Source organism: Pseudophryne corroboree, chromosome 1 (genome assembly GCF_028390025.1).
Source record: "Pseudophryne corroboree isolate aPseCor3 chromosome 1, aPseCor3.hap2, whole genome shotgun sequence".
Lineage (NCBI taxonomy): Eukaryota > Metazoa > Chordata > Amphibia > Anura > Myobatrachidae > Pseudophryne > Pseudophryne corroboree.
The window spans coordinates 400,207,197-400,268,144 of NC_086444.1; the positions used below are offsets into that span (position 1 = coordinate 400,207,197).

Here is a 60,948-nt window from a genome sequence, read left to right on the forward strand (position 1 = left end):
AAATTATTTATGGTCAATGTAATAGGCAAAACCAGTGCTGGTGGCTTTCCATTATAAAATATGTGGACAAACAGAAGCAAATCTTGTCTGTCACCACACAATTAAACCTAAATGTGATGTATAAACACAACTTACTTAATTTAATATTTATTTCTACATTTCTAAATAAGAAACTTTTGGCCTAGGGGTGCCGTGAAAAGAATTCTGATACTGTAGGGTGTTGTGATTCAAAAAAGTTTGAGAGCCACTGCATTACACACATTTCTGATATAACATACATGTCCACATGGATCCCCAACTGTCATGCTTTTATTTTCATTGTAATATAGGATATACCTGTATTTGAACTTAAATAAAAGTTACATTTTGATTCTTATCTTCCAATATTACACATGTTCTAAAGAGTGCCCCCAAAAAAGGGTCTTCTTTTCTTTTCATTTTTGATAAACTCCTAGAATTAAACCTGGAGGTATAATGGACAGGCTTGGACTAGGCCACAGGGGTACAGGGGAAACCACCAGTGGGCCCTACTGCCTGGGGGCCCACCTCCTGCTCTAAGGATCAGGTTCCAGACTGTGCACTTGAATTATACATTATACATATGTTACCTTATACTGGACTATGGTGTATTTTCTGCATTGCATTGCTGTTATTAATCTGTTATTAATCTGGTACATTGTCCTGCATGCAGCAGCTGAATTTACTGTACATATTTATGAAGGGGCCCAGATGTTGCACTCTCTAATGGTTAGTCAAACCAATGATGTGGCAGGCCACTCCGCCTCTACAGACTGGCCACACCCCTAACATAGGCCCCTACCACTGCATTCACCTGGTGGGCCCTACATGCCCCAGTCCGACACTGATAATGGATTTACCATCCTTGGTGGTTCATGCAGGAGAGTAATGCCATGAGAGAGCAAAGGCGTATGATGTTGCTGAATCCAAGCCAGTATGTTCTGAGTGAATGAATCCTGGTTATGAATATCATCAAACCTGCAAAGAATTTAACCTCGTTGCCTTCTGAATATATTGCAGCTTTTTGTGGTCAGTGAGGATAGAAAGTGCCTCCACTCAGAGAGGACAATGCTTGAGCCAGCTCTTCATTGACCAAGGCTTATAAAAAAAAAAAAAGGGTCATTATAGTCAAGAAAAAACATGTGGTTGATTTATCAGGTGAATTGTAGCTTTGATTGTAAAAACTCTAAATAACTTCACAACATGTTCTTTAGTTGTTAATAAAATATTAGTTAATTCTCAGGGCCTTTTGCAAATGGGGTGTAGACATTAGAGTGTCTTTTTTGGTTAGAGTCTACATTATACTTTGTGTGTCCCATGTGCACACATTATCTAACTGACTACTATCTAAATTGCTTAATGTATAGGATGTCCAGAGCACACTGCAGTAATTTACGCTTTTTATACAGTATAGGTAATGCATACAAAGTCATATAGGAAAAAATTAATTTATAGATGGAAGAACTTTATTTGCTCTAAATTTCTGACTCTTGAGAGTTAATTAACAAATGTCAAAATACATAGTATGCACAACAAAACCTCAAAGATAGGCACCTCTCCTAGTTTGGTAGAATTTGTTTACATGCCTTACCATGGGCTTGTATTTCAAACCTCTGGTACTGTAAAATTCCACAGGTTAAAACAGTGACATAGTAGCTAGCATTGCTGCCTCATAGAACTAAGGTTATTATTATTATTATTAATATTACATTTTATTTATAAGGCGCCACATGTGTTTCGCAGCGCCGTACAAAGGACAGTACAGGGGACAAAACATTGCATTACAGTAAATAAATAACAGAAATAGAGTACAGGTAACAGAGCACCACACATTCTCAAGACATAGTACAGCTAAGATGTAAGTATTGAGGGAGTGATCATTGTACTACTAGAGGCTGGTGGTTATAGATGGAGATGAGCCTTTACTAGCAGGATAAAAATGGTCGTTGAGTAGGGGAGAGCTGTGAGTGAAATGTGTTGAGACGCGGGCTTAGATAACAAGAGGAAAGAGGGCCCTGCTCTGAAGAGCTAACAATCTATAGGGGAGGGGCGACAGACAGATGACAAGAGGTGCAGGCAAGCGGGAGGTAGCCTGATGGCAGTATGCAAGCAAAGCTGAGATGTTCACGGCATGAGGCAGGGGGTGGAGGCGCGGCTTCAGCTCTGGGTTATGCATTAGAAGGGTACGCTTTGATGAATAGGTGGGTTTTTAGTGCCCGTTTGAAGCTTTGCAAGGTTGGGGAGAGTCTAATGGAGCGGGGGAGCGCGTTCCACTGAAGGGGTGCAGCACGGGCAAAATCCTGAACTCGTGCATGGGAAGCAGTGACCAGGGCGGTGGAGAGGCGACGGTCATTAGTCGACAGTAGGGGGCGGGAGGGAGTATGAAGGGAAAGGAGGTTGGAGATGTAGGGAGCAGTGGAATTAGAGATGGCCTTGTATGTGAGGGTGAGGAGTTTGAAGAGGATTCTGTAGGGGAATGGGAGCCAGTGTAGATTTTGTTGAAGGGGAGTGGCAGATGTGGTGCGGCGGGAGAGGAAGATAAGCCTAGCTGCGGAGTTCAGGACAGATTGGAGGGGAGCAAGATGGGAGCAAGCGAGGCCAGTGAGGAGGACATTGCAGTAATCAAGTCGTGAGATGACCAGTGAGTGGATGATGAGTTTAGTTGCACTCTGGGAGAGATATGGCCTGATACAAGCAATGTTGCATAGCTGGAAACGACAGGATTGTGCCAGAGCTTGGATGTGGGGTGCAAAGGAGAGGGAGGAGTCAAGAGTAACGCCCAGGCAGCGGAGTTGGGGAACGGGGGAGATGGTGGTGTTGTCAACAATGATGGAGATATTGGTCGGGGGTGTTGCTCTGGATGGGGGGAAGATGATGAGTTCCATTTTGTCCATGTTGAGCTTTAGAGAGCATTCAGACATCCAGGAGGAGATTGCAGAGAGGCAGCTGGAAACATGAGAGAGGACAGAGGGGGACAGATCAGGAGATGAGAGGTAGAGTTGTGTGTCATCAGCATAGAGGTGGTATTGAAGGCCAAATGAGTTAATGAGCGCACCCAGGGAAGAGGTATACAGGGAGAACAGAAGGGGTCCAAGGACAGAACCCTGAGGGACACCAACAGGAAGGATAGGAGGGTGTGAGGTGGTGCTTGAGGCAGACACAGAGAAGGAGCGGTTAGTGAGGTAAGAAGAAAACCAGTCAAGGACAGTGCTAGAGAGGCCAGCGTTTTGAGATTGATTCCTCTCCAGAACACTATCTGCATGGAGACTGTGTGGTCTTGACCTCTGTGTTTTATGTCGTTTCCTCCTCACTCCAAAATATGCTGGTAGGTTAGTGTGTGTGTGTGTGTGTGTGTGTGTGTGTGTGTGTGTGTGTGTGTTGGATTTAATTGTAGAGGTGTAGATCTGAAGACAGGGAAGACTGAAATACTCACCACCGTCACAGAGAAAGACTTCAATAATACCATCAATCTACAACATCAACACTGGCGCCAAATGCAACATTATATGAAGAAACCTCCTCCATCATGCTTACCTTCATGTTGGCATTGATCATTGTCACACAGTGAATTTAATTGTCTAGACTATTGCACTGCTATAGTTAACTCTAGATGCCCACTCCTGCAGACAAGATCAGTTTGCAGCGTTTCCTGGGTATAACGCACTAGTATACACATCCAAGTTTCATCCCTACTAAAGTGAAGTGACTGATCCACTCTGACAGCTCTTACATAGCTGAGTGTTGTTGGGCAGAGTGTTATGATTCTGCAGTCTCCCTATTGAAATCCAAGCTAAAAAGCAGTCCTGTGCTCTAGTTCTTGATGTACATCTTCCAGTGTTGCTCTCTGTAGATGCTTCCAAGATGACTTTTGTTCTATTTGTATGCAGTATAACAAACCTATTACTTTTGTCTCCAGAGCCATGACTGAGACTGAAACCAACCATTCATCAATGTTCTGCGAAAGCCTCTTCGCACTGCATCCTCATGCATTCGTTTCATGCTCAAGTTGCAAAGGTATCACTTGATGTGGTGTCAAGTGTGGCAAAGAACTCCATGTACTATAGCTGATGCCATCTACCAAGCTCATTTACCCTAGTCTGATGTTGCAGATGATGACATTAGATTGGATGTTGTGGAAATTGATGTGCTGTCCTTAAGGCGATTGAAAGAGCTTTGAGAGGCCACTATAAAGGATGACCTTTTTCAAAGTCTGTTCCAAGTTGTACTGTATGGATGGACTGCCTCCTTTAGAGAATTCCTATGCGACATGTGTTCCTTCTTTGCCTTTTGTGATGAACTTGCACTCTTTGATGAGTTTCTCCTGCATGGTCAGTGGTTCATTATTCCTCATTCACTCCAGGGCTTTTATGCTCAACAGGTCCATCACAGACACCCTGGCTGTAATGCAATGAAACACAGGACTATGTATGCCCTGTATTAGCCCTCATGTCAAGTGACATTGAATGTGTAGTATCTACTTCTGCCCCTTGCAGTGCCCTTTGAGCTAATCATGCCATAGAACCCCTGACTTAACATGAGATTCCTCCTCCTCTCTGGTCCATCTTTGATTGGAAAGGTAAGGATCACCTGGTTCTGTTGATTTCTACTCTGGGTTGTTCAAAATGGACTACTTGTCTAACATAATTAGCTCTGCAGTCATCAAAAAGTTGAAGTGCATTGTATCCCACAACAGCTCCTCAAGGATAATGCCATGCAGTTAATGAGCAATCAATTTCAAGACTTCATCAAGAGGTGGGACATCAAACATACTCCCAGAGATCCTAGTTATCCACAGTCCGATGGACTGGCCAAAATGGCAGTTTGCTCTGCCAAGCAATTACTGGAAAAGTGCTCTCAAGATTATTTAAATTTGTACATGACATTCCACATTTTCCCTAGAGATGGACTGTCATCATCTTCCCAATGTCTGCTCTCAGGACTTGTATTCTCATCCATGTGGTTAAGCCCAAACTGCAAGCACATGCTGACATACAGGGTGCACTCTCCAGATCCAGGACATGATTAATGACAAGTCCTCCCACCGTTTCAGCCACCTATATCTAAGTCAGATGGTGCACATACAGTGCATCTGGAAAGTATTCACAGCGCTTCACTTTTTCCACATTTTGTTATGTTACAGCCTTATTCCAAACTGGAATAAATTATTTTTTCCCCTCAAAATTCTACACACAATACCACATAATGACAACATGAAAACATTTTTTGAGATTTTTGCAAATTTATTACAAATAAAAAACTAAGAAATCACATGTACATAAGTATCACAGCCTTTGCTCAATACTTTGTTGATGCACCTTTGGCAGCAATTACAGCCTCAAGTCTTTTTGAATATGATGCCACAAGCTTGGCACACCCACAGTATCTTTGGGCAATTTCGCCCATTCCTCTTTGCAGCACTTCTCAAGCTCCATCAGGTTGGATGGGAAGCGTCGGTGCACAGCCATTTTCAGATCTCCCCAGAGATGTTCAATCGGATTCAAGTCTGGGCTCTGGCTGGGCCACTCAAGGACATTCACAGAGTTGTCCTGAAGCCACTCCTTTGATACTCTCGGCTGTGTGCTTAGGGTTGTTGTCCTGCTGAAAGATGAACCGTCACCCAAGTCTGAGGTCAAGAGTGCTCTGGAGCAGGGTTTCATCCAGGAAGTCTCTGTACAGTCTCCCAGTTCCTGCTGCTGAAAAACATCCCCACAGCATGATGCTGCCACCACCATTCTTCACTGTAGGGATGGTATTGGCCTGGTGATGAGCGGTGCCTGGTTTCCTCCAAACATGACGCCTGGCATTCACGCCAAAGAGTTCGATATTTGTCTCATCAGACCAGAGAATTTTGTTTCTCATGGTCTGAGAGCCCTTCAGGTGCATTTTGGCAAACCCCAGGTGGGCTACCATGTGCTTTTTACTAAGGAGTGGCTTCCATCTAGCCACTGTACCATACAGGCCTGATTGGTGGATTGCTGCAGAGATGGTTGTCCTTCTGGAAGGTTCTCCTCTCTCCACAGAGGAATGCTGTAGCTCTGACAGAGTGACCATCGGGTTCTTGCTCCCCTCCCTGTCTAGGGCCCTTCTCCCCCGATCGCTCAGTTTAGACGGACGGCCAGCTCTAGGAAGAGTCCTGGTGATTCCGAACTTCTTCCATTTACGGATGATGCAGGCCACTGAGCTTATTGGGACCGTCAAAGTAGCAGATATTTTTCTGTACCCTTCCCCAGATTTGTGCCTCGAGACAATCCTGTCTCGGAGGTCTACAGACAATTCCTTTGACGTCATGCTTGGTTTATGCTCAGACATGCACTGTCAAGTAAAAAGACAAACGGCTGCGCTGGATATCAGGAATATAAATGTACTGTACAGAGAGCCAACATAAAAAGTAACTAATTTATTATAAATAAAACATTATATACCGGTAAATTGATTAAGAACAGTCACTAATAGTGAACTTAGGGTAACTTGTAGTAGCTCAGGATCAGTATAATAAACGTGACCTTAAAGGAAAGGTTCCGTATTCCACTTGATAAGATAGGTAATTAATAGAGAACAGGGTGCACTGGTAATATCCCAATGGGATGTAAGTTCCTCGGTTAGAATGAATCTCAATACCTCTCCGGTGGGCTGGTCAAAGCCGAGCGTCCTCGGCATATGTGTCCTGCAATGCCCACATACGCTGTGCAGCGGAGGGGAGAAGACCGTCTTTTTCACAACCTGGCTGTGGCGGCGTGTATGTTAAAACCGCTAATGACGGAGGGTGCAGTGGGGATCGATGTGCACCTTGTAGTTACACCTGAGCTAGGTGTGAGTGGGGGCGGGTCCTGACGCGTTTCGTCACGCTCCACGTGACTTTTTCAAAGGTAGGTAGCTCAGGTGTATGGGGTCAATTCTATTCAGCGACAGTTGAATAGCGCCGGGAGTTAGCTCCCGTCGCTGTTCAATTCAGCTCATGTTAAGTCGGCGAAGGCCCGTTCTCGCCGACTTAACAGGTTGAATTGTCGGGAGAACGGGCATTCTCCGACTTAACTCCCCAGTGCAATGCTGATTCCCGACAGAATCAGCCCCGCGCTGGCCGCGCGGCAGCACTTTTGTCGGTTTTCTTCTCTCATCCCCCGGGGGTGAGAGAAGAATTCCCGACAATTGCTGTCACTTGGCGTTGTATTGAATAGTGCCGGGAGCTAACTCCCGGCGCTATTCAACTGTCGCTGAGTAGAATTGACCCCTTTGTGTGTAAATATGTGTATGTGTGTATATATGTGTGGTGTATGTGTGTGTGTGTGTGTGTGTGTGTGTGTGTGTGTGTGTGTGTGTGTGTGTGTGTGTGTACAGATGGGTCCACGCTTATCTTGACCTTTAATAGGATTAACTGAGACTGTCCAGTTGGACTTAATGCAGCTAAGAAAAATAGATGAAGGGTTTATGCTAATAAGTCATGTTGTGCCTAGGCGCAGAAAACTAGTCAAGATAACCGTGGACCCATCTGTATGTGTGTATACGTCTGTATGTACATACGTGTGTGAAGATGTGTGTATATATATATATATATATACACAAATATACACACACACATGTAATTATATACATGTGTATGTATATATATATATATATATATATATACATTATTATTTTTTTATACCACCACCTGCTTTAAAAGGGGTGGGGTCAAGATGGTTTGTGGGGGCCCCAGAGATATCTTTGTACTGGGACCCAAGATTTCTGTTGCTGTCCCTGACAGCACCACCACCAACACCACCAGCTATGTGCCCATATTCACCTGCTATAGTTCATGACTGTTTATGGCGATACCCTATAGAAGCCTATGGGCTTCTTTTCGCCAGCTGCCGCAACCTGCCGCAGACGCCGACCCCCTCCCCATCCCCGGCATACCTTCCACCAGGAAGCCTGGACCCGGAAGGTACTGTAATCTACTCCTCCCCCTAGCAATGCAGCTGGAGGTCCTTCCGGCTGCAGGGGGGAGGAGGAGGCGCCGGGGACAGCCTTCTGCCTGCTTCCCGGCAGGGGAGCAGGTGAAGAGCCCAGGGATGTGACGGAGCCCCCTCTGCACACCACTTCACAGGTATCGCGTGGGTCCTCCGTTACCGCATTGCGATGTTGATCGCATATGTTAGTACATATGCGATCAACATCGCTGCGATGGGCGGTGAGGGCGGCGATGTATGTTAATACATCTAGCCCACCTAGTCCCTTCCCCATCTGCCTTCCAGTTTGTGCATGTTCATTGTGTTTATGTCACTGTTTCCACATTCAGTACTTATGTTGCACTGTCTTACACCCACAGACTTTTTTTTACTTGAAAGGAGGGATGTAAATGTATGATACAGTGGTTGGCAGAAGTTGCATCAATCATGCCAACCACAAGAGGTTAAGGAAATGGTCTGGTGGTAATCTTGTTCAGTTTTGTGCTCAGCCTTGTTTAGGAAACTGCACTTTCTGCAGAACTCCAGCATCCTGTCCTGTGTTCTGGACACACAGTAATCTACAATGGCTGTGATGATGCAAATGATGCCTTGAAGAAGTCGCACCAGTAAGCAGGGTGGGCAAGTGTGTGACACTGCAGTCAGCACCAAATGAAGATTGCCTGACCAGATTATACCGTAGCTTTACTGTAAAACAATTACAAATAATAATAATAATAATTTAAATTTCCTGGAAGTCAATTGTTCTTCTCTGTACAAGTATATTTAACTATGACATAATGCATTATGGGCCTGATTCATGTTTGTAAGCACTTGCGTACACAGCTGAGAATGTTTAGGCTACAGACTTGCTAATCGTCGCAAGTGAAGCTGCCGTCCAGAAAAGAAGATAGACGCTCACCGAGGCCATCGTAAAGCCATTAGCAACAGTATACACATACACAGCAGCCACACAATAATGCAGAATATCAACAGCTCACGTAGCCCTATGGTCACAAAGATTGACCACAGCAGTAGCGAAGCCAGCTCCATGTTTCTCTACGTACATGATTGCAGCGGAAAGCAGATACACTCCCTGAAAATGGCCATGACACGCCATGCATTTTTCCCACCACTCCCAGTTACCTCCTCCAAATGGTCCCTTCCTGTCAATTATCTTGCGATTAAATCTTTACTGCGAGTGGCATCGCAGAGGTACCTTGGCACTTGCGCACTGCGAATGCGGTACATGCACAGTGTGCTGATAATTGCTCAGTTCCATGAACATCAAAACTGCGTACAAACATGAATGGTTACACACTCCATGACCAGGACCATTTCCATATTTTGGAGATATGTCTCACAAGGAATAAGTTTTATTATAACTTAATTAAGGCAAGTGAATTTTATATTGATATTGTTTTTATTGGGGGTGGAGGGTTAATCAATGTTGCAAGTATGGCGGTATGGGGTGGTACAACGCACCGGTAAGAAATTCCCAGCTGGTACGCAGTACCGCTGGGCCGCCACCTTGCATGCACCGTGTCAGAGAGAGGAGAGCACAGCATGCGCCTCTCCTCTCCTGCCCCTCTCCTGCCTGCCGTCAGTCAGTCAGTCTGGTGACCGGCGGCTTCTCCCCCTTTGAAGGCAGCAGCGGCGTGTATTACACAAACGCCGGTTTGTGAGCCAATCAGAGCTCAGGGACCAGCAGCCAATCAGGAGCCAGCGCTGCCAAACCGCGAGCTCTGATTGGCTCACGGACAGGCGCCAGATCTGAAATACAAGATGCTGCCGCAGGAGGAAATCGGACTGAGGGCAGGAGAGGGGCAGGAGAGGCACGTGCTTCGCTCTCCTCTCCCCTCTCCCTGACAGCAGCAGCAGCCAGTGACGGCCCCAGGCAGCAGTGGCAACAACGGTGAGTTGCACTGCTGGGGTGCATATCTGGCACTGTGGGGGTGTATCTGGCACTACGTGGGCATGTGTATCTGGCAACGTGGGGGAATATGTGTATCTAGCACTGTGGGGGCATTTGTATCTGGCAACATGGGGACATATCTGGCACTGTGGGGAAATATATGTATCTAGCACTGTGGGGGCATTTGTATCTGGCAACGTGGGGGCATATCTAGCACTGTGGGGGCATATCTAGCACTCTGGGACTCTGGGGGCATATCTGGCATTGTGGAGGCATATCTAGCACTGTGGGGGCATATCTGACACTGTTTGGGCATATCTGGCACTGTAGAGGCATATCTAGCACCGTTAGGGCATATCTGGCACTATTGGGGGCATATGTGTATCTGGCACTGTGTGTGCATATCTGGCACTATTGGGGGCATATGTGTATCTGGCAACGTGGTGGCATATCTAGCACTGGGGGCATGTGTATCTGGCACTGTGGGGGCATATTTGGAGCTATGGGGGCATATCTGGCACCGTGGGGGCATATGTTTCTGGCACTATATGTGTATCTGGCACTGCACTATTTGGGTCATATGTGTATCACGCCCCCATTTTCATTGGCCGTACCCCATGTGGCCACCCCCATTTTCTGGCGTGCGCACACAGTACCACTAAGAATTTGTTTCTACTTACACTACTGGGGTTAATTACTAGGGATTCTTTTGGTAGGAGTGGATTAAGCATCTTATTATTTTAGGGAAAAATTAGACATGCAGGGGTAAATTTACTAAGAGGGGAGTTTAAAATGGGATGTTGCCCATAGCAACCAATCAGATTTCAGGTTAGGTTAAGTCCTGGGTGATAGAAAGCCTAGCTAAATCCCCTGATAGAGGCAAACAACTTGGGGGGGGGGGGGGGGGGGGGGAGTATTGTTTTATTTCTTTGTTTGTTTTTGCAGCATAGCCGACGGCCAGTATATCTAACTATATATTGGCTGACCACCCGTACACAAGCTGCAGCAGCCGGCGGTGATTGACAGCTGAACTGGGCGGGCATGCGTTGCCATGTAGACAACTCCATGACGAGCATGGTGACGCAGGCGGCACCTACCCGGGACCTACAATGTCCCTTCCTATTAGGTAACCCGGGGTCGTGACTAATGCACCACGTTGCCATGGCAACAAGCTGTGGCGAGCACGGTGTATTGGACAGCAATTGGCAGTGTAATTCTGGCAGCATTGCATATAAACATCAAAGCCAGTCTGAATATAAATATTCATTTCATTATGATGAATTTCGATCTCCATATACTAGACTAGAGAAATATACCGGTCATGTGACTGGTTATCACATGATACATAGGTCTACATAGGTTGTCCTTCTCAACCTATTGGAATGCATCAGGAACTGTTTCTCAGACAATACTGGGATAAACAAAACTAATGATTGGTCGAATTGTGTTCTCTTTTTAAGTAAATATATATAGACCAAAAAAGTATTAGTTTGTTTACATTAGCTGTCCCTCTCTGGGGATTGGTCTGTCTCCTGCTTATGTTTTTATTGTTTTTGTGTATACTTTATTTGATTGATTAAACTAAACACCCAGGTGCTAATTAAGCCACCATATTGTCTAGGCCAGGGTATATAAACCCCAAATAAAGACATTACATTATACCTTTGAAAAAAGACTATTGGTATCTGCTATTCCTTCTAATGGTGCATCAACTATTGCATTACCGATTGGACTCTCCACATATATAAGGGACTCTTGCTGTATTGGACTTATTTCACACCAGAGGGCATTATCGGAACGGATTCCTTTATTACATCATTCATGCGCGTCCTGACTCATTACCCAGGGTAATATATTATATACCTTTTTAAAATTGCACATGAATTCATGTCATAATGATATTTTATGTATATATTTGTGATTTTTATTAAATTGTCTTTTTTAATCATATCTATTTGAAAATTAGTTATTATTGTCTAATTCAATAGAGTGCAGCCTCCCTTCTGTTCTATTTTTTGTTATGGTGGGAGTGACTTCCCTCTAATCTTGGCTGCAGTTTAGCAAAGGTTCCCATACACCTAGCGCCTGAATATAACTTGGTATGCCTCTTTCTTACCTCTATTATTTAGATTTTTTTCAGACTGGAAATCTGTTATAGTGAGAGTCTTCTCTATGTCTACACATAACAACTTGTATGAATTCATTGTATAAGCATGATGTACTATGGGGGTAATTCCAAGTTGATCGCAGCAGGAAATTTTTTAGCAGTTGGGCAAAACCATGTGCACTGCAGGGGGGGCAGATATAACATGTGCAGAGAGAGTTAGATTTGGGTGGGGTGAGTTCAATCTGAAATCTAAATTGCAGTGTAAAAATAAAGCAGTCAGTATTTACCCTGCACAGAAACAAAATAACCCACCCAAATCTAACTCTCTCTGCAAATGTTATATCTGCCCCCCTGCTGTGCACATGGTTTTGCCCAACTGCTAAAAAATTTCCTGCTGCGATCAACTTGGAATTACCCCCTATATCCCAGTACACTGTATGCAGGACGCCACTGAGTACTGTACTGTGTTCAAACAATCAGAGGGTCAGGAACTGAATCTATTGATTCCTGTCCACTAACTAGACCACTGACAATTTGGGCACAATTAAAATACAGGATTAGCCACCATGTGCCTTTCTGGAATAGCACATTGAGATCAGCAATATTGCTACTTTCTCCTCACCCGCAAAGAGGTGTGTAGGAAAAGTAGCGATGTTCAGCTAACCGTAATTGGCTGATATGTGTGTATGTGAACGTAATGGGATGTTAGGCAGCATATCCCCACTAACTGGATTGGTCCCTCTGAGTCAGTTATTGGCAGATTACCCTGTTACTGTATCTCAGAATAACAGAGCCACTGTGATAATGAGGGGAGGAAAATACATTGTTCCTTTATCTATTTCTAAATTTTCAATCCAACGTTAATTAGCCTGGAAATGGGAGACCAGACCTAAAATTTCAATCTGGTTACTCTAGTAGCTAAATTGGCCAAATATGTTACAACTGTATGGATGGTGTAATGGTTAGCATTACTGCCTCACAGCACTGAGGTCATGGGTTCAATTCCCACCATGGCCCTAACGTTGTGGAGTTTGTATATTATCCCCGCACTTGCGTGGGTTTCCTCCAGGTACTCCGGTTTCCTCCACAATCCAAAAATATACTGGTAGGTTACTCGGCTCCCAACAAAAATTAACCCTAGTGTGTGTGTACAAGTGGTTGGGAATATAGATGTAAGCTCCACTGGGGCAGGGACTGATGTGAGTGGCCAAATATTCTCTGTAAAGCGCTACGGAATATGTGTGCGCTATATAAATAACTGGTAGTAATACAGGTTGAGTATCCCTTATCCAAAATGCTTGGGACCAGAGGTATTTTGGATATGGGATTTTTCCGTATTTTGGAATAATTGCATCCCATAATGAGATATCATGGTGATGGGACCTAAATCTAAGCACAGAATGTATTTATGTTTCACATACACCTTATACACACAGCCTGAAGGTCATTTTAGCCAATATATTTTATAACTTTGTGCATTAAACAAAGTGTGTCTACATTCACACAGTTCATTTATGTTTCATATACACCTTATACACACAGCCTGAAGGTCATTTAATACAATATTATTAATAACTTTGTGTATTAAACAAAGTTTATGCACATTGAGCCATCAGAAAACAAAGGTTTCACTATCTCATTCTCACTCAAAAAAGTCTGTATTTCGGAATATTCCGTATTTCGGAATATTTGGATATAGGATACTCAACCTGTAATAATAAATAACTGTGGCTGTCCAGCATATTCAACAAAATGTCAGATCCGTGGCCTATAATTCCACTTATGTGACAGCCACTGCAAATTGCACAAACATGTGCACCAGGCAGCTCTGATAGCGGTCATCAGATGTCACACTTTATCCATCCATGATGGACTGACTTATGTGGCAGTTGGTCTAAAATAAAATGTAGTAAAAAATACAAATTGGGCAACCAAATATTCATTAAACGGCTGGTGATACAGCTGAGATAATGGGTTCCTAGTGGCATTTTGTGGCTGGAAGGTGAAGGTGCTGCAACAATCTTCTTGGTAAATATAAAAAAACTTGTATGTTTTGTCTTCAGAACATTCTGAAATATTTTGTTATAATAAATCAAGTCATCTAAGTAATATTTTATGTTTGAGAAACTTTAACACCTCACTTGATTTTGGGTTAATGCCAAAATACAAATTAGATTCTTCTTTACTAAAGTCACAGCTACAGTCCATACAGATTCATTTTCAGTCATTGCCTTGTGTAGTCATTTTTCTGTAGCTTATAGCAATGATTCATACAGTAGGTTTTGTTCAGCACCATAGAAGCAACTTTATTAAAATGTAATATGGAAATTAACAAAGTCATGGATAAGCTAATCAACCATATAATGTAAATAATGCAGCCAAGATTATAATTGCAAGAGAATAGAAGAAGCAGACGACTAAGAGTTCCTCATTAAAACGTATTATTGTGCATAATAAAATCTTCCGTTAAATCTGTCCTCTTCCATTTCTCCCCTTTCCATATCTATTTTCACTTACACCCCTGTCCCTCATGATCTCCCTGCCTAGCAGCAGATTATATCTAGTACCACCTGCTCTCCTTTCCCCTTTATTTTCCATTATATACTTTAAATCTAAAAACCTGCTGTTTTATATGTAACCGTTAACCGAGGAGATCATGGGGTCTATTCATGAAGCAGTGAAAAGAGTGGAGTAGTGAGCCAGTGGAGAAGTTGCCCATGGGAACCAATCAACTCCTCTGTATAATTTAACAGTATGCAAATGCTAAATGTTACTTCAATGCTGATTGGTTGCCATGGGCAATTTCTCCACTGGCTCACTTCTCCTCTCTTTTCACTGCTTCATTAATAGACCCCCATAACTGTCACTAACTTTTGCCTCTAGGGGTGTAAATAGGGGTGGTCTTCAGTATGCCAACTGACGGGATCCCGGCGCACAGTATACCGGCGCCGGGATCCCGACAGCCGGCATACCGACACTTATTCTCCCTCGTGGGGGTCCACGTGTCCATAGCGTGGCGAGCGCAGCGAGCCCGCAAGGGGCTCATTTGCGCTCGCCACACTGTCGGTAAGCCGGCGGTCGGGCTCCCGGCGCCGGTATGCTGGTCGCCGGGAGCCCGACCGCCGGCATACCATAGTAAATCCTATAAATAGAGACACCTCTCGCAGTGCTTACCTTCGTGCAGAGTAAGTGACAGTCAGGCATTGATGGGGGAGTAGTGGCAAAAATGCTGACATGTTGCGGCTGGGATTGGGGTGTAAAAGAAAAATGTAACATTGACTAAGTATTTAGGACCATATAACTCAGACCACTGGTAGCTGGTGGGAAGCAGAATAAATTATTTACAATTTCGGCATTTTTCCAATTATAAGGTACCTCTCTTTCTACTTTTAGTTTAGAACACAGATCTAATTGGGCAGTGTACTGAAATTTAGCCGGTCAGCATTTCTATGCCTCTTTATGTTTTTAATAATTTTTATAATGAACTTTTATTCCCCATTTTGTTTCCCAATCAAAAATATTAGTTACATTATATACCACGCTCAATATAAAACAATCCTTAATATAGTGCCAGATTTGTCTTTTCTTTTTGGTTTGTTTACCTATCTCTTCATCTGAAACATTCAGGTCTGATAAGCAAATAAAAAAGGAGCAAAACAGGAGCAGTTACTCCTGGACAAACCATGTTGCAATGCAGGAGTGCAAATACATTTATTTTATTTTTGCATGGATGGAAAATATTGACTGCTTTTGCATGTAGCGGACAAGTACTTGGCAACCTTATTTTAACAATGAAATGTATAATTAAGCTAGAACATACCCCTCCCAACTCTAATGGTGTATACACACGGTGTGATATAACCTTGCGATTTTGACTATACAGTCAAAATCGCAAGGAAAGTTAGTACATATCGCACTGTGTGTATGCAGCTTGCGATACCAATGTGCGGCCCCGCGGTATCACAAGAAAAAATGGACTGTGCAGGCAAGTCAATCTTGACTATCTAGTTCAAAGTATGCCATAGTAGCCAAAATCGCACCATATGTGTAGACAATGGGGTAAATTTACTAAGATGGCGGGTCTATTTAAGATGGAATGTTGCCCATAGCAACCAATCAGATTCTACTTCTCGTTTATCTAGCACATTCCAGAAGATAATAACTTGAATCTGATTGGTTGCTATGGGCAACATCCCATCTTAAATAGAATTCCCATCTTAGTAAATTTATCCCAGTATCAGTGCTTCTGGGCTCTGCGGAAGTTCAAGGGAATTCGCATAGTCAAAATTGGGCATAGTCAATATCTCACCGTGTGTATGCACCATAAGGCTGAAGTTGCTAAGCAGTACTTCAGAACTGACACATCTTTGATAGTTTCGGCAACTAGAGTTAAAGAGGCAATAGTACTAAAAACAAAACCAGGCGTATTTTGTATTTAATACCATTGCCCCTTCAAATCCAGTGGCTGAAACTGCAAAAGACACAACGGCTGTGAAAAGCACTGCTTAGTAAATTTAACCCTAAATCTCTCTGTGCATTTTAAATCTAACCCACCTGCAGTGCAGCATGGTTTTACCAAGGTGTGAATTTGCTCCTTTTTTTTATTTGCTCCTAATCTGCATAAGTCTTCACATGCTATAAACTCAATTATATATTTTTTTACTAGTTTTGTCCAAAATCTTTAGTTGAGATGCACTACTTCATCACGTCCTTGTTAACAAATTATCTGTTCTTCCGGAAGGCACAGGGAACTGTTACTAATTCCCAGCGTGCATGGAACCATTGTAGAAAGTAGATTTAAATAGAGTTCATGCAGGGAATTTTTATGCATGTGCTCTCTGTCCAGAGGCTATTTTGTGTTAGATGGCTATGCTGTGTTATGTTACTGATATAAGGTAAGATTGAAAGAAAGCGTGTGCGTATACAGTATTGGGCACTAGGGCTTCTATATGTAATGTTTACTGGTGGCTCTGTATTGAACTGAATATGCACATGTAATAAAATTATTTACAAAATAAAATACATGTTTGAGTTGAAAAAGTGTATTGTGTGTTTCATGTGTTGAATATTTCAGTTATTTATAATGCTTATCTTTTTTAACTACTGTACAGCACTAATTTTATTATATAATGAGCTTTTGTGCTCTGCATCCTATGCAGTATAAGTGTGGCCTCAACTAATGGCAATACAGGTTGAGTATCCCTTATCCAAAATGCTTGGGACCAGAAGCATTTTGGATATCGGATTATTCCGTATTTTGGAATAATTGATTACCATAATGACATTTCATGGCAATGGGACCCAAGTCTAAGCACAGAATGCATTTATGTTTTATATACACCTTATACACACAGCCTGAAGGTCATTTAATACAATATTTTAATAACTTTGTGCATTAAACAAAGTGTGTGTACATACACACAATTCATTTATGTTTCATATACACCTTATACACACAGCCTGAAGGTCATTTAATACAATATTTTTAATAACTTTGTGTATTAAACAAAGTTTGTGTACATTGAGCCATCAGAAAACAAAGGTTTCACTATCTCGCTCTCACTCAAAAAATTCCGTATTTCGGAATATTCCGTATTTCGGAATATTTGGATATGGGATACTGAACCTGTATATATATATATATATATATATATATATATATATATATATGTATATATGTATATATATATATATATCTATATATATACTACATACGGAATAACTTGCTTATCAAATACATCTTGCCAAGACTTTTAAATGTTCCTTTTAATGAATGCCACAGATGGAAGTTATTACACATAAGACACACACACACATTTACAGATGGAGTAGATTTTACTGCCCGCTTTGCTGCACACACACGGTACATTAATTTCAATGGAGAAAAGTTTAGCCCACTAAATTACGTGCTGCAATCAAGACTGCATAATAAGAATTTACTTTTTAGGAATACAGGCAACAAAATTATTTAGTGATGCAGTAATCTTTATTTAAGATTACGGACTGACATATTAAAGAGACGTTATCAAGTTTTAAAATCATTTTACGCGTCTCTTCTTGCCGTGCTTGTCAGCAGAAGAGGGTGATGACTGGTGTGTGTGCTTTGTTCTCCTTCAGCTACTAGCGGGGACAGGGGCAGGTGCTGCAGCGGCTGCTGCAATTGGGGTTGGAACAAAGCAGCCACGCTTGTGCCACTGCATGTCCCGAATACGGCGAACAGACTGGATCTGGGGCTGGTTGGCTTCCCAATCATTCCAGTGTCTGTATTCTTTCTTCTCAAAGACATACTGGCGACCTCTGTAGCCGGGGTATTCATAACCTACCCAGCTGCAAGAAACAATAAACAGGGTTAGATGACGTGAGTGTGTTCTTCATCCACATTCATCCCTGACATATGCTGTATTGACTTTTGCCGTTTATTGTACAGAACAGAAAAGAGACTTTAATATTAATATAACAATCCTTTTGCTTGTAATTGGCTGTACAGAAAGTTATTATGCACATCATATAGGTAATGTAAGAGCTCTTACGTTCCGTTGAGGACCTTTATACTGGCCACTCGGTCCTGGAAGCCATGAGCCCACAGACTTGGCACATCATCATCCACAATCTCCATCTTCCTTCCATTGTAACCAGCATTTTCAAACAGGTGGATCTTATGGTCAGCGCTGTCCTACATGAAAATGAGCATTGACAAGTTTTAGGTGCCGACTGTGGTAAAAAACTGCTAATTAATACACATAAAAATAATTAAGATGCCAAGGCAGAAGCCTTTCAGGAGAGTGACTAACCATATGTATCAAGCCTTGGCGAGAGATAAAGTACTAGTCAGTAAGATTGTAACAGTCATTTTACAGGCTGTATTTGAAAAATGTCAGGAGATGATTAATTGGTTATTTATCTCTTTACTTTATTCAAAACATGATCTCTATCCATCTCCCAATGTGTGGCATATTTATCATTGTGTAACAAGTGACCTGTGTTCAGTGCTATCACTAGAGTAGGTGTCATCCCGTGTGCCTACTCACTCTATCACCCCTATCTCTGTACTCCTCGCAAAAAGGGGCATGAAGCAACAGCACCTGTTGTATGCATGGCCGCGTGTCACACCCTCATTCTCGTCACGCTTGCCCTGACTGTACATAACTGATCTCACACGTGCACAGAGAGGACTGAAGAGGGGTGGAGTGATCCAAATAAATCCCTCTTCATAGTTGCATCACTATGGGGGAGCAAGAGGTGCAGAACGGTCACAGTCCTAGGGGGATGGCACCAAGATACAGGCTCCTACTCAGTGATTGGGTGCTGCACTGTGATGTTACTGTGCCTGGCTCCCATTCACTGAGGAGGAGGCGGCAGTGTGGGGAGAATCAGAGGTCTATTCATGAAGCAGTGAAAAGAGTGGAGAATCGGGCCAGTGAAGAAGTTGCCCATGGCAACCAATCTGCTTTGAAGTAACATTTATCAAGTGCATTCTATAAACTTATACCTAACAGCTGATTGGTTGCCATGGGCAACTTCTCCACTAGTTCACTTCACCGCTTTTTTCACTGCTTCATGAATAGACCCCTCAGTGCAGTAGAAAGCTTTCCTGGGCCCTGATAATGAAAGGGAAGTGGTCTAATTGTGAAGGTGTGGCCACATCCCATTTAAAAATATAACTTAAGAAATGACTGACCTGTGTATGGGGGGGCTGACATGTGCTCCTCAGCGCAATCGCCCCAAGCAGGCATAGGAGACTGCTGCACTCTGATGAAACTTGTGCCCAGGTAATTAGTATCGCTCCCCCTCCTCTCGGAGCCACTGGGAGGAATCTCTAGGGGCAGTCCAGCAACTCCCGGAGGTCCCTATACTATTGACACTGTGTGCTTGCCCTTACATTGGGTACAGACAGTTGCGCAGAGAGGGGGGAGAGGATACTAATTACCCATGCTCAAGTCTATTGGAGGAGCCCAGTGGGGGCCTAGGGCCCCCCTTACCTGGCAGCAGCAGATGCAGCTTTTCTTCTTAGCGTGCTGGGCTGCAGTGTGTCCAGGGAAGCATTTAAAATACATGTTTTTCTATATTTAATATATAGGGTATTAAGTATATTAAAGGGTGGACCCAGCTAGGCTCTCTACTGCCCTGGGTACAAACTCATTGAGTGCTGAAATTATTTCCCCTCCCCCCTACCTGCCAAATAACCACTACATATTTCAACCTACCCAACCCTTGCCACTGCTGCTTGTACTACACAGTCAGTGTTACCATATTGTTAAAGCGCGATATTCAGCAAATATTGCATCATCACATTTTCAGTAAATCGCAAAGGACAGCTTTCCCGGTAAGAGTTGTTCTTTATGACCGAAGGACTTTCGTGTTTTTGACACTGGAGTCCTTCTCTGCAAGTGTCAAGTGATGCACACGCTGTTGGGGGTGCTGGGAGGGAAGCAATGCCATTTAAAGATGGCATTGCTCACCGCGTACAAGCTCTGGTATGTATTCAGGGCCGTATCTGGACAATTTGGTTCCCAGTGCGAACACTAAAAAAATGCGCCCCCCTCCCATAAAAATATAAAAACCTAACAATCGCGCACGTGACTTTGCTTTAATGGATGTGGCCTTGCAGGAAAAGGCTACTTTTCACTGACATAATGTCCCTTACACCATATTATGCCCCACACAGTAATGCCTCTCGCACCATATTAAGCCACCACAGTAATGCCCCTGACACCATGTTATGTCCCACACAGTAATGCTCCTGTCACCATATTAAGCACCCACAGTGCCTGCCACTGCCGCCAGTCTCTACAGTTCAGGTGAGGACTGCTGTTCGCACTTGCCTCGAGTTCAAAGTATTGAAAATGACCTTCTCAAAATGGCCACCGCCTTCTCTAGCATCCTTAATACTGTCTTCTATGAGGCGGACATTTTCAATAGTATTCCAGATGGAATACTGTAACATATAGTTGCCGTGGCCACGGCACCCTGTGTGATCGCACGGCTCGCCCAGCTCTAGTAACGGCACTGAATGTATTACATTCCAGAGCTTGGTGCATATAAGAAAAGCCTCAGAGATCTGCATTTTCAGAGACTTGGCTGCATTTGTAGCTTTGCTAGATCACACCCATAGACTTGCTTTGTATTTATGCTATGTACTACTTACATATTATATGTACAGTAACAAACTTTTTTTTATATTTACCACCTTGTACGGTGCTGCAGATACTTTGTGACACTCTATATATTAAGGATGGTATTAACAAAAATTACAATGGGATTTTAAAATGAATAACATTCTGGGATGTGTTACTTATAGTTTTATATTTTACTCAAATGTGTTCTCAGCAATAACAAATGCCACACATACAGTGTAAGTCTTGCAATAGATGGGGTATTCAGTGTTTAATACCACTAATAAATTATTCCCTGGCTTTACTTGGAGACTGTTTACTGCTATAAGAAATGGTGAATAGCTAAATGAAATAATATGGGGTTTCAATTTAAATTGTACCTGTATAAATTGTAACATAGCAGCTTTAAAATATCTACGTCATGGTAACTTTGAATTTTAGAACATACTTTTATAAAGTGTACAAAGAAAACTATTGACTTAGGCGCAGGGTTTTTTTCCACAGCCGGCGGGGTTTTGCTGGTCAATTGAAAGACAGAAAATTTCTATAGAAATCACTGCATCTTTTTTCTCGCACCTGCAGAGCAAGTCTGATTTTTCCTAAAATTGTTCATTTTAGGAAATATCATCGGAACTTCCTCTGGGACCCCAGCGGCACCCCCATGAAGACTAATTAAGCAATTGGAGGTTTCCAATTAGCTTAATTAGTCTGTAATTACTCACCTTGCAAAGCGGTGTCTTCTGCATCTAGCATCTGGAGTTAGGTCTTCTGCTGCAGCGTTATGTGAGGTATGTGGAGTGTCTATGAGTTTGTGCAAGTGGTTTGTGCATTTTTTGGGGGGTTAATTAATACTGGTAATTGGGAATTGTGCGCGAGGTACACAATGTTTTTTACCTCGCTAAACCTCACTCCCAATTGAATTCCACCCACAATGTAGATAAAGAAATAACTGAGAGAATTTAATTATGAGTGCAGGATGGGGGGATGTGAGATTTGGTGAAAGGTAAAATCTTGTTGAATGGTCTTAATTTCATCTTTGAAATAAGTAGCAAAATCATGGATGGTGAAGTGAGTTTAAGATAGCAAAGATATGCCTGTGTTTAGAAAATTGGATGGTTTTATAGAAGTAAACATTGGAGTATCTATAATGGGTGCATGGTGTGTGTTGTGTACATGGGCCCCTGGCTCCAGGGCGGCCACACTGAACACCCTGCACCCACATTTACCACTCCAGAGTCTTGGGTTGGCTGATACTGCACTGGGAATGTGGCACGGGTGCCATGTTTCATGAAGACCTGCGTATGCACAGTAGACTCTGATCCAAAGCCAGAGACTACTGCTTTCCCAGAGAGAAGGGGGCCTGCACGGAGCATGCACACGGTCCCTCTACTCTCTTAAATTGACTCTGGGAGTCAAATATATTTGCTTGGCAAGTGAAAAGGGCAGTGTTATACGAGGGGTGCGCAATAAGTTTTTTTGAATGTACAGTGCACAGGTAGAGTCTGCATTGGGATGCCTCACTGGGGATCCCAGTCAATTTATGGCGGCACAGTGTTTAGAGGTACCCTGTTCTCTGCACTCGTCCCTGCAATAACCTTGTGTGATTACAGCGATGCAGGTAGTGGATGTAAGGTGCCGAGTGCTTCTAAACATTGTCCCGGCATAAATGGACAGGAAGCAGATCCCCACTGAGTCAGTCCGACACTGGGTAGAGTAGACACAATCTCACTGGTTGTGAACTGTAATCTCTGTGAAATATCAAGGCACAGAACCATATGTAAGCAGCACTGCACACATGTTCAGTTACTTCACAAACTTGTTATTGAGCTCAACAGAGGCCACTGGAGAGCCTTGATCTTCTATGACTACAAGAGTGATCTTCGATATCAGGATAGTTTTGGCCGATTGTGAGCTGCTTTTTGGGAGGATGCACCATCCTGAACCAGTGTGTTTGAGGGATTGCAGAGTTTCGTCACAGAAGATTGTGCCTGGAAGGTGAGGAGCACTACGGCTGACCTATGTCCGCCATCACCGAGGAAAACATTGCTGCCAGCAGGCCATCTCATCGATATCCATCCGCTTAATACTCCACAAAAAGCTTGGCATGAGCAAGGTTTCTGCTTGCTGGGTGCCCCATCAGCTGACTCGAGAGCAGAAGGAGGCTCAAGTGATTTGGGCTGCAACATACTGGCAGGGTTTGATGGCAGTCGCTCTTACTCTGTCTGGGTTATAATCAGTGGTGATAAATCCTGGATCTACAGTTTTGACCCAGAGACCAAACAACAGTCGGCCCAGTGGACCACAGTTGGAGGTGCACCGGTATAGAATTCAGACATGAGCACAGCGTGGCCAAGCAGATGGTGGCAGTTTTTGTGGCCAAGACTAGTCATGTAGCTACTTTACCACTCGTGCAGCAGCGCATTGTCACTGGGGACTGGTATGCCAACCAGGGCCGGTTCTTGCCCTTGTGGCGCCCCGGGCAAAAATAGGGGCGTGGCTTCATATGGGGGCGTGATCAGTTACGCCCCCATTTGTGCCCCCTGTAGCACCGCAGGAAGTAAAAATAAAATAAAATAAAAGTATACTTACAATCCCCGCTCCTGATTCCAGACCGCTGAAGACCTCCTCCTCCGCCGGCGCCGCTCTTCTCCTTTCCTCGGATCTATGGGAGAGACGTCATTACGTCTCTCCCATAGCACAGCATAGACACTAGAGGTCAATTATGACGTCATCGCACACCGCACAGCAAAGGTCCCCTCCATGAAGGGAAACTAAACACATAGCGTCTGGTTCCCTTCAAAGCGGGGGACCAGCGGCGGGCACAGCGGGGGGGCACAGTGGCGGATCTTGCCATGGTGCGGCGCCCTCCGGAAGGCGGCGCCCCGGGCAAAAGTCCTGCTTGCCCGTGGCAAGATCCGCTACTGATGCTAACCAATGCCTGCTGCAAAGTGCTTGAAACCATTTCCAGGTGCCATCCAAGAACTCACGATCGTGGTGCCTTTCTCTATCACGACAATGCACCTGCCCAAAAGCCAGGAAAGAAGTGGACTCTCTGGCCCAACGCATCCAGGAACTTGGTCATTCACCATACATTCCAGAACTGGACCCCTGCAAATTCTTTGTGCTCCCACAAATGAAGCGCAAGATGTGTGGGATCCATTTTGAGTCACTGGAAGCTGCATTGGAGACCTTCATCCAGCAGTAAGATGAAACTATGAATTTTTAGTGGAGAAGTTCACTTTGGAGCAAAATTTCTTCCAGTTGTGTTCAGTAATGCAGGAGCACTTTTGCAGGTAGCAAATTTATTTGGTGTGCCATGGATGAGATCAGGATTGTTGGACAGTGTAGTTGATTTAGTAATGGCAAATTAATGAGATGGCTGTGTGTCTGTGAATTTTGAAGCACGGGGGATGATGAGGTGAGGCTATAGTGAAGAAAAGGAGGTTGGGGCTGGAACAGGCATGTCACAGAAAATTGTTGAAGCTGAAAAGACCTCTTTGTGCGCCACTGACAATGGCTCATGGCCTTGTTGGAAAGTAGCGCTGCCTCGCGGCCCGGGCACGTTTCATCACTCTGGGGGCATGCCCCAGGAGACTTGTGTGGCTCTACTGCTGGCTCCTACAATGTGACAGTAGCCAACAGCTGCATGTAATGTTACAGTGCAGCACCCGTCTCCTGTCACTGAAGAGGAGCCATCATTTTGATGTCACCTCTCGGAGGGTGACACCCAGGTGGGTCCGCACCACCCTAGTAATGCCACTGGGTTAGGGAGCCCAAGTTGGAATGGCATATTATTAATTTCTACTGTCTTTTGTATGATAGTACTTAATTATATTAAACTTTCAATGAAACTGAAGCTTTTATGCACAAATGTCACTACCATATCTTTTTGTTCAAATGACTAAGGGGGTATTCAATTAGCCGCAAATTTGCTGCAATTTTTTGCAAGAATTTTTTGTGCAGCGATCGGACGAAAATTGCTGCAAAAATGGCTTTTCACACGTATGTGCGCTCCCATTTTTTTGCAGTGAAAAGTGTAGGTGAAAATGGGGAAATCAGCCTGTATCAGCCTGTATCCTAAAAAATGCTAAACTAACATAGGATAACAGAAGAGAAGTGTATTAGAGATCACATTAAAGAGTTTTTGGGGACTTAAATTGTGAAATGGCGGTTATATGCATTTTTTTTTTAAATGCCAAAAAATTATAGAAAGCAAGTTTTTCTGTGCAAAATAAATGCTCTCATTAAATTTGGGGTACATGAAAATGGGTATAAGTATATATTTGGGTCATTTTAGGGTGGTTTAAAAAAAAGTGGAAACAGACCGATTACTTCCACCTGCAAGCCTAAAAACACCTTTTCCACTCATAAAGCACCCCGATATACCTGTCCCATACCTTGAACCCCAATTTCCATCACTTTGTACTTTTTCACCCCAAAAATGACATGTCATTATCAGGCAATTAAAAATAATAAAAAAAAACGTGCCTAATTAGTCATTAATGGGGGTGTCCCAGGTGTTCTGTACCATATCAAAACATTTTTACCTTAAAATAGGGATTTTCCCAACTTTTCACCTGCTCAGAGTAGGTTAGTGAAGTTTGTGAAAAAAATGACCACCGATAAATTTTCCTGCATAATTGAATAGGCTGTAATTGCGATTCACGGGAAAAGTCTTTTTTTTGTGCGAAAAGTCCGTTATTACGGCTAATTGAATACCCCCCTATGGCTGCCAATACTGGCAGTGCTTAAAATTTACAGTTTAATATTTTAAACCAATATAATATAAATCATTGCATGTCCCCCCCAAATAAAACAACATTGTCAAATAACATAATCTGCAACCATGGAAAATGTGGTTTGCCACTGACTATACATAAAGATCAACAACACATATTATAATTTGAATTTGGCACATATCTGTTCATATATGGACACCATCATTGTAACCACAGGATATTCCAGAAAGGTCCACAATCTAAACATCACACTAAGCTAAGAGTAAAGTCTCACAATGTTCAAGGGACGGATGGACATCAGATAGTCGCTCCTGTGGCTGTTAGACCAGGTGTCCCATCTTGGATAGTCGCCCTTTTCTAGGACAAATTGTTCCCCACCAAATGCTTGACGCTCGAAGCTAAGCCATCTAAATGCAGAGGTGAAATTATAACAAGCATTATTTAGATTTTGTGAAAGAAGAGAATTTTATCATTTAATTTTGCCTTCATACTGTGATATGTCACATTAATATGTATTTTAGTGTCAGAATCAGCTTTATTGGCCAGGTGTACTCACATACACTAGGGATTCTTTGTGGTACAATGCATTGCCAAGCAGCAACATGAAGGGGGAATACATAGCATATGACGGGGAAGAACATAGCAGACATTACAAACCAGGGACGTGCAGTCAGGGGAGGCAGTGCCTCCCCTGTCATTAATGATTAAAATAATACAAAGAAGATACTTATGACACATATTCTGTGTTATAATAAGAATTTACTTACCGATAATTCTATTTCTCATAGTCCATAGTGGATGCTGGGAACTCCGTAAGGACCATGGGGAACAGCGGCTCCGCAGGAGACTGGGCACAAAAAGTAAAAGCTTTAGACTAGCTGGTGTGCACTGGCTCCTCCCCCTATGACCCTCCTCCAAGCCTCAGTTAAGATACTGTGCCCGGACGAGCGTACATAATAAGGAAGGATCTTGAATCCCGGGTAAGACTCATACCAGCCACACCAATCACACCGTACAACTCGTGATCTGAACCCAGTTAACAGTATGATAACCGTAGGAGCCTCTGAAAAGATGGCTTCCAACAATAAACAACCCGATTTGTTTGTAACAATAACTATATACAAGTATTGCAGACAATCCGCACTTGGGATGGGCGCCCAGCATCCACTACGGACTATGAGAAATAGAATTATCGGTAAGTAAATTCTTATTTTCTCTGACGTCCTAGTGGATGCTGGGAACTCCGTAAGGACCATGGGGATTATACCAAAGCTCCCAAACGGGCGGGAGAGTGCGGATGACTCTGCAGCACCGAATGAGAGAACTCCAGGTCCTCCTCAGCCAGGGTATCAAATTTGTAGAATTTAGCAAACGTGTTTGCCCCTGACCAAGTAGCTGCTCGGCAAAGTTGTAAAGCCGAGACCCCTCGGGCAGTCGCCCAAGATGAGCCCACCTTCCTTGTGGAATGGACTTTTACAGATTTTGGCTGTGGCAGGCCTGCCACAGAATGTGCAAGTTGAATTGTACTACAAATCCAACGAGCAATCGTCTGCTTAGAAGCAGGAGCACCCAGCTTGTTGGGTGCATACAGTATAAACAGCGAGTCAGATTTTCTGACTCCAGCCGTCCTGGAAACATATATTTTCAGGGCCCTGACTACGTCCAGCAACTTGGAGTCCTCCAAGTCCCTAGTAGCCACAGGTACCACAATAGGTTGATTCATGTGAAACGCTGAAACCACCTTAGGGAGAAATTGAGGACGAGTCCTCAATTCCGCCCTATCCGAATGAAATATCAGGTAAGGGCTTTTATAGGATAAAGCCGCCAATTCTGATACGCGCCTGGCTGAAGCCAGGGCCAACAGCATTACCACTTTCCATGTGAGATATTTCAAATCCACTGTGGCAAGTGGTTCAAACCAATGTGATTTTAGGAACCCTAAAACTACATTGAGATCCCAAGGTGCCACTGGAGGCACAAAAGGAGGCTGTATATGCAGTACCCCTTTGACAAACGTCTGAACTTCAGGCACTGAAGCCAGTTCTTTCTGGAAGAAGATCGACAGGGCCGAAATTTGAACCTTAATGGATCCTAATTTTAGGCCCATAGACAATCCTGCTTGCAGGAAATGTAGGAAACGACCCAGTTGAAATTCCTCCGTAGGGGCCTTCTTGGCCTCACACCACGCAACATATTTTCGCCAAATGCGATGATAATGTTTTGCAGTTACATCCTTCCTGGCCTTGATCAGGGTAGGGATGACTTCATCTGGAATGCCTTTTCCTTCAGGATCCGGCGTTCAACCGCCATGCCGTCAAACGCAGCCGCGGTAAGTCTTGGAACAGACAAGGTCCCTGCTGGAGCAGGTCCTTCCTTAGAGGTAGAGGCCACGGGTCCTCCGTGAGCATCTCTTGCAGCTCCGGGTACCAAGTTCTTCTTGGCCAATCCGGAGCCACGAGTATCGTTCTTACTCCTCTCCTTCTTATGATTCTCAGTACTTTTGGTATGAGAGGAAGAGGAGGGAACACATATACCGACTGGAACACCCACGGAGTTACCAGAGCGTCCACCGCTATTGCCTGAGGGTCCCTTGACCTGGCGCAATATCTGTCCAGTTTCTTGTTGAGACGGGACGCCATCATGTCCACCTTTGGTTTTTCCCAACGGTTTACAATCACTTGGAAGACTTCTGGATGAAGTCCCCACTCCCCCGGGTGGAGGTCGTGTCTGCTGAGGAAGTCTGCTTCCCAGTTGTCCACTCCCGGAATGAACACTGCTGACAGTGCTATCACATGATTTTCCGCCCAGCGGAGAATCCTTGCAGCTTCTGCCATTGCCCTCCTGCTTCTTGTGCCGCCCTGTCTGTTTACGTGGGCGACAGCCGTGATGTTGTCCGACTGGATCAATACCGGTTGACCCTGAAGCAGAGGCCTTGCTTGACTTAGGGCATTGTAAATGGCCCTTAGCTCTAGGATATTTATGTGAAGAGACGTTTCCATGCTTGACCACAAGCCCTGGAAATTTCTTCCCTGTGTGACTGCTCCCCAGCCTCTCAGGCTGGCATCCGTGGTTACCAGCATCCAATCCTGAATGCCGAATCTGCGGCCCTCTAGAAGATGAGCCTTCTGTAACCACCACAGGAGAGATACCCTTGTCCTTGGAGATAGGGTTATCCGCTGATGCATCTGAAGATGCGATCCGGACCATTTGTCCAGCAGATCCCACTGAAAAGTTCTTGCATGGAATCTTCCGAATGGAATCGCTTCGTAAGAAGCCACCATTTTTCCCAGGACTCTCGTGCACTGATGCACTGACACTTGTCCTGGTTTTAGGAGGTTCCTGACTAGCTCGGATAACTCCCTGGCCTTCTCCTCCGGGAGAAACACCTTTTTCTGGACTGTGTCCAGAATCATCCCTAGGAACAGTAGACGTGTTGTTGGAATCAGCTGTGATTTTGGGATATTTAGAATCCACCCGTGCTGACGTAGCACTACCTGAGATAGTGCTACTCCGTCCTCTAACTGTTCCCTGGACCTTGCCCTTATCAGGAGATCGTCCAAGTAAGGGATAATTAATACGCCTTTTCTTCGAAGAAGAATCATCATTTCGGCCATTACCTTGGTAAAGACCCGTGGTGCCGTGGACAATCCAAACGGCAGCGTCTGAAACTGATAATGACAGTTTTGTATCACAAACCTGAGGTACCCTTGGTGAGAAGGGTAGATTGGGACATGGAGATAAGCATCCTTGATGTCTAGAGATACCATATAGTCCCCTTCTTCCAGGTTCGCTATCACTGCTCTGAGTGACTCCATCTTGAATTTGAACCTTTTTATGTAAGTGTTCAAAGATTTTAGATTTAAAATTGGTCTCACCGATCCGTCCGGCTTCGGTACCACAAACAGCGTGGAATAATACCCCTTTCCCTGTTGTAGGAGGGGTACCTTGATTATCACCTGCTGGGAATACAGCTTGTGAATAGCTTCCAATACTGCCTCCCTGTCGGAGGGAGACGTTGGTAGAGCAGACTTCAGGAACCGGCGAGGGGGAGACGTCTCGAATTCCAATTTGTACCCCTGTGATACTACCTGCAGGATCCAGGGGTCCACTTGCGAGTTGCGAGTGAGCCCACTGCGCGCTGAAATTCTTGAGACGGCCCCCCACCGTGCCCGAGTCTGCTTGCAGAGCCCCAGCGTCATGCTGAGGACTTGGCAGAAGCGGGGGAGGGCTTCTGCTCCTGGGAAGAGGCTGCATGGTGCAGTCTTTTTTCCCTTTCCTCTGCCCCGGGGCAGGAACGAGCGGCCTTTTTCCCTCTTGCCCTTATAGGGACGAAAGGACTGGGTTTGAAAAGACGGTGTCTTTTTCTGCTGAGAGGTGACCTGGGGTAAAAACGTGGATTTTCCAGCCGTTGCTGTGGCCACCAGGTCCGATAGACCGACCCCAAATAACTCCTCCCCTTTATACGGCAATACTTCCATATGTCGTTTGGAATCCGCATCACCTGACCACTGTCGCGTCCATAACGTTCTTCTGGCAGAAATGGACATCGCACTTACTCTAGATGCCAGGGTGCAAATATCCCTCTGTGCATCTCGCATATATAGTAATGCATCCTTTAAATGCTCTATAGTTAATAATATACTGTCCCTATCCAGGGTATCAATATTTTCAGTCAGGGAATCCGACCAAGCCACTCCAGCGCTGCACATCCAGGCTGAGGCGATCGCTGGTCGCAGTATAACACCGGTATGTGTGTATATACCTTTTAGGATATTTTCCAGCCTTCTATCAGCTGGTTCCTTGAGAGCGGCCGTATCAGGAGACGGTAACGCCACTTGTTTTGATAAGCGTGTGAGCGCCTTATCTACCCTAGGGGGTGTTTCCCAACGTGCCCTAACCTCTGGCGGGAAAGGGTATAGTGCCAATAATTTATTAGAAATCAGCAGTTTTTTATCGGGGGAAACCCACGCTTTATCACACACCTCATTTAATTCATCTGACTCAGGAAAAACCACTGGTAGTTTTTTCACACCCCACATAATACCCTTTTTTGTGGTACTTGTAGTGTCAGAAATGTTCAATGCCTCCTTCATTGCCGTGATCATGTAACGTGTGGCCCTACTGGACATTACGTTTGTCTCGTCACCGTCGACACTGGATTCAGTATCCGTGTCAGGGTCTGTGTCGACCATCTGAGGTAACGGGCGTTTTAGCGCCCCTGACGGTGTCTGAGACACCTGCACAGGCACTAATTGATTTGTCGGCTGTCTCATGTCGTCAACAGTTTTTTGCAAAGTGCTGACATTGTCACGTAATTCTTTAATTACTACCATCCAGTCAGGTGTCGACTCCCTAGGGGGTGACATCACTAACACAGGCAATTGCTCTGCTTCCACATCATTTTCCTCCTCATACATGTCGACACAATCGTACCGACACCCAGCACACACACAGGGAATGCTCTGATAGAGGACAGGACCCCACTAGCCCTTTGGGGAGACAGAGGGAGAGTTTGTCAGCACACACCAGAGCGCTATATATATATACAGGGTTAACCTTATATAAGTGTTACTCCCTGATATAGCTGCTGTATTTATATATTAGCTGCCAATTGTGCCCCCCTCTCTGTTTTACCCTGTTTCTGTAGTGCAGGACTGCAGGGGAGAGTCAGGGAGCCGTCCTTCCAGCGGAGCTGTGAAAGAAAATGGCGCTTGTGTGCTGAGGAGAAAGGCTCCGCCCCCTTCACGGCGGCCTTTTCTCCCGCTTTTTTCAGGAAACTGGCAGGGGATAAATGCATCCATATAGCCCAGGAGCTATATGTGATGCATTTTTTTTTAGCCATATAAGGTTTTTATATCGTTTTTATTGCGTCTCAGGGCGCTCCCCCCCAGCGCCCTGCACCCTCAGTGACCGGAGTGTGAAGTGTGCTGAGAGCAATGGCGCACAGCTGCAGTGCTGTGCGCTACCTTATTTGAAGACAGGAACGTCTTCTGCCGCCGCTTTCTCCGGACCTCTTCGCTCTTCTGGCTCTGTAAGGGGGCCGGCGGCGCGGCTCCGGGACCCATCCAGGCTGAACCTGTGATCGTCCCTCTGGAGCTAATGTCCAGTAGCCAAGAAGCCCAATCCACTCTGCAGTCAGGTGAGTTCGCTTCTTCTCCCCTTAGTCCCACGATGCAGTGAGCCTGTTGCCAGCAGGACTCACTGAAAATAAAAAACCTATTTAAACTTTTACTTCTAAGCAGCTCAGGAGAGCCACCTAGCTTGCACCCTTCTCGTTCGGGCACAAAAATCTAACTGAGGCTTGGAGGAGGGTCATAGGGGGAGGAGCCAGTGCACACCAGCTAGTCTAAAGCTTTTACTTTTTGTGCCCAGTCTCCTGCGGAGCCGCTGTTCCCCATGGTCCTTACGGAGTTCCCAGCATCCACTAGGACGTCAGAGAAAAGTATCTGCTTTAGTCTTTACATTATTTTAATAATTTGTACCTTGTGAATAACTGTGTTAAATGTGTGTTGGAGGCACCGCTCTCGTTGCCTCCAGCTATCAGTGTGAAAGGGACGGAAGCGGGGGGCGGGGCCAAACATAGGGCAGTGAAAGCCCATTCAAAAAAATGCAGCTGAAGCGGCACCTAATGGAGTGCCGCTTTGACAGGGGCGTGCTGTCAGCTCACATGAAAGCATGCCCCTGTCCCTGAGGAAGCTGCGATAGGGCAGTAGGCAGGGTCGGCTTTGTCAGTACTTTTGAGGGTGCCCCATTAGTTGTTTGCACCCTACCTAGATGCTCTCTCTCTGTAATCTGCACCACCGTTCGGGCTCTGTGACAGGGGGGGGGGTCTCTTCAGGTGCTGGGAGCTCCGCTGGCTGAGAGAGAGCTCTCTTGCAACGAGTGACCACTGCTGAGTCTGCCTGGCCGCAGGAGAAAGGATCTCTGTGAGGAAGGGTGCATGTCTGCTGGGCCGGTTTACACTGTGAGTGTGTGCAGGGCCAGATGGCCGCTACCGCGATCAGTGCTCTGATCGGGTAGTGGTCACTGGTCCTTCTTTAGCAACAGGTTACAGTACAATGGCTGCGGGAGGGCTGCTATGCATGCTCTGCCCCAGCTCCCCCACGGAACTCCAGCAGCAGCGTCCAGTAACAGGAAGCCGAGTAGGGGACTCCCATACAGGGCAAGGCTACACAGGTGCCCATAAGTCTCTCCACAATGTAAATTTATATTTTAACTATAGGAGTTGTGGGGTCAGTTGCAGCCCCTCCCCTCCCCTATGTCGTGACACACTGTGTTTCTGGTCTGTACTCTGTCTCCAGGGCTCCTCCCCTTCCACTGTGCATCAGCGTTACACAGCACCTCCCCCTGTTCCTCTGCAGAGCAGGATGCTGTTCCACTTCCTGATCCTGACAAGAGAGTGTGCAATAGGAAGGAGCAGGCTGGTGTTTCATGTATAGGTAATGGCTTCAGGGGAGAGGGGCTGATATGTGATTTCCTCCCTCTGTAGTGTATCATTCTTCTGTCTGACTGTCCCTTCCTTCTATTACTCTCTGCCACCTGTATCTTTCCTCTGTGTGTCTCTTTCCACCATCCTCTCACATCCTCTGTCTGCCTGCCTGCCTGTCTGTCTGTCTCTTTTTCCTCTGTGTGTCTCTTTCCACCATCCTCTGCCTGTCTCTTTCCTCTATGTGTCTCTTTCCACCATCATCTCACATCCTCTGTCTGCCTGTCTGTCTCTTTCCACCGTCCTCTCACATCCTCTGTCTGTTTGTCTGTCTGTCTCTTTCCTCTGTGTGTCTCTTTCCACCATCCTCTCACATCCTCTGCCTGTCTGTCTCTTTCCTCTGTGTGTCTCTTTCCACCATCCTCTCACATCCTCTGTCTGTCTGCATGTCTGTCTCTTTCCTCTGTCTCTTTCCACCATCCTCTCACATCCTAGGTCTGTCTGTCTCTTTTCCTCTGTGTGTCTCTTTCCACCATCCTCTCACATCCTCTGCCTGTCTGTCTCTTTCCTCTGTGTGTCTCTCTCCACCATCCTCTCACATCCTCTGTCTGCATGTCTGTCTCTTTCCTCTGTGTGCCTCTTTCCTCCACCCTCTCACATCCTCTGTCTGTCTGCATGTCTGTCTCTTTCCTCTGTGTGTCTCTTTGACCATCCTCTAACATCCTCTGTCTGTCTGCCTGTCTGTCTCTTTCCTCTGTGTGTCTCTTTCCACCATTCTCTCATATCCTCTGTCTGTCTGTCTCTTTCCTCTCCACCATCCTCTCACATCCTCTGTCTGTCTGCCTGTCTGTCTGTCTTTTTCCACCATCCTCTCACATCCCCTGTCTGCCTGTCTGTCTCTGACAGCAGGGAGGGATTTGGAAAGATCCCTCACCTACCCAAGCTGACGCATCAGGGACGTCGGCGGTAACTGGCATTGGCTTGGTGATGTTAGCGGGTATTAGCTTGACGGCGGTAGGGGTCATCAGCGGGACTCAGAGAACATTATGCCTGCAGTGCCTCACCAGCCACTGACCTCACCGCACGCCACTGTTACAAACATTACACGTATGAGTTCATGCTGCACATTGCAACTGTACGATAGACTCGACATATTATACATGTAAAAACGATGGCTGCTTGGCATCCGCTGCGTCATCTTGAACTCAAACAATGCTCATAATTAAGAAGATTTAAGTAATACATCAAAAGATAATAATAGTTTGTGTTAGTGTTAATATTTAGTGTTAATAATAGTTATAATATATGTCAGTAGAAATATATGTTAATACATGTATATTTAGGGACGTGCGGTGAGGTAAATGGCTTAGGAGGCACTGGCTAGTCCCAGAGCCAGATTTACACACAATATATGAGCCAAAGGGTTCATGTGGGCATTATTGCAGCAGTATATACTGCTGGAAAATTGATAGGTTTTGATCAGAGATGTACAGAATAGGACGGTATAGAGAGTTTAGACTATAAAATTGATTAGAACAATACAAAGGAGATATTTATAATATACTGTAGTCTTTGTATTTTTCATATCTACATATACTGTATAAAAGCCAAATACCACTGATTGACTCATCATGAAATCTCCAGAACCATGAGGGCTAGAAACTTGAAATTTGGATAGTAGCTTAGTTTTGTGATGTAGGAACTCAATAAGAAGGTATTTGTCAAAATTCCACCCCGAAAGGGATGTAAAGGGGTGAAATGTGCTTTTTATAAATTCTTTGTTATCTCTCAATCTAGATAAGATTTACATTTGGTTTTTGCATACAAACGTTACCAATTAAGTGCCACCTGTTGTGCCATGGGGGACACTAGCCGACAAGGTCAAGTCATCCTACTTATGGCCAGAGTCAGCGTCCTTTCCTTGAGGGTCAACATGCGAGTGCACCTTAAAGGCAACTTGAAAGCAGGGGAGTTTTCTGAATTACTTCTGAAAATCAGGGATGGCAAGTTGTTGGAGAAGGGGGGGAAGAGTCCATATTCCTGGAAAACCTCTGCAATGTAGTCTACGACTTGAACGCTTTGACTGAGAAGATCTACCTGGCCTTGAATAAGAATAGAGGTAAAAGTGTCTCTTGGCTGAGGGAGAGGGCTATTCTAACTCCAACAAATGACTCAGCAGGTAACATCAACAATGCTCTGTTGAAGAAACTGGCTACTAATATGGTTAGGTACGAGTCGGTTAATTCCATGGTAGAGGTGGAAGACACCATTCATTATCCTGTAGAGTTCTGCATACTCTGAACCCACCCAGAATACTACCTCATGTACTCTATCTCAAGATTGGCGCCCCCATAATGCTTTTATGCAACTTCAATCCACCCAAACTGTGCAATGGTACCAGGCTGCAGGTGAAGACTCTGCACAAACATGTAATTAAAGTGACAATATTCACAGGCATAGGCCAGGGAGAAACTGTCCTCTGACCCCATCAGACTACCATTTCCAGTTCAAACGGCTGCAGTTCCCGGTACAGGTCTGCTACGCCATGACCATTAACAAAGCTCGGAGGCAGAGTTTGAAACTGGCTGGTGTGGATCTGAGGTGAGACTGATTCTCATATAGCCAGTTGTATGTTGACTATTCCAGAGAAAGCTCCTCTGACAGCCTGGCCATTCTCCAGCCTGAAGAAAAGACTAAGGGGTATATTCAATTGAAGTCGAAAGCTGCCGTCTGTTGAAAAGACAGCAGTTTTTAACTTTTTTCAGTCGGAAGGGGTTCCGACCTATTCAGTATAACCCAAAATTATCCGACAAGTCGATAGCTGCCGATCCGCGTGATTCTGTCGGAAACGGGGCCAAATCCGACAGGTTTTGGCCCCCTTTCCTACCATCTCAATCTGACTTTAAAAACAGTCGGATTGAAATGACGGAGCCGAGAGGAGGAGAGGGGGGAGACCAGCGGGGAGACGGGGGAGAACAGCGTTACAGCAGCGGCTACAGCAGCATAGCAGGAGGATATGTCACAGCCGCCGCTCACAGCAGCGTCCACCCGGCTCCAGCAAGTGAGACCTCGTTTGCTGGAGCCGGGTGGATGCTGCCGTGAGCGGTGGCTGCGACACATCCTACTGCTACGCTGCTGTAGTTGCTGCTGTAGCCACTGCTGTAGTGCTGCTCTCCCCCGTCTGCCCGTGGCTCTCCCTCGTCTCAGCTCCTGCATCTCAATTTGATTTTTTTTTAAAGTCGGATTGAGATAGCATTGAATAGCCCTTGTCGGATCCATTCCGACAAATGAATGTCGGAATGGATCCGACTTCAATTGAATATACCCCTAAAAATGCAGTTTACCAGGAAATCCTTCAAAATGAAAGTTAAACGCACGCAAAAACGTAAAATTCCGTAGCGAAGCACGGGTATTCATCTAGTACTTTATACAGTCAAAACTCTGGCTTATACGTTAGTATGACACGAAAGGTTCTGCCTCATCTACCTCAACTTACCATGTCACTGAAGCAGTTTTGGAAAATATACGTAACAGAACACGATAAAAGACAAAAACAATGTAATTTTAGCACAAAAACAATAGACCTCTAGTGAGAACAAAGCATGTACAACACGAATGTGACAGTAGTATAGGTTATGGGAATATTGATGCACCTACTTGCTTTAAGTAAAGCCAATGGCCCTCATTCCGAGTTGATCGCTAGCTGCCGTTGTTCGCAGCACAGCGATCAGGCAAAAAATCGGCATTTCTGCGCATGCGTACGGGCCGCAGTACGCACGTGTGAAGTACTTTCACACAAAACTATGCAGTTTTACACAAGGGCGAGCGACGCTTTTCTGTTGCTTTGTTGATCGGTGAGTGATTGACAGGAAGTGGGTGTTTCTGGGTGGTAACTGGCCGTTTTCCGGGAGTGTGCTAAAAAGCGCAGGCGTGACAGGTAAAAATGCGGGCGTGCCTTGGGAAACGGGGGAGTGGCTGGCCGAACGCAGGGCATGTTTGTGACGTCAAACCAGGAACTAAACTGTCTGCAGTGATCGCAAGGTAGGAGTAGGTTTGGAGCTGCTCAGAAACTGCATGAATATTTTTTTGAGCAGTTCTGCTAAGCTTTCGGTCGCACTTCTGCTAAGCTAAGATACACTCCCAGAGGGCGGCGGCCTAGTGTTTGCACTGCTGCTAAAAGCAGCTAGCGAGCGATCAACTCGCAATGAGGGCCAATATCACTTAATATTGACACAATTGTGAGGACTATTTTCACACTGGATCATTGTAGATAGCAGTCTCCTGAAAGTTCAGTGGTTTCTCTCATTCATGGTACAAATAAGTATAAGTCAGTGATTCTCAAACTCTGTCCTCAAGGCACCTCAGTCTAGGTTTTAAGGATATCCATCTTGCAACACAAGTGGCCTAGTTAGTACTGTACCTCAGTTAGTTTGTGCACCTTCTGTTCTGAAGCATGGATATCCTTAATATATTTTACAAGAACCTTGAAAAGAATAATCTTTTTCATGATGTAGTAAAAAATATTTATTCTATATAATGAAAGGCTAATGCTGCTCCTCACCTCTATGGGGAGAATTCAAGTGTTTTGCGTGCCAGTGGCCACTAAATAGCGCCCGATGGAGCAATTAAAGTGTTGCTCCGTTCGGGCGCACACAGACGCCGTCGCTGACATTACCATAATGTTGTTCCGTCATTTTGATGGCTGGTAACTGGTATTGTATAAATGTTTATTATATGATGCATAAACTTGTCTCTGTTTGGAAAGCAGCATTCATGCCCAACTCACGGTCCAGATTCCACCTGGATGGATCCAACTTTCTCCAGTCCTTTCTCTCCCAGATTCTGGCACTCCCCAGTAAACTCGCACCTCTTCCCCTGGAAATTCTCCAGTTCGTACAGTGTAATCTGAGGAATCAAAAGTAAAACAATAGCTAGCTGTAAACTCATTCTGTTGACAGTTCATGCCTTGTTCTCTATATAATGTATTTTAGGATGCTTGTCATGCAGAATGTTTCAGGTACAGTTTCTTAGCCCAATAAAGCTTAAAACCTAGTTTAGAGTGTCTAACACATGTAACAAATAGATTTGTCTATGTTTGTAAAGATCTGACAAAGTTATTGGAACCAAGGTCTACAGCTACACTGAATAAGATAAAATACAATGTAAAATACAAGACAAATAGATTTTGCAAATGTTTAAAGCATCCCCTAGTATTAGTTAACATTTCTAACACCTTGTTTCAGCTTATTAATAAAAACCTTGTTTACCTTTGACAGCACAAAATACTCTCCCTTCACCACCATCTCACTTTTATGGGACTTCATTACATTCAAAAGGGGAGGGGCAGACAGACAGGGGTGACACAGATGGGGTAGAAAGCAAGCGTGGGCCACAGAAGGTTTAGGATGAGAGACGGCTGGGTTTGGTGAAGAAGTGGGTCTTGAGAGCCCATTTGAAGTTTTGTAGAGGTGGAGAGTCTGAGGGGGAGAGGTAGAGAATTCCAGAGAAAGGGAGCAGCACATGATAACTCCGGAAGGTAGGCGTGAGAGGAAGTAATCAGTCGGCAGGAGAGGTGGCGTGCATTAGCGGAGCGAAGAGGACGGGTGGGAGTGTAAAGGGAGATAAGATCAGAGATGTAAATGGGGGAGGACGGACTGTGTGAGGGCTTTGTAAGTGAGTGTGAAAAGTTTTAATTGGATTCTGAAAAGGAAGGGAAGCCAGTGAAGGGCTAGTGGAAGAGGGGAGGTGGACGTAGTGCGTTTGGTGAGGAAGATGAGCCGGGCTGCAGCGCTGAGGACAGATTGGAGTGGAGAGAGGTATTTGTCAGGGATGCCAGATAGGAGGAGATTTCAGTAGTCCAGTCTGGAGATGACCAGTGAGTGGATAATGGTCTTGGTGGCATCCTGGGTGAGAAAGGGTCTAATCCTGGAAATGTTTTTGAGATGAAAGTGGCAGGTTTGTGAGAGGTGCTGAATGTGTGGTTTGAAGGAGAGGGAGGATTTAAGGATTACTCCAAGACAGCGCACTTGGGGACTAGGTTTTGGTAGTTAATTGGGAGAAAGTGTTTCTGGGTTCTGATGGGGTTGGATGCACATGCAGGGGGATGAAAGTTTGTGTGAGGGTGCTGCCAAGGTGTGTGTTAGTAGTGAATCCAGGGGGGAGAGTGCGTGTCTGGGTGCTGCTGTCTGGGGTGTTTGCAGCGAGCACAAGGGGGGAGGGGGGGGTTAGAGCGTGTGTCTGGTTGTTGCTTGGGTGTTGGTAGGTAATGTGGGTTAGAGGGAGTGTGTGTGAGTGCAGCTGGGTCTGGGATGCAGTAGTGAATGCCATTGGGGGTGTGGGGGCACTATCTTGCCTCAGGGTTTCTGGTAGGAAATATACGCCCCTGAAGCTTATTATTTGAATATGACAGATAGTACATTGTACTCCAATAGCCTCCACAGAGACCAGGTCTCTATCCAATGGAGCACTTTTATGGTATGATAGAACGGGAGATTCACAGAATATATTTGTACAGTAGCTAACAAATCTGCAGCTATAATGCTATAAGCCATGTCAACCTGGTCCAGAGAATGCTTCCAGCATCTTGTTGAATCCATGCGAAGTTCTGGGGCAAAGGGGGTCCTACCCAGTACTAGAAAGGTTATCTAACAATGTGTCCACTAAGTATGTGTTGGGAGAGTGAAGATTACAGCTTTTATATCGTCAAATTAAATTATTGAATAAGACTAATCAATTATTTAGGAAATCTCTAAATTAAACATCTCAGTAATGGAAATGTGTGTTTTTATAATATTGTTAGTGCCTTATGAGAATTTACATTCTATTTTTGTTGCTTGACTTTGTGGGGACAACACTTCTCTGTTATTAACTGTTAAATTGGCACTGAAATCAAAGGAACAAATAGGAGGTGTGACAAATATGACCAGGTCTTCAAATATTTTTCACTGTTAGGTACTACTAGGTACTACTGTTTGTTTAAATTCAGCAATAACAGTAAAATAGGATGTGCAAGTCTTGCAGGATAAAAGTGATATACTTCAGGTCTATGTAACTTGTTCCTGGCTGCTAGTAATATATATATATATATATATATATATATACTGCTCAAAAAAATAAAGGGAACACTTAAACAACACAATGTAACTCCAAGTCAATCACACTTCTGTGAAATCAAACTGTCCACTTAGGAAGCAACACTGATTGACAATCAATTTCACATGCTGTTGTGCAAATGGAATAGACAACAGGTGGGAATTATAGGCAATTAGCAAGACACCCCCAATAAAGGAGTTGTTCTGCAGGTGGTGACCACAGACCATTTCTCAGCTCCTATGCTTTCTGGCTGATGTTTTGGTCACTTTTGAAAGCTGGCGGTGCTTTCACTCTAGTGGTAGCATGAGACGGAGTCTACAACCCACACAAGTGGCTCAGGTAGTGCAGCTCATCCAGGATGGCACATCAATGCGAGCTGTGGCAAGAAGGTTTGCTGTGTCTGTCAGCGTAGTGTCCAGAGCATGGAGGCGCTACCAGGAGACAGGCCAGTACATCAGGAGACGTGGAGGAGGCCATAGGAGGGCAACAACCCAGCAGCAGGACCGCTACCTCCGCCTTTGTGCAAGGAGGAACAGGAGGAGCACTGCCAGAGCCCTGCAAAATGACCTCCAGCAAGCCACAAATGTGCATGTGTCTACTCAAACGATCAGAAACAGACTCCATGAGGGTGGTATGAGGGCCCGACGTCCACAGGTGGGGGTTGTGCTTACAGCCCAACACCGTGCAGGACATTTGGCATTTGCCAGAGAACACCAAGATTAGCAAATTCGCCACTGGCGCCCTGTGCTCTTCACAGATGAAAGCAGGTTCTCACTGAGCACATGTGACAGACATGACAGAGTCTGGAGACGCCAAGGAGAACGTTCTGCTGCCTGCAACATCCTCCAGCATGACCGGTTTGGCAGTGGGTCAGTAATGGTGTGGGGTGGCATTTCTGTGGGGGGCCGCACAGCCCTCCATGTGCTCGCCAGAGGTAGCCTGACTGCCATTAGGTACCGAGATGAGATCCTCAGACCCCTTGTGAGACCATATGCTGGTGCGGTTGGCCCTGGGTTCCTCCTAATGCAAGACAATGCTAGACCTCATGTGGCTGGAGTGTGTCAGCAGTTCCTGCAAGACGAAGGCATTTATGCTATGGACTGGCCCGCCCGTTCCCCAGACCTGAATCCAATTGAGCACATCTGGGACATCATGTCTCGCTCCATCCACCAACGCCACGTTGCACCACAGACTGTCCAGGAGTTGGCGGATGCTTTAGTCCAGGTCCTCAGGAACCCATCCGCCACCTCATCAGGAGCATGCCCAGGCGTTGTAGGTAGGTCATACAGGCACGTGGAGGCCACACACACTACTGTGCCTCATTTTGACTTGTTTTAAGGACATTACATCAAAGTTGGATCAGCCTGTAGTGTGTTTTTTCACTTTAATTTTGAGTGTGACTCCAAATCCAGACCTCCATGGGTTAATAAATTTGATTTCGATTGATAAATTTTGTGTGATTTTGTTGTCAGCACATTCAACTATGTAAAGAACAAAGTATTTAATAAGAATATTTCATTCATTCAGATCTAGGATGTGTTATTTTAGTGTTCCCTTTATTTTTTTGAGCAGTGTATATGATGGTAGGGAGTCGGCATTGTGCTGAGGTGCTGTTCAAAAACAGCACCTAAATAGTTGGCTGCAGGTTTCACTAAAGGTGGCAAGGAAGCGTAACTTCTATTTTTCAGGCCACGTAATCACGGTCTTAATTTGAATGTTATGTGCAGATGAATGGGAAAGCCCAGACTTTCCAGGAGTGTCAACTACTAGGGTTTCCCCAAATAGGAAGACCTTGCAGATACGTAGAACATCTGTCTGATATACAGGGATAAAGTGAAATCTGAATGTTGTGGTGGCTGACAAAAAAAGAAGAAAGAACACTTTATTCTAGGACAGGGATGGTCAATTATTTCAGCTTGGAAGAAACTAAAACAGAGGGCATGGGGGAGATGTACTAAGCAGTGTAAACAGTGGAGAAGTGAGCCAGTGGAGAAGTTGCCTGTGGCAACCAATCAGCATTGACGTAACATTTATAATTTGCATACTGTAAAAGTATAAAGAGCAGCTGATTGGTTGCCATGGGCAATTTCTCACTGGCTCCCTTCTCCACCCTTCTCTCTACTTAGTACATGTCCCCTATAATAGAGAGATAGGAGGTGGTGGTGACAGAGCCAAATAAGACACGAATTGTTGGAAAGACAAACATGGAGTGGAAGAAGTGGTCAGGGGGCTAGGCAGTGAAGCGTCAAGGCAGATGATGCCTTGTGAGCCTTCAGTGCCCCATCCCTACTATGGGGAATGCCTATAGCACTTCCATCACAATGGTAAAAAAAGATTATATTACATTTAATGTTGCTGTTACAGGGATTTTTATTTGTGGCAGAGGGCAGCAAACTCGACAGTTACAGTTTGTTGGGAAATATAAAATCACTGACATCTGCTTTGAACTTTTTTTTCATTGGGCTTGGAGTCATGCTGCTATCAAATGCTGTGATGGAGTACAGAACAAACTAATACTCCTTTCACACCACTATACCGAGTCGCACCCGGATTTTGTATGTGGATCCTTCCCTGGTGCGACCTAGCTGAGACATCTTTCAGACTGGTGGCCCGACTAGGCTTATTGCCGGGTTGGGGATGTCACCGCCAGGGCGCACTTGGAGATGAGATGATCTCCGAGCACCGCCTCTTTCTAATCAGTGAACGGGTGCCGAATGGCATCGACCCCACTTACCAGTTCACACCGAACCCGTGTTCAACCCTGCTCGCTACCCAGGCTGAAATATCGAGTCATTAGACTCGGGTTATTTCAATTGACCCTTTTAAGACTGTGTCGCAACCCAGGTTGCTGCGCGTTCACGTGCAAAAACCCGGGTTATTGCTGGCAGTCTGAAAGCGGTATTAAAAGCTGGTCTGTGATTCTATACTAAGAGGCAGCACTAGGGGAACACACAGATAGAAAAAGATCCGAATCCAATTGACTGGTGCACTGCAAATTGCTCACAGGCCTTGATTTGACATTCCCTGTTCCAGGTTCTTGCTAATTTGGCTGTAATTATAAAAAAAAAATGTATCTTAAATTCTGAGAACACATTATAAAACACTTAGTATTATTTTTGAGTACCACTTGTTATGCAACTGTCATGTACTGTATTGTCACCTGTAAAATGCGGAATGAAGGGATAGTGCAATAGAGTGCACTAAGGTTTTATAAATGAATTGTTTGAATTATAAAAACTTCAGTGCACATGGCACTCCTGGTAACTGTAGCGCGAACAACTGCATGAGAAATGTAAACACATTTATAAAAACCTAGAGAAGTCATACCTCTGATGAAATTGGGTGTTTCAGTTAAACGCATAAGGCAATTTTATTGACATTCCAGCTTACAATCGGCCATTTCCTGCACACCACTGAACTACATTCATACTTCATACAAAGGCTCTGGATTCATAATTTTTAATAGCAATTCCTCCCTTCCATACCAAGGAATTAGGGCCCCATTTATCATTGCTAGTTTTTTCACTTATGTTACTTAACGTTACCAAGTTTTTTAACTAGAATTCAGCATTGAAGCGACCGCTCGATTCACTCGCCACGCTTCGGGCAAGGTGTTGCACTCTGCTCGCCACAGGTTACTATTCCAAATAGTTGGTGACATGGACCCAGGGGATTATGGGAAAGGTCCTCTCCATGAAGGGAAACTAGACGCTACCATGCAGGGACGGGCTGTTATATGTTGCTGTGTGGGGGCCGCGCTATGCTTGGCAGAGATTGCAGCCAGGAGTTCTGCCCCCAGGGTCACAGGCAACAGGTGGGTCCCTAGGGCTGATTTCAATTCAAAGCTGCTGCTGTCTGGCATTAGCCAGCCCGATTTACTCAGTAGTGCTGTGCTTTACAGTGGCTGGACCCTCCCCTGGGACCAGCTGCCAATGAGCTGCACTCCTTTAGAGGCTGGCTCCTCCTCACCTGTCTCCCATTCTTCCCTCTATCCCTCCCTCTTCTCTGTACACATGGCTGCTCCCTCCAGTAATTACAGAAACCAGGTAAGCAGTCAGTGGTGTGGCTTGGGGGCGGCACTGCTACAGCTCTGAAGGAGAGAGGAAGGGGTGTGGGCAGTGCACACCACGGTACTTGTCATTACTTTAGCCTCTAACACAGTAACTAATTGCACTGCTAGACTTCTGAGTAGAAGGGGGTGCTTATGTGTGTATGGTATAAATGTGCACGTTGCTTTGGACTCAACAGTACCTTACTATACTTGTACAGTTCTGGTGGGGGTGCTTATGTGCGTATTGTATATTTTGTGTGTGAGTGTGTGTGTACATAGTTACATAGTTTGTGAGATTGAAAAAAGATATCCGTCCATCGAGTTCAATCTATTTGTGTTCTCCTACTCAGTATTATTTTCAGGACTAATTTTATCTGTTGATAATGTCGCCCGTTGTGTTGTATTCCCTCATTGTATTATAACTATGGTACGTGATCTATCCAACATAACCCTGTATATCCTTATCCATTAGGAATTTATCTAGGCCATTCTTAAAAGTATACACGGAGTCTGCCATTACTACTTCCTCAGGCTGGGAATTCTAAACTCGTACTGTCCTTACTGTGAAAAAACCTTTCCGCCTCTGTGTGCGGCATCTCCTCTCCTCTAACCTAAGTGGGTGTCCACGTGTTTTCTGTGCTCGTCTTAACAAAAACAGATCCCCAGAAAGCTCTGTGTATTGTCCCCTTAAATATTTATACATGTTAATCATGTCCCCTCTTAATCTCCTCTTTTCTAGTGTGAACATGTCAAGCCTTACAAGTCTTTCCTGGTATTCCAGTGTCTCTATCCCCCTAATTAGTTTGGTCGCCCACCTCTGAACCTTTTCTAGTTTCAGGATATCCTTTTTGTAGTAGGGTGCCCAAAATTGTGTGCAGTATTCCAGATGCGGCCTCACAAAGGCTTCATATAATGGGAGTATAACACTCTCATCCCTTGCATCAATACCCCTCTTTATGCATGCTAGTACTTTGTTTGCCTTTTTTGCCGCTATCCTGAATTGAGTGCTGCTGCTAAGTTTCTTATCTATATGAACACTTAAATCTTTTTCCAGTACAGAGTCCCCTAAAAACACCCCATTAAATATGTAGGTGTAATTTTTGTTCTTGCTACCCAGGTGCATTACCTTACACTTGTCTGTATTAAACCTCACTCTCCATTTTGCTGCCCATGATTCCAGTTTAAATAGGTCGTTCTGGAGAGACTCAGCATCTCCCTCCGAATTTATAACCTTACATAGTTTGGTATCGTCTGCAAAAATTGACACCATGCTCTCTAGACCTTCCGCTAGATTGTTAATGAAAATGTTGAACAATAGCGGTCCGAGAACAGACCCTTGAGGCACCCCACTTAGAACTTTAGTCCAATTTGAAAAAGTTCCATTTACCACAACTCGCTGCTCCCTATTATCTAACCAGTTACTAACCCAACTGCATATTGTGCTCCCTAGACCTAGTTCATGTAACTTATGAATAAGTCTCATGTATGGCACTGTGGCAAAAGCTTTAGCAAAGTCTAAAAATATTACATCCACCGCCTTTTCCTGATCAAGGTTCGCACTAACTGTTTCATAAAAGCCTAGTAAGTTTGTTTGACATGATCTATCCTTCACAAATCCGTGTTGGTTCCTAATACAGGTCGAGTATCCCTTATCCAAAATGCTTGGGACCAGAGGTATTTTGGATATCGGATTTTTCCGTATTTTGGAATAATTGCATACCATAATGAGATATCATGGTGATGGGACCTTAATCTAAGCACATAATGCATTTATGTTACATATACACCTTATACACACAGCCTGAAGGTAATTTTAGCCAATATTTTTTAGAACTTTGTGCATTAAACAAAGTGTGTCTACATTCACACAATTCATTTATGGTTCATATACACCTTATACACACAGCCTGAAGGTCATTTAATACAATATTTTTAATAACTTTGTGTATTAAACAAAGTTTGTGTACATTGAGCCATCAAAAAACAAAGGTTCCACTATCTCACTCTCACTCAAAAAAGTCTGTATTTCGGAATATTCCGTATTTTGGAATATTTGGATATGGGATACTCAACCTGTAATAATCTTTTTGGCTTTGAGGATCTTCTGTACACTATCCCTCAAAATGCTTTCTAGGACTTTCCCCACTGTAGATGTAAGACCAACTGGTCTATAATTGCCTGGTTCAGCTTTACTTCCCTTTTTGAAGATTGGCACTACTTCCGCTATACGTCAGTTTTTGGGAACCATGCCTGAAGTAAGTGAGTCATTGAAGATTAAAAATAGAGGTCTTGCTAATTCGGAGTGTAGCTTCATGAGAACCCTTGGATGAATACCATCTGGACCAGGTGACTTATTAATCTTAATTTTTTTAAATCGGTCGCGGACTTCCTCCTCACTTAAATAAGCACTAAGTAGTGGGATATTATCCTTATTGGGGTTGGGTGTTAGTTCAAGCATCTGGTCCTCTATTGTAAATACCGATGAGAAAAATGTATTTAATGTATCCGCTATGTCGTTATCATTTTTTATTAAGTCTCCCAGTTTGTTCTTTAAAGGGCCTATACTCTCCTTCTTGAATCTTTTGCTGTTGATCTATTTCATTTACGAGTAATCATATCGAGCAGTGATTTTAATGCCTCCCATTTTTCCGTATTGTTTTTTCCTTGAAACAAAATTTCCCATTCAGTGTCCCTTAAAACTTCTCTCATCATGTCAAAGTTGGCTTTGCTGAAGTTTAGAGTCCTAGTTGAACCTATATAAGACTGCTTATGAAAATTGATATTGAATGTGACCATATTGTGGTCGCTGTTTCCTATAGGCTCCCCTACTATAATATATCAAATCCCCATTGTTAGTCAACAACAGGTCTAAGATTGCATTGTACCTAGTTGGTTCCTTGATTAGTTGAATTAAGTAGTTATCATTTAGTGTGTTTAAAAACATATTGCCCCTAGCAGTATCGCATGAATCGTTTGTCCAATCTATCTCCCGATAGTTAAAATCTCCCATCACTATTACGTCGCCTGCTCCTGCCGCTTTTTCAATTTGCTTCAGCAACACTTCCTCATCAGATATATTAATGCCAGGGGGCTTGTAGCATAGCCCCACTACTATCTTTTTCTTTACCTTTCCCCCACATGTAATTTCCATTCATAACGTCTCAACAGTGTTTACAGTTTCCTCATGAGTATCTTCCCGTACAACAAGTTTCAAAAACGGCTTAACATAAAGACAAACCCCTCCATCCTGTTTGTTTGATCTGTCTCTCCTGAACAGCGTATAACCCTCCATATTAACTGACCAGTCATGAGATTCGTCCCACCAGGTTTCAGTAATGCCTATAATATTATACTGATTGCTTGCGGCAAGTATTTCTAGTGTAGCGGTCAGTGTACAGTATTTGCAATTGCTTCAGCCTTGGAGGAGACCTTCTCTTTCCCCACTCCTGTCAGCCACCACCAACCATAACATATCAGATGCTGCTGCTCATTGGATTGTGGGGGTTCTTCAGAGATGGACGCAGACCACTGCATACGCAGCAAGATCTGCATCCATCACCTCACATGCCAGGGACCGCCCAGTACAGAGCAAGGCTGCCCAGCATGTGTGTTGCACCACCTTACAATGCGTCCGCAATATAATTGCGGATGCATCAAATTAAGGTTGACCACTGCCTGCGCAGCCTGGCTGTGCTGTCAGCCGGTCCGCTGCCATTTTTTTAATCAGAGCGGTTGCGTGTGTGCCGTCACGCAGCCGCCCCAAAAATGTCACCGCCACGCCCCCGTTCAGCCCGCCATGCTCGCGAAACACCACGTCGCCACACACCCAACACTTGACGCTGTCAATCATGTTGCAGACGCATCATTTGGGGATGCGTTCGCAATGTGAATGACTGCGCAGGCACTACAGCAAACTGCGATGTGGCAGCATTAGCGGTTAACTCTGAATGAGGTCCTGTGTGTACCTACCAGGAACAGCCTAGACCACTTCACCCTGGTTGGAGCTGTGGAGCCCTCGGCAGCCATTGCCACCTCTCCCCTTAGGCATTCTGCATTCTTCTCCAATCTGGGAGCTGATATCACCCTAAAACCATCAGTACCCCTCTCTGTCTGCCACCCAGGTCCTACTTCTCAGTATTGTCTTATCTCTTCTGTGTTTGACCAAAGCTTAGGGGGTAATTCCGACCTGATCGCAAGGGTGCGTTTTTTGCATCGCCGCCTACAGGGCTAAGGTGTGTGTGCAGGTGTGCATTCGCTTTTGCTGCAGAGCTGCACAAACATAAGTTTGTGCAGTCTCTGCACTGCCCAGGACTTACTCAGCCGCTGCGATGATCGGGGCTGGAGCTGACGTCAGAAACCCTCCTTCAAAACGCCGGGTCACTCCTGCATTTTCCCGGACACTCACAAACGCCCTCTTCCTGTCAATCTGCTTGCGATCGCTGGTGCGTTTGGAAATTTTGCTCCATCCCATCCCTGACTGGTGATCCCCGTTGTTGCGGTCCATCGCACCTGCGCATTGTGGTGCATATGCTTGTGCAGTTCAGATCTGATCGTAGGCTGTGAGAAAACGCAGCCTAGCAATCAGATCTGAATCGGCCCCATAGGCTCTCTTTAGAGGTCTCTGTGTCTGGGTTGTTTGCTGCACCTTTACAGGAGACATGACATTCCCTATAGAGAACCCAGGGAAGCAGGTGTACTGGGATCTACAAGGTGGGTTCTGAGCCACTGTGTAGGTAGGACCTGCACTGCTGATGCTGCCTTATTGGGAGTAGGCACACACAGACACACAGTAGGCACAGCCAGGGAGGCAGTGCTAACAAGAGGTGGAGGGCCCCCCTCTCTTAAAGCTAGGTCCTAACATATTACCAGCTACCTACAGTATTAGCAATGCAAGGCTTCTATACCGCAGTTTTGTGCACGGTCAGATTAATCCTTCATGGGGTCTCCCTGAAGGATTAATCTGACCCTGCACAAAACTGTGGTATACAAGCCTTGCATTGTTAATACTGTAGGTAGCTGGTAATATATTAGGACCTAGCTTTCTACATTAACTATAACAATCAGTTTCAATGGAGGTCTGATGTGGGTATTTACATTTTCATATTACAAGGGTTTATTGTAACAACACACACACACACACACACACACACACACACTCGTCTTAGAAACCATTGTTTTGTTAAGGGTTTAATAAAGTTTTTATCAGTGAGATTATTTTATTATTTTTTTACCTCTCTGTACTGCCTGTTAAAGTTATCTCAAAATATTTACAAATAAAAGCCATGTAGTCCCGATACAGAGGAAACAAAACAACCAATGTGACATTTGCAATAGGAAACAATACCTCCCAACATGACAGAATGCTCTGCTCCTGCACTTCCCTTTTCATTTATGATTGCCCTCACCTGTGGTGAAACACCTTTCTTATCCATTAACCTGTTCAACACAGGTGATGGCAATTTTAAATTAAGAGAAAAGTCCAGAAGCAGAGGATTCTGTCCCTCCTGGAGAGGGTCGTGTTGGGAGGTATGAATTTATCTTGTTGGCAGCCCTTGTGGAGCCTTATAAATAATACCACTTTCAGATCGCAAAAGCGAGTCGCACCCGGGACTTGTACACAGGTCCTTCCCAGGTGCGACCCCCTTGAGACCCCTTTCAGACTGGCGGCACCAAGCACCAACCCGGCAAAGTGCCGGGTTGGTGATGTCAGTGGTGACGTGTGCGGAGGCGGTGCCTGGAGATCAGATAGTCTCCAAGCGCCGCAACTCCCTATAGTGTGAACGGGTCTCATGTTGCATCGACCCGGCAACCTGTTCATACTGCACCTGACCTGGTAACAACCCGGGAATAACCATGCTTTATTCCCGGGTTGAAATACTGGGTCGTCCGAATTCAGGATTTACCTCTTTCACATCGCACATCGACCCGCGTTGACCTGGCAATATACCGGGTTATTTGTGTGGTGTGAAAGGGGTATAAGATACAAAAATAATAGACAAGTACTAGCGGAAACTAGGTCACAACTATTATAATACCGACACTCATAGGCGTAACTATAGTGGTTGCAAGGGGTGCCATTGCTATGGTTACAAGGGGCTTAGGGGGTTCAGGACCTAGGTTATAAAGTTGCTTACCAATTTTACAGATTTGCACTCTAAGCAATTGGGTCTGATCTATTGTCCAGCCTGAATTGTGAGACATTACATTGTTAGTGAGAGGAGTGTTTAGTGGATGTTATATGGTAAGGGGGCACTGTAATGTGTCCTAATCTGATCTGCTCATTGTAATGTGGAGGACACTATAATCAGTGGCGCATCTATAATGGGTGCCAGGTTTGTGGTGCACATGGTCCCCTGATCCGAGGGGGGCCTCACCACACACATTGTACCCATTTCTTGAATACTTACACCTCCGGAGTCCCATGTCGGTGACAGCAGCGCTGCATGAGTCACTGTGAAAATGGTGCAGTGCCCATTTTCCCAGCATTTCACGAATGCTCAATAGGAAAAATCACTGGGAAAATGTCCACTAGACTCTGGTACAGCGCTAGAATTTCCTAGTGACTCTAGTTCTCAGAGTGTACGGAGTTGCTGGATAGAGAGGAGGGGGCCCAGATGGAAACTGCTCATGGAACCCCTCTTCTCTTCATGCGTCCCTGACTACTATAACATACCCTCAAACGTGACCCATTCCATTAGGTACAAAATGCATGGACTTCCTTGCCAGGGACAGTCCAAAATTCAAATAGGGGAGCCACACCAACTGCCACCCCAGACACTACCATACATCGCTGGCCAGGACTCACTGGCAATTGGTGTGGCTCCCCTATGAGAATGTTGGACTGTGCTACAGTCCCACATCTGCAATTACCCCTCGCAAGGAAGTCCAGGAACAGTGCATTTTGTACCTAATGAAATGGGTCCTAATGGTGGGTATGCTATAACGATACATAATAAGGACTGGGGCACTGTAATGTGGCACAATACGAAATGGAGGCAATATAGTGTTGCATAATAAAAACTGGGGTACTGTAATATGACACAATATGAAATGGAGGCACTATAGTATGGCATAATATAATCTGGGGCACTGTAACATGGCATAATTTGAACTGGAGGACACTCTAATGAGGCATAGTATGAAAATGGGCACTATAATGTGGCATAACATGAACTGGAGATACTGTATGTCATAATGTGAACTGAGGATACTGTGTGGCATAATGTGTACTGGTAACCCTACAATGGGGTCAATTCAATTCAGCGCAGATTGAGTAGCATCAGGAAATAGCTCTCAGTGCTATTCAATTCAGTGCGCTGTGACGACCGCCAAGAGGATTTATTCTCACACCCATCCGGTGTTGCAAGCAGAAATCCAACAAAAATGCTGGCGCGATGCTGTTTTCTGCCCTTAGCATGGCGGAAACTTCATTGTGCCGGGCACTTAAGTCGGAGAATGCTGGTTCACAAAACACCCTGTTTAGTCCATGAGAACTGGACTTCTCCAACATAACAGCGCGCTGAATTGAATAGCACCAGGAGCTAATTCTCGACGCTGTTCAATCCATGCTGAATTGAATTGTCCCCAATGTGACATCATGTAAACTAGGGAACTATGAGGGTTCAAAAAATAAACTAGGTCACTCCTATGGGGCATGATATTAACTAGGGCACTACTGTGGTTCAGAAAATGAACTAGGGCACTTTATGAGGCATAAAATGAACGACTGCTGCGGAGAGGTGTCTCTCAGGACTCATTGGGTCAGGGTCCCCTTCAGTATGTGCTGGTTATGCCCCTGACGACACCTTTAAATTTGCAATTTTCATGTCGGTGTGAAATGTGTGAATTAAACCAGGATGTGGTGACACCATATTTGATTGATTATAATGCTCAGTGCTATACATTACATGAGGGTTCAGTATGAAATGCCAGCTGACGGGTTCCAAGCTGTCATGTACCCGACAGTGGGATCCCATCCGCCAGAATGCCGACAGCGGGGCAAGCGATAGAGAGCCCCTTGCGGACTTGCTGCGGGTACGGTGGCTTGCTGCCCTCTCCACAGGTTATATTCTCACCGGTATTTTTCTCTGCTGTCTGCGGGGCGGGATGGTCTACAAACTCCCACTGTGGCTTCAATTACATTGTTAGAATCCAAAATTCTGTCAGGAAAATACTATACAGACATAAGAGCACTACTGATCCCAACATGGCATGATCATAATACAATTATAGTACAATGTGTGCAGAAATTGGAAACTGCACCCTTTACTTAATACTGGACATTATACAGTTCTGTTACACTTACATAAGAGCACCACTCCTCTAAACATGACATAACCAGGGCCTCCTAGAGCGACCATGGGCCCGGTTACTGAGGGGGAGGGGGGATAGTGGCCTCATAGGGGGGCATGTGCTCCCCTTATCAGCTGAGCTGATATAGGGTCGGATAAGAGGCCTTCCTGGTGAAGTGATAGCTAAGATAGAATCTTAATTCCAAATTTGGACCTGGCTTACCTAATCAGCAACCACTGGTCACATTACCTACGACTACATCTCACCCCCCTCTAATACCCGACAGTCGGCATACTGACTAGCAGGGACTATTCCAACTCGTGGGTGGCGAGCCACCAAGCCCGCAGCATGGCGAGCGCAGTGAGCCTGCAAGGATCTTGTTGCGCTCGCCTTACCCTGCCCGCATACAGTACCGCCGTCGGGATCCCGCGGTTGGTAAAGCCTTGCAGTACAACATGATTTGCTTATTTGCAAATTCTGTACCAATGCAAAATGTGCCCTTCACTGCAAATCAGTGCATATGCTGTTCTGAGGCCCTACACGCCTGTAGTTAACCCTACCACATGTATGTATAATATATCTATGCTGTCCATATGCATAACCTAGACAAGTACATATAACATTTACACTTGCATACAGACCAGTATTTTTTAAACAGGCCCTGCACCCTTAATGGCAGAAATTTGATACAGTCCTTAGCTCTGTCCCGTTAGAGGCAAACTGAGGGACTGCTGAGGAATCAGTGGTTTAGCATATATTACCTTGTAGCTGCCGCCAATTCCACCATGGCTCTTGCCAGCTGCCATCTGTTCTGGGGTACTCTGTGGCTCAGTCATGTTTACCTGGGGAGAGAAAATGTCTTTCAGTGAAAATTGTTTGTAAGCTTTCTTGGGCACACAAAAACAATTATGGTGTTAGGAATGTAGGGTATATAAAATGCAAATACGGAAAAAAATGAGTGAAAGATATATTAGTAAAAATGTTATCGGGATGAGCAACAGAAAAGTAACTGATTATTCTATTTTAGTTAACAGATTATTACTGGCTATAATAATAGACAATATCACAGTTCTATAATAAGTCTAAGACCCATATTCAATGCTCCGCAATGTTCGGCTGATCACATTCATGATAGAATATGGAACCCCAACATTGCCAATTCAGTGCGCAAATTGTGATGTTGGTGCTCGCAAAGTGACGCCTTTCTGACCGTTGTGACATCTATTTGTGGCCATTCCCTGCAATCGACTCCCACCCAAGATTAAGATCCTATGATAAAAGTCTGAAACACATACAGTATATAGTATATACTGTATTGTTACTGTTCTACCTTATACATAAATAGTTGGTCAGATAAATAATAATGGTGGAAAATGTTATTTACAGAAACAGGAACATATGCTTGGAACACATTGCTGACAGATGTAATTTAGTAAATGAATTTAAATGTACTCACAGCAGACATATGTCCTGGGAATAAACCGTTTCAATAAACAAAAGCAAAAAATACAACCAAAAAAATTGTTTCAAAATATATAGTCATCATTATATTTCTGATTTTAATTTTGTCAATTATAAAAATGTAATTATTAATATAATATTTAATTTACTAATAATTGTATGACTTTATCCAGAAAAAAATGTGAATACGTTGTAAAGTGGATTCATGAATTTATATTTCATCTCACATATCAATGACTTGTGTACAACACCAAGATGTTAATACTCTGTAGGCTAAGTATGAAAACCATCTGTGTGTATGGGCGTAATGACCTTTAGATCAAATGAGAATGTAGGTCGATGGACATTTTACTGTCTCACCTGCCAGCCTTTGTAGTTATCCAGACAACTTTTGGTCTCAAAGTTCACTTGTCTGTATAACTACAAAGGCTGCTGGCAGGTGGGACAGTAAAATGTCCATCACTAATTAATGTTCTACTGGCTGACACCACGTGTAATGTGAATTGGTTATAATACAAATCATATACACATAATTAATGGCATAGAGGCACAATTTTAGTTACAGTAAACTGAAATTTAAAAAAAAAAAAAAACAGCCCTTTTTTTTACTTGGTCACCACTGGAGGGTCCCTCTGAGGTAATTACGGTAAAGGTATACAGTAAGTAAGCACATTACAGTACAGTACAGTACCTCCAGACTGTAAGCTCTCTCATGAGTAGGACCCTCTCTACCAGTGTCGGACTGGGCCATGAAGGGCCCACCGGGGAATATTGTGGTAGAGGCCCATGCTTAAGGTGTGGCAAGCCACCACAGATATTTGGCTAACCATAAGAGAGTGCATGGTCTTGGCCCCTTGCTAAATATATATTATTTATTTATTAACAGTTTCTTATATAGCGCAAGAAAATTCTGTTGCGCTTTACAACTGAACACAATGATAAAACAAAACTGGGTAATAACAAACAGTCATGGAGGTAGGAAGGCCCTGCTCGCAAGCTTACAATCTATAGAATATATATATATGTATATATATATATATATATATATATATATATATTCAATGGGTATAGTTGGCACTCAAAAAGTTTTTTAACGTTTTTTAATTTTCACACATGTTGATATTTGTTTAAATATGTTTACATTATTTCCCGGTCATATAATTGCATAGCTACTGTTTAACTTATCACTTACACTGCTGGAAACTTTACTTTGTTTCCTCTTATTGTTTTTATGTATCACTTTTTACACTTTGTATTTAATTATGCCTTTGCTTTGCAGCGTAGCAGCGGGACGCGCCGGGTGTTGATGTTTCCCTGTAGCCTAGCAACGGTGACGGCATCTTTTGCGGCCCAATGCCGGAGCCGCCGGTGATTCTCCCGCCCGCCGCACCCTTTTGACTGTGCTGACAAGAGCAGGGTATTTAAGGTAAGAACGATTCTCACACTGTTTGCTTCACCATGTGTCCTTGACAAAAACACGTTGGACTTTCATGCTGTCTGTTTCATAAAGTTTCACTTGCTACACTAAATCCGTGTAGTGCCGCCTGATTCTGTGGTCTAGGGGTCAGTGGACTGTGGCTCCCAACACTGCAGACACCCACATTGTATATATATATATATATATATATATATATGGGAGTTTTAAGAGAGGAGGAGGTCCGTGTGCAGCCTTCTGCATGAAAGTTTTAATACTTACCTCTCCGGAGTACCCCGGCATTGCCATTCTTCTCTGCAGCGGCAACAGAGTCTGAGCACAGATTCTATTGTGCATGTACTGACCTTCGGGAACACGGCACGGCAGCCATTTTCCCAAAGATTTTCCTAATGCGCATGTGCGTAATTCTGGAAAAATGGCTGCCGTGCCACGTTTCCGGAGATTTCAGCAGGCACAATAGAGTTTGTTCCCCCTAGTGTTCAGACTCTATTGCGCTGCCTAGAAGGGATGGCTCCGATTGGGGACTCCAGAGAGGTAAGTATTAAACAAATGGGTGCAGTGTCTCGCACACTGCACCCATTATAGATACGCCAAGGTATGTATGTATGTATGTGTATATATATATATATATATATATATATATATGTATGTATATATATATATATATATATATGTTATATACATATATATAACACTGCTAGTGCATGCATTATAATGTATTACATTAATAACAGTAATGCACTGTGGCAAATACACCTTAGTCCTGTGTAGTAACATATGTATAATGTATTATTCAAGGGCACTAGGATAGAGTCTGGAACCTAATCACTAGAGGAGGAGGTGGACCCACCATAGGTGTACCTTGTTTCCCTGTGTGTCAGTCCGACCCTGCTCTCTACCCTTTGTTTTCAAGTCTGCTTTTCTTTATTTCTATGTGCCTGTTTAATGGGGATACATACGATATCCTGTCCGATGGGATGCTGGCTGTCACTATACCAACAGCGGCATCCCGTCTGCCGGAATCCCGACAGCAAGGCCGCAAGTATCCTAGCGGAGCACACTACACTCACCACTCATTGGCCCCGGTGGCTCGCTGTGCTTGCCACAGGTTCTATTTTAACTCGGTTGGTGGTGTGGATCCACCAACTGAGTGGGAATATGTGTCCGGTGTCAGGATTCCGACTGTCGGTTTATCGTTGGGTGTCAGGTTTCCGACGTTGGTCTCCTGAACGCCGAGATCCCAACAGCTGGTAAACTGACTGAATACCGTTTTATATATGTCCTTTTTTTTTCTCCATTGTAAGGCATTGTATAAATCAAGTATGATGATGATAATAATAATAATTATTATATATATTTCCACGTTTCACTCGGTGGTTTCCAGAAAAAAAATCCTATTGCAATTAATGTAATGATAGTGAATATCAAGTATACTGTATCTGGAAATGTAAATGAATAACAATTGCGTACTAACAGCCATACAGAAGATAAGCGTAACTATGCAACAATACTTCACACAGAGCTATAGGCAGTGCAGAATACATTTATATTCCAAGCATACAGAGGGGGCATATGTGAAAAAACGGTGGCAGGAGAGTAGATTTTCCTGATGTAGGAAACACAATTCTACAATGTACAAACTGAGGCTGCCCTCATTGGCGTGGCTGCGTGGCTTCCTTTTATTTCATGTGAGGGGCAGTTAGGGTCATTCCTTGTCATTATGCTGACAAAGTGGCACCTGAAATGTGTGTAAAAAGTAAAAAAAAAAATAGTGTAACCTTAATTGCCATTGGCGCTGCTAAACATTTAGGGGTCAATTGAATTAGGAGTGAAGAGGGCTAGTTGCTTTTACAATGGCGTCTAATGCCGGCAACAACAGCAGAACTCCCCCACCCCCGATGGTCCAATCTCACCCCCGACTTGCTGATTTTGTACACAGCTCTATGGGACTGCAAACAAAAATCTGTGAATCTGGTGGTACCATAAGTGCAGCATATAGCCGCACTTACCTGCAGGGGGCAAGAACATCCCCCATAATTGTAATTAATATTACCTCATCATAGGTATGTCTCAGTTCACATATATGAGCAGTTGACAGAAAATGCAGTGCAGCAAATCAGACATACTACTGCTACAATAAAATAAACGTACATAAAAATAAATGTGTATATTCAAGTAGAGTGTTACACAACTGGAGATGTGACTGTATACGCGGAATAGCATATTTTCCTGTGTGGCACTAGACACAATCCTCTGTAAGTGTGCCTGCCCTATATTAGATGCTGCAGATGCACTGGCCGCAGTAAGTGGCAATGCCATCACTGTACATTGCCTACGTGACCAAGAGCATAACAACAACCATATGTGCAGCGAGTGCATTTGCATTTGCAATTGCCCATCACACCCAGTTCTGTCTCTTCAGTTGTAAATGTTGATGCGACTGAAAAGCATACGGCTCTGCATGGCCTGTACTTAAGTACACCCATTTTCTGAGCATGTACAGTGCAAACGCATACAAACTGTGCTCTGCAAATGTGCACACATCAATACGTCCATCTCTACATCAGCCTAATTTTCCAATAAAATATTTATATATTTTTTAAAGTGCAAAAGATCAATTCAAACAATCACAGATCAATAAATCTGCCATAAACTATGGTACTAGTTAATTCAGACTTTTTTTTTCAGCAGGTGAGTTGAGTTTCTAATGCTAAATGAGAAAAAGAAACACTTTTTATCCTTTTATCGTTCCGCTATACTTAAAAAAAGAGGTGGAAGATTCTGATATGGGAGCAAAGCCAAAAAGCAAGTAAATTTGCCCCGGAACAAAATACTTTTCAGTGCTAGGGGTGCAAATACGTGTATTATTTTAGCATGCAGGATAAATACTGGATGCTTTTGTATGAAGCACACAAATGCTGGACAGCTTTATTAATTTAAATGTAGATTTCAGTTTGAACACACCCCACTGAAATCTAATCTCTCTGCACATGTTACATCCGCCCCACATGCACTGCAATATGCTTTTACCAAGCTGCATAGTTGCTCCGTTTTGCTTCACTCCCAACTCACGATTAGCACCAGAATGTGCAGATGACATTTTGGTGAGTTAACGTCATCTTCCATGGACAACAATTAAGTTTTGGCACTAAAAGATTATGTTTTGGAATCCAAATTTGGCATGAAAATTCAGTCAAATCTAAACTGCACATCTCTAGAAAAAATGGAACAAAGAGGGAGGTAGAAATAGCTCCAAACCCCCCCTAACCAATTCCTAGTGCTTATGTGTTTTGTATAAAGCTGCAAATGTCAACGTTTGCTGTGTCAGAATTCAGTATCTGAATTCACACCGCACTTTCTCTGCGTCTCAAAACTGAATGTACTTTAGCAATTAGAGAGTCATGTATTTTGTACCCATTCCTAGTAGCGACATCTGTCATCCTGATCTCAAACCTCCCAACATGACCCTCTCCAGGAGGGACAGAATGCTCTGCTCCTTGACTTCACCTGTGCTATAACACCATAAGTTCACATAACCTGTTCAAAACAGGTGCCGCGGAAATCGCACATTAAGAGAAAAGTCCAGGAGCAGAGGATTTTGTCCTTCCTGGAGAGGGTCATGTTGAGAGGTATGTGATCTGCATCATCAAGAACTACATTATCACTGGCAAATTATGCTAATATCAACAGCAACACACTTTAGCTATTATACATATAGCATGCGATTCTCAGATGGGTACTACAATTTATAATCCACATACTCTACACTGCCTAATAACACAGGCACAGGGCCATATGAAGAAATATTTAAACTTTTACAAGTTCCCCATATTTAATTAAAAGAAATCTGGAGGACAATTCCGGGTAATAAAAAGGCTTCTCTATGTAGTGATGTGACCTAGACTGTCTAACTTCCAATATGCATGGTACTGTAAGCCAATACATTCAGGTTCTCAATCATCAGACCATCATATACAGTCAGGTGTGAATCATTTCCTGTTTTCAAATTATCAATACACCTTGAAAGCCACCATCACCCCTGGAGGGAGTAGAAGAGTCACAGTAGCAGATAACAGGAACAACTTTCAGTCATAGCATTAAAAAAAAAACAGAACACAGACTTATGGACATCCCATGGTCCTAAAAATGTAGAACTCCAGAGATTTGCCAAGCACCCATAAAGTGTGTGGAGACACTATACCTCTTCTGCTGACTGTTTTCCAGAATGACCATACCCTGCTGGAGAGGTGGGCCATATATATATGGTAGCTGTGAATAGAGCTTTAGAGTATAACGGTGCTGAGGCAGCAACTGTGTCTATCACATTGTCTCCATCAGATTTCACATGAATAGCCTGTGCTGGGCGGTCAGTGAGCACATCATACACTGCTCTGCTGCACTGCTAGACAGCTCATTTTCAGAAGATTAGTGATTGACTTTGGGTCAGCATGTTCGGATTGCCTCACTAGTGCACCACATGCCAAGTATTTGGGCTCAAACGCAGCTCTCAGCATTTTGTAAAGTAACATTTGGAATCCTTCTGTCCACAAGAGAGAGGACAAATATCAAAATGAGGTGAGGTATGAATACCAGCCTTACGTTACACAGATTACAAATTAATGAAAGAAAATTTCTGCTCCATAATGCTACGCATGTTAGTACAAAGCACTGTGACGGGCGATTTTTGATTCATAATGTCCATTACATTTATATTTATTTTTCTGACCACATGAGGCAGAGCGTAAACTGATAGGTACATATGCACATACGCATATTATATCCTTATTACATAATACATGGCTTGCGCTCTAACATAGCCGTTGTTGAAACAAATCATGGTAAATTCCAGGGGAAAGTTTAGGACCTCGGACCTTGCTTTGCAATAAACAATATTATTTATGCCTATTTGAGAATGCTTGTATGAGATCAGTGTTAGAGTGGCCTTTTGCTGAGTGGTCCTTCTGGCATCTAGTGTTGTACTGTATGTGGTGATCACATAGTAGGCTTTTATGTATGTAGTTTGGGGTATCAATAGCTGATGTCATGGGGGGATACTTCTGTACAGTTGACCACATCTGGGTAACCCTGTCCCTATCCTTGGCTCTTTAGACTCTTGTATTTGTTTGCTAAGCTACTTGCAACTGCCGTCAGATACATGCCCCGGAAATGGCCATGATCTGCTTGCGTTTTCCCAACCACTCCTAAGGCTAGGGTCCCATTCAGCGGGACCTGCTTGGCCGCTATGTGTGGCCCTACCCTAACACCCACGAACAGTCACTTCCTGTCGATCAGATTGCGATTGCATTTCAATAACTTACAAACGCAATTTAGCCTTTGCACATGCGCAATGCGTTTGCAGTGCATGCGCAGTCAGCCG

At 44.2% G+C, this 60,948-nt stretch overlaps 1 protein-coding gene across 1 annotated transcript; it reads right to left on the reverse strand.

The window, feature by feature from the left end:
* Positions 1-17,926: 17,926 nt before the first annotated feature.
* Positions 17,927-59,963, reverse strand: CRYBB3 (crystallin beta B3). Its single transcript, XM_063913218.1, has 6 exons — positions 59,773-59,963; positions 53,437-53,517; positions 38,027-38,145; positions 26,089-26,221; positions 18,493-18,635; positions 17,927-18,289 (listed from the first exon to the last, which is right to left on the reverse strand). The coding sequence occupies exons 2-6, from the start codon at positions 53,509-53,511 to the stop codon at positions 18,076-18,078; spliced, it is 684 nt and encodes a 227-aa protein (XP_063769288.1). The 5' UTR covers positions 53,512-53,517; positions 59,773-59,963; the 3' UTR covers positions 17,927-18,075.
* Positions 59,964-60,948: the final 985 nt, after the last annotated feature.

Excerpts from the sequence above, each read along its gene's own strand:
- CRYBB3 (XM_063913218.1), bottom strand. The coding sequence starts at position 53,511 with ATGACTGAGCCACAGAGTACCCCAGAACAGATGGCAGCTGGCAAGAGC. Across the intron at positions 18,636-26,088 it reads CCATCCGTCCCTTGAACATT|GACAGCGCTGACCATAAGAT; the intron begins GTGAGACTTTAC and ends ATTTTCATGTAG. Across the intron at positions 18,290-18,492 it reads ATAAAGGTCCTCAACGGAAC|CTGGGTAGGTTATGAATACC; the intron begins GTAAGAGCTCTT and ends TGTTTCTTGCAG.